We start from the raw sequence: 70,030 nt of genomic DNA on the forward strand, positions 1-70,030 counted from the left end.
AGTATAACATATTGTTTTCATAATGAACATTTTGCAACGTTAAAACAATCTCAATCTATTTCCACTTTTTGAAAAAGTTGAGTTACTGATAGTGTTATGTACCTCAAAATAATGCTGTTCTTTTGTATTGAAACCTAAGTTAAAAAGTTGCAGAGGAAACATAAATTAAAAAAATGTTTAGACATCTCGTCTCCTAAAGTTTTTATTTTTTAAATCTCTATATAACTTTAATTCTTTTTCTTATTTTTTATTTTTTCTACTTATTCCTATTTACCGTTATATCAAAAATAATAATACCGTTAACGTTATATCGCTATCACAAATAATAATATCGTTATTGTTATATCGTTACATCTCTATCAAAAATAATAATATCGTTATCGTTATATCTCTATCAAATATTAGTTTTAATTTTAATGATCCATCTTCTCGTTCCAATGTACTTAACAACAAATTTCATACTGTTTTTACTATGGAAGGTGATGGACAACTACCCGTTTTTTCCCCCCTCGATTTAATAGTAAAATTGATTTTTATTTTTCTACAATCACAATTGAAAGTATTAAGTTAAAACTACAGAACATAAAATGTGATTTAAAATACTGTTCAGATTCACTGGCGCTTCCACTAACTTTAATTTAAAAGCATTTATTAATTCCGACAAACCACCATTACAATTTCGATCCGCGGTTGTAAAACCTATCTTTAAGAAAGACGTTAAGTCTGTAACTGGTCTGTTGTCTGATGCTGTTAGCATCAAACTACAGACCGTTTTCTTATACAAATTGCACGTAAAATTTTAGAAATTTTTGTATAAGCCTCCTTAGAGAAACCATTTTGTAGCAATAATTTAATATCATCAAAACAGCACGGATTTGTAAAATTAAAATCGTACACAACAAATCTACTTGAAACACTTGACTTCAATTCGTACTTTTTAGCAAATAAACATCATCATACTTCGAAAGCAAATTCAATTTTAGGACAAATAAAAAAAACTTTTGTACACCACAACGTTAATTTAATAAAGTTATTATACGAAGTATTTGTATGACCGCGTATTGAATTTGCTGCCACAGTATGGTCTTCAAAAATAAAAGCAGACGTTTGTAATTTAGAAAAAAATCAAAGAAAAATTTAAAGAGCAACTTAGTATATAAAGATCGTATTGTCAAACTTAATTTAACAACCCTTGAGCAGAGAAGATCCAGAGGAGACATGATACAAATGTACAATACGCTTGAAGAACTAAAAGAAGTTGAACTTCTCAATCTACCATTATTTAAAAATTAAAAGACCAGTTGTTTCAAGTTCAGATACGACAGAAAAATTATTAATAATACAATCAGACAACTTCTTAACAAATAGAATTGCACCATAATCGAATTCTTTGCCAGAAGAAGTAGTCAACGTAAAATCTTTGAAGAAATTTTTAAAAATTTATGACATAATACATAAGTGACAAATTAAACTGATTTATAAAAACTTATATTGATATTTAATAAAAATGTGCAATTCACTCTTGCTGGTTATCTCCACCAGCTTCATCATAAACTATAATAACATTCTCATAACTTAAAAATGTGGAGATAAGCAAGATAATTCTAACGTCGCAATTTATTAAATAGAGAGTTTAGGCATACACTCTTTATCTCCAGGCGGTGTTAGTACAAACGCAAGCAAGTTTGCTACGGGCCAGGATAACAACATCAGTTTTACCATGTCTAATAACATCTGTTAACATAATGATGTATAATAACATCTGTCCATCAAAATCTGTAAATACAATGAAGTATAATAACATCTGTCCAACAACATCTGAAATTTCATTTGATGTCTAATATCATCTATGCAAAAATTAATGAATATTACATTAAAAAGATGTAGCTACATCTTTTTAATCATCAAAGTGTAATAACATCTGTGCATCTACATCTGTGAATTCTACAGATGTAGTTACATCTTTTAAATTATCGAAGTGTAATAACATCTGTGCAACTACATCTGTAGATTTTATTAAATAATAATGCATTATTTTACCAAGATGTTGTTACATATAGGAACTTTTTCAGATACAAATACATCTGGAAAAAAATATTAACTATTAACGCATTATTTTAGGGAGATGTTGTTACATATAGGAACTTTTTCAGATGTAACTACATCTGAAAAAAAATATTAACTATTAACGCATTATTTTAACCAGATGTTGTTACATATAAGAATTTTTTCAAATGTAACTACATCCGGAAAAAAATATTGACCGTTAACGCATTATTTTAACCAGATTTTGTTACCTTTAGGAATTTTTTAGATGTAACTACATCTGGAGAAAGTTCTACCAGATATTATTGGACTTGGAGAAAAATTAACAGATGTAGTTACATTTCCCTAAAGATGTTATGAGGGTTCGTTGAATTTTCAGATGATATTGGACAGATGTTGTTAAAGTAAAAAAATATTACAGATGATCTCGACAAAAGTGTACAAAGGACCAAAGTGTACATATGGTATTAGGCTACTTTACAGATGTTGTTGGACAGATGTAGTAATCTTTTCCCGTTTGTTACCACGGCAAATTTCAAAAACGTTAAGCATGACTTTCGAAATGCACGTTTCAAGTCATTAATTTTCAAAAATCTGCATCAAAGTTTACTTTACGCGGCACAGTGGGACGAAATCCTGATTTTGTGGTCAAAATTCCCAAATTACCTACATGAAGGTTTTCGAGGTCGCTGATTACGAATCTGAGGTCAGATTTAAAAAGTTCAAAATAGCGGCTCCAATATGGCGGTCAAAATTGTTCATACGTTGAAAATATGAAATCTCATGTAGTTTGGTTTTTGAGGTCATAGCTTATGATTCAGGAGTTAAATTCGAGCAAAAACATTGTAAAATTTTTTCCAAATTTATACTGTTAATAAAAAAACAGAAAATTGTAATTTTAATTTTATTATTTTTTTTAAATTGGTTAAAGATTTGGTCACATATATGTAAAAAAATTGTTTATTTAATCCTAGTAACAAAAATTACGTATTTCATATTCATCAATGTTCTAATCATAAGATTCGGAATCTGATGTTGAACCACTTGTATCTAAATCAGAATCGTTCCTTATCTCTTGTCTAGTGACTTCAGGTTGTTTTAACAATTGTATAGCTTCTTGATGTAGAGATTTTGCCGGTCTCTGGGGCAATTTCCTGATGCTCGAGAGAAATAGATCTGATGTTAATAAGAACCTATTAAAAATGTCTCTCATATTCGATTCTCTTGAGCATTTTCTTAAATGATGTAATCTGAAGTTTTAATGTCCTTATTGCGTGACTCTTGGGCATCTTTAGAAAGTTATTCAATCGTATAAAAATTGTTGTAAAAGGGCATATTTTACAATTTCTGCTCCATGGATCAACACTTTATGTACAGATGTAAGCATGTAATATCACGGATATAAAGCAACAAATAAATGGGCAGTATTTACATTTGAATTTTTCATCATCTTTATCAAACCCGCTCGAAATGACCTGCAAAATAACATGAAATTGGTGAATTAAATTTTCATCGACTCCTGTTATTTCAGCAGATATAGCAGCATTTTGAAAAAAGCGGCGCGCTGTATTTCTATCGTTAAGCCCCAGTTTTATCCTAAATTGAGTCTGTATTTCTTCCTTACGTATTTTTACATTATTTTTATCTTCCTCTCGACGAGCTTGCCACTTTTCAGTTGTTAGCTTATACGGTACAGGCAAACAACCTGTCACCTGTAAAGTCTGTCATCGTAAAGGACATACAATAAGTTACTGAAGTGGATTTTCCATTTTGTTTATTAGCATATGGTGCAAGACCCTCAATCTGCAGTTCAATATCGGTAACTTCTTTCAATGTTGAGTGTACATTTTCATGTACAAACTGCAATCGCATTGGTCTGCAGAATTGCGGAGATGATGGTCTAGAATTTTTCTACACAATAGTTGCTTCACCCGTCTCGTGATTGTTGTGTATTAGTTGTAAAGGTACAAGAGAAGTATAAAAAATGCTTTCATCAGATTTTCCAGTCTCAGTAAATTTTTTTATAAACACTTTGATCGCTGCTTCCATCACATCCCCATTTACAGTGAAGTAGGAATTTTTGCAGAATTTCCGGATTTAGAGTATCAATAACATCAGCCTGAAGCTGTATAATTCTAGATGTGATATGATCAAGTAAATCCTGTAGTTCAATTTATGCGCGCGACTCACTAACAATTGTGTACGCAACTGATGGATAACAACGTTTTTTTGCATTTTCTACTTCAAGGTATGATGGGTATAATTTGTATTTATGTGCTCTAGCTACATTTCTTGATAGTTGATAAGAGTGCTTTGATTCTCCTTTCTCAATCATTAAACAAAGTGCTGGGGTTAAAGGTACTTCATTTTGTGAACGAACAGCGGATATATATATTGAGGCTCTTGTTGGGGTTGTTAACGTGACATCTTTAACAACTTGAGCAGCATGTACTTGACCAGAAGTTCTTAAACTCATTTGAGCAGCATATGCCAATTTTCTGTAGAAAAAGTAGAACGTACTTCTTGAGTCTTTCGCCTCTTTGATCAATCACTAGATGAAGCAAAGAATTGCGAAGGTCGCCCACATGTTCCTTTTTTATTATCATTTTTCACAATCTTCTCAGGTGTTGTGCATTCAGTATTGGATAATTTTAAAAATTGTACGGTGCCTTTCAACCAATTTTTCATTTTTTATCAGAAAAAATTCTTCCCATCTTCCTGCTCTCCACCTCGATCTAAAATTTGCAAATAACCGAGATAATGATATTTCATTCTCGCCTACTAGTATCACATGTTCCACTTTTTTGAAAATTGCATCTGTCAAAAAATCAATGATGAATTCATATTCATTTTTTAAACTGTCTTTCACCATAAAGAAAATATCTTTTCTAGCCAATTCCATATTTGAAAATTTGGAAGACTCTGTAAAAAAAATACAGTTATAACTGCTGAGAGTTCTTTGAGGACTATTTTATAAAATTTTGAGATTATCATAAAACGGAACGAGAAGTAACTTGTAAAGCATATATTTAAAATTACAAATTATTGTATTAAAATGTAATTAGTGCCATTAAATAATGTTAGTTCACTAATTTTCATGACCATTATAAGACATTAATCTATGTTAATAAATTAATGTCGCACCACGCAATCCTCCATAAAAACTAGTCTCACTATTAAAATTACACTCAATGGCAGCCAGTTTTTTAATATGTTATATTTAACACTATACACTATGAATTCCTTGTCGAAAGAAGGTGGATAACCGCGGTTAAATTTTTAAAACTACATTAGAAAATCGATTTTAGATAAAAAAAATTACAATTTTTTATGTTTACTTGTCGCGCGATATAAATTATAAAAAAATTAAAATTAGCAATAACTGTGCATAACCATATATTCTACATAACTCCAGAAAGTGATTCCATTTTGCCGAATTCCAATTGAAATAGTTTCTTCAGTTTAACAGTACTTTAAAACAGGCAAGAATTTTTCGACGTGTCCACTTGTTTAATGCGTACCGAACGGAGGCTAAATGTCAACTGGTGTCCAGGCCACCCTAGAGCAGGTATATACATGCCCTGTTCGGAATTTTGTTCTAGAACTATCTGTAAACAAGACCTGAACGTAAAAAGACGAAAATATAAAAGTCAAAAATTTGACTTTTTGCCATGAAATCAGGATTTCGTCCCACGGTGGATCGCTCAAATGTTGAAAGTATCAGCTCGGTCATGGTCCAAAATTTATTATTTCTTTCAGTTTGAGAGGACGTCATTTTAAATGGAAAACTGGTACGATGATATAAAAATGCGGGGCAATTTCAATCCAAATTCAATTTCATTGCTAATTTCTATATCCTCAAACGACCAAATACTTCTATTGACGGAAACGACGGAAATATTTTAGATAAATTATATGGCTAAATTCGGTAGCTTAATTATCGACAACCGGTGTCTTTTTTGATTAAATCTGCAGATGGGAAAAAATACATAGCATATTTACCGCCATGTTAGATTTAAAGATGACATAGGGAGTTGGAAACTCAAAAATATTAAAGCAAATCATTCAAAACAAAAGTACGAGTTTTAAACTCATTAATTACACAGGTCAACAAAAAAAAATTTTTTTCTGGTGCCGAGCAAACAATTTGTTTTTTGTATAGCATTTCTCATTTTGATTTCAAATATGCAACTCTTTTTTTACCATCAGGTCAAGTTGTAAAGATATTTAGGTTCAAATCTTAAATATTTAGGGTAAAGTCCCTAATATTGTCGAAAAAAAAGTTATTCAAAAGTATGTCAACCTGGGTCTCAAAAGAAGCGTATTTTCATAGAGATTTTAAAAATGTTATTCATTTGTAATAAAAATAAGTATTTTGTGTATTTTTGGTGAATAACATTCTGTTGACTTTTTTTTAAGAGTCTTTAGCATTTTTTCACATAATTTTTTTGTCAATAAATTTTAAGGAAAAATATTTATGTTTTCTAAAATCTCTATGAAAATACGCTTCTTTTGAGACCAAGGTTGACATACTTTTGAATAACTTTTTTTTCGACAATATTAGGGACTTTACCCTAAATACTTAAGATTTGAACCTAAATATCTTTACAACTTGACCTGATGGTAAAAAAAGAGTTACATATTTGAAATCAAAATGAGAAATGCTATACAAAAAACAAATTGTTTGCTCGGCACCAGAAAAAAAAATTTTTTTTGTTGACCTGTGTTATATATATGTACGTTTTTATGCAATGCACTGCTTAAAAACCACTGCAGTGGTAAGAAATAAGATTTCTAGCGTACGTTTTAAACGTGATGCGTTAGAAACGAAGATTCCCTAAGAATTATTAATTATTTAGGAGAAATTCTTTTGTATTCCTACCACTGCCTCGACACAACGCTTGTATGCTTAAACTCTCTAATTTTTATAAAGTTATACACAACGCGTTCAACTAGTTTTAAAAATCAAGGCAAAACTGAAATAGGTCTATATTTTGAAATATTTGTCTTATCACCAGATTTGAAATTAGGTGTAGTTTTAGAAGTTTTTAAATTATCCGGAATACAAACTTAAAAAATAACTGGGGTTCAATAATATCTAAAACAGATTTAATTACATTAAAGGTTTAACATTGAAATTTTAGACCAAGAAAAATCTAAAAAGTTTCTCAATAATTATAAAATGAGCTTTCCATCGGTAAATAGATATTCCGCGTTTTTTTTAATTTAGTGATTCCGTTGTTTTTTAGGCATGTTTGTATAATATTGTACTTTTGATCATTTTTTAATTTTTTAAATAAACTTTTATAGTTTTTGAATTTAACTAAATTTTTTTTATAGATTTTATTTTTTATATATATTTAATATAATACGGAAAATTTTAATACGGCAATGAAGTTTTTAATACTCTTTTGGCATACGAAATGCCTTATTAAACATTTAGGACTACTGGTTTAAAAATTAATCATTAATTTACCTTATCTTTTTACTTCTTTTAAAAACAAAATTTGTTTTTAATTTAGGTATTTTTATTGAAAATGTTTAAATGAATTACATTTTTCTGTGTTTGAATTTCATTTAATAACTTATTGGGTATTTCCACGTTTATTTTTGTTGTTTGTTCTTGTAGGCTTCCCCGAAAAAACTCATAGTCTATATATTAAAATTTAATCAAAGTGTGTCATGGGAACTTGCCTCACTCTTTGTCCGTCCAAAGATTTTTTAAATAATCATCAATTGATATGATTTGAAAAGGGCAGTCCAATTCGTCTGAAATAGTTGCATCATTTGGAGTATTAAAGCCCTCTGTTTCAATTTCGTCCTCATCGAACCATTCAGCAAAGGCTGCGTTCTCTTCTACCGCGATTACGGGCATTAACTATCTTTTTCACTTCTTTCCTGTTCTTCGTGTGCAGATCTAACTCGCAAAAGGGTAACAGCCATTTAGTTAATAAAATTGGAATAATTAATGCTGACATGCTTTTTTAATATGAATTAGGAGGCAAAGTACAAGTTACAATGTTTAAAGATTCTCTAAGGTAAACTTGATTGCACAGAGGGACAAAACAGATTGTAAGGAGGAGCTTTGAATGATTTCAATGATTGAGGAATGGTGCTCTGAATATTGGAAGCGATAAAAAAAATACAGAAGGAAAACAATTCTTGCTGGTGACGTCTGAAACGGCTACAGCTTACAAGCCATCTTCTGACTGGCAGATAGGAATAAGTGAAGGCAGAAATCGACGGGGAATAACATGGAAGTAAAAACTCTTTTTTACATCCGGGATCCTCATACTTCACAATTTGCGTGATATATTGGCTGGTGCGCACATGAGAGGCTAACCATTCCTAATCCTTCAATAAGAGATGAGCTCCGCTTACCTTCTATATCAATATACTCAACTACCGTTGGAAACTGATCAGTCATCAGACCTCAAAAGATCGAGGCACAAGTCTTTCCAGCGAATTCAAAAATTCTCCAAAAGAAGATCCACTGTTCTACCTTACATATAAAACGCAATGCAGATAACTAATTGCTAAAGTCTTGCTGTATATTGTATTTTGATAAAGAGTTGATATTAAAAATGAATTTAAATTCCTTGAGAGTCTAGATGAGTTCCATCATGAAAGGGAGAATCAATCCAGCTAAATCAACACTGAAGACATCCATTGGCTTGACCATATATATACATTTACATACATACATGTATATATATATATATATATATATATATATATATATATATATATATATATATATATATATATATATATATATATATATATATATATATATATATATATATATATATATATATATATATATATATAGTATCGGACAAACGAAAAAATAACTATGTAACTGTTTAGAGAAAAAGTTCTTCAAGTTTTATTCATCACAAAGTTCATTATTTGTACACAAAAATTAATAAATTAATCAAAAGTTTAAAAAAAAGTTGATTTCCTTCTGGACAAAACAAGTGCAACTCAACAAAATGTTGACCAAGCTGTATTTCGCTATCAATATTTCGTGGCGAATCCTTTGTTGTCGATCACAGCCTTGCATCTTCGAGTCATAGATTCGATCAGGTGATCAATGAAACTTTGTGGAATCGCTGCCCAGGCTTTTTGGATTTGTTCAAACAGTTGATCATTATTACGAACACCTTCACGATTAATTCTGCGGTTGACGATCTCCCGCAGGTTCTCGATAGGGTTGAGATCCGGAGATTGAGGTGGTTGTCTTTCAACCACTGCTTGACTACTTTTGCAGTGTGTTTCGGATCGTTGTCTTGCTGAAAAACCCATTTTATTGGCATATTCCATTCAGCATGAGGTAACAACATCTTTCAGGATATTTTTATACATGAAACAGTCCATTATTCCATCGTTTCGATGTATTAGACCTAGACCGTTAGCAAAAAAACACCCCCAGACCATTACATTGCCTCCACCATGCTTCATAGTCTTATGGCAGTAACGTAAATCGAGGCGTTTTCCGGCCGGTCGACGTACACGGCAAATGCCATCGCTCCTAATGATGTTGAACTTCGATTCATCACTGAATAGGACAGTTCGCCATTTCTGCACATTCCAGTCAATATGAGATGTAGCAAACAGGAGTCTTTTCTTCTGGTTTTTTAGTTAAATCAGCGGTTTCTTTGGAGGACGTCGAGAAAACAATCCGGCTTCAACAGCACGTCGTCTGATTGTTCGGTCCGATACAGGCAGCTCTAATTGCTTTTGTATCTCGACTAATGATATCCAGGGATCCTTCTTGACGATCATAGAATCCTCTCTATAAGTGGTGGAACGCGGTCTTCCAACTTTGTTATCTGCTGCCAACTTCCCCGTAGAACGATATTTGGAACAGTCTTGATACGGTCCATTTTTTCACGCGATATTTATCACAAATACTTTTTTGTGGCACTCCACTTACGTATTCGCCAATAATTTTCTTTTTTAGTTCCAATCCAAGACTGTTGGGAGCCATTTTTGCACTTGAAGTCATGAAAATAATAAAAATAAATAATCACGCTTCTCAAGGCTTGTGATGATACAATAATGCTCTGTGGAACACAACGTCTTGGTTGGATGTGGACTGTATTAATGTAATGAAACACATGTTGTATTTCACTTCTTGTATTGATGTTCTTCGATAAAACACTTTGATAAAACTCACTTCGATAAACTGTCTTGATAATACTGACTAATTGACTTCCATATACTGACTGAATTACATGTCGATTTACATGTCTCTTATATAGTAAAATAAACCTGTGTGAACCTGTTCTGGAAGATTCTAGGTGCTTCTTTTCGATGCTTCCGAATGTTTCTGGATATTTCTGGATGCTTCCAGATGCTTCTTCTGGAAACTCCTGGAAGCTTCCATTAATTATTAAAAAACTTCCGTGACGTTGACACGGACCAGACTTAAGAAAATGAAACAAACCAAAAAAGTTGCACTTGTTTTGTCCGCTGCAAAATAGCACTTGTCAACGAAGTTCTGCCTGTGTGCTGTCACCTGTCAGCTGATTGCTCATGTCATTCTATGACTTCAGACTCCTGAACTGTTTGCTGTGGTAGTATAGTTCGTTTCGTTTTTAAGACATGTAAAATTAGGAACGCTTTTTAGCATTGTTCGATGTTGGTTGCAAATGTTTTGTCCAATACCGTATATATACTTAAATTTTAGAAAAAACAACTTTTAATGGAAATATTTTATTGATACTTTACAAAGTGTTTGTTATGAGAGTAAGTCTTTCTTTTGTCAAGTTTTATTTGATAGGCTAATATACACACACACACACACATATATATATAAATATAAATATATATATATATATATATATATATATATATATATATATATATATATATATATATATATATATATATATATATATATATATGTATATATATATATACACACGAAAATAAAGTTTAAAGGAATATTAACACGAATTTTTCTTCTTTAATTATTAGTTACAATAAATAAAAACATTACGTTCCGTTACGCTGACTTCATAAAAACATGTTACATAGTTTTCCATGTTATTAAAAAAAAAATTTAAAAATTCTTTAACATGACGTCCTTTTCTGATTTTTTTTTTCAGGGAATTTTTTTTTTACCTCATTTTATTTCAACAAATATATATATATATATATATATATATATATATATATATATATATATATATATATATATATATATATATATATAGACACACACACACACACACACACACACACGTGCAAATACGTTCTTAGAAAGAAAAAACAACACGTAACTTCAGCGTTCAAACTACTTCTTGATAAGGTGGTGACAAGTTTTGCTGTTAAAAAAACACTTTTAATAGTAATTCGCTTATGAACTCACGGTATTTTACTCTCAAAAATGAATAAATAAAATTATGTGGAAACTATTAAAGGAACTATTTTTTGTCTTATGCCCAAATTGCTTATTCTCTGCATCGTCGGATCAATCCGAAAATTTCAGGATTGTTAAAAACCATCAGCATTGTTATAAAACTTATTAGATTTGTATAATATAATAATTCACGACATCGATGACAAACTACTGAGTACCAAATTCGTAAAAAAAATCATTGTGTTTTATCAGCAAATACAACCCTCCATTCATCGACTCCTAAATGACATCTGGATAAATCCCAACCTGCCACTTTTAGATCATTAATGAATGTTGGAAAAAAGTTTTTAAGAATTCTTTCCATTTCCACGCGATTATAACACTTAGTGGCAATGGTGTTTTCTGAAAATAAATTTTACGCTACAATTATAAGAGATTTATTTAAACTTCAAAACGAGTTTAGTAAATAACAATAACAACAACAAATAAAATTTTTTTAATATTAAATGGTAAACTCGGAGTTATGAAGGTCAAAGAGGAAAACATCTTATTAATGTTTCGTTAGTGTAAAATAAGAAAATATTCTGCGCGAAAATGGAGTATAGATGGTAAAAAACAAATACATGAAATATTTCCACTTTTTTACACCGATAAAACGTCAATGAAACGGCTTCTCTTTAGACCTTATACTTTGACGAACAAACGAAGGAAAGGAGAAAGACTTAAAATTGCCAAGTTTTCTGAGGGCATCATTAATGCATTAACCCAGAGCTTAACAAATTTTCAGAAAACATTAAAGCTTTAAAAATTAAATAAAAATCAATAATAAAATATATACCCCATAAATAAAGATACAAATTCTCACTTTTGGTATCCGATGTGTTTATCTAAAAACGTTTTATGATTATTTTACATGTTAAAGTGTATTGTTTTATATATTTATATTATATACGATCTTTTTTTATAATATTTTATTTATAATAATATTAATTTTACTATATAATAAATATATTGTATATTATACTATAAAATAACGTCAAACTATTAACTACAGCATATAATATTGCTAAAAAAAAAAAGTTTACATTTTTGTTCAATGACAAATCCACAAGCATAGCAAGGAATGAGCTTTGCAAAACTTCATGCTCTGATGTATCTTTATATAGCGAAACATGTATCGTGGCTGAATAGAAATGATTTAAAAGTCTTTAATAGAAGAGTTCAATATTATATCAAAAAATAGAAACAACCTTATTACTTACAAGTTTTACTGTTATATATTACTTACAGGTTTTACTGTTATACCCCAAACTAAATCCAGGCAGATCAAGTATTTCGTCACTAACAAACAAATGATTTAGTTTCATCCAAAATAAAATAAAATCATAAAAAAACACATTTATCATATATCTTGAAAAGATTTTATCTAATATGCAGTTTTTTTTTACAAAGAAGTCTCCCTAAAGCATTATATGAATAACAACAATTATAAATAACTAGATAAAACTTAATGAATGAAATGTGAATTTTGAAAAAACAATTTTTAAATTAGAAAAAAAAATTTCAAGTCATAAATTTCATATATTTTAAAGTTTAAATCTCTCACATGGTTATTTTAAAACTCTTACACGGTGACTTTAAAACTCTCATGATGATTTAAAATCTCTCATAAAGCGATTTAAAATTTCTCACATAGTGATTTAAAATCACTTCTCACATGGTGATTTAAAATCATCTCTCAAAATGTTTAGTTTTATTTTTACTCCGTCATATTTCTTTAATTTTTAAAGAATCTATATTAGCCCATTCTATTTTGACCCTCATGAGCAAGTTTTAATACACGAAGTGTCATAAAATGTTCCCAAGGTATTGTTTTCTTAATGAAATTTTTTTATTTTTTATTTTGGACTTAGGATAGTTTTGTTTTACAGCAATGATGTCATTTTAAAGCTTATTTTAACTACGTGGCATTATTTTTAATTTATACTTTTAAGATCAACGAGACGATTGGCAAATGTATATTTAATGAGCCTGCTGTAGAGATGATACTCAAATCATGGTAAAACCATACAAGGTGTTTAGATCCATTTACCGTGGTGCTGAAGTTAGCATCTTTTGAAAGAGATCACTATATAGAAATGGTAAAAGTTCTGTATTTAACCCTAAGGGAGGTCCCAAAATTGATTTAGTTTCATATTATAAAATAGGATAAATCAAAGCTGAAAGCCTTTTGAAAGCAGTTTGTTGATAAAGATCAATCACTAGGCCTTGCATTGTGTATTTCACCAGACTACTGGTTAATTTTTAATATTCTAGGTTATGGTTTGAAAAAATAAAAAAATGTTCTACAGTACAATTTATTCAAGATAATGAAGAGCGTGCGATGATCTTGGAGAAGCTTTATTGGCTAATTCATATAAAGAGTTCTTGTAAAAAAAACATTAAAAAAGAAGGAGACTGGATTCAAGGAGCTAGTTACAACGACTGCCCCATTACTTATGGCTAAGAGTCAATAACTCAAAACAACTTAAAATACATTTATACATTTTGATCTAGTTTAGTTTACAACAAAAAATCAAAAGAGCTTTAGCCAATCTTTTAAGGTAACCATTTTGGATTTAGATTTGTTCGATCCAAGACCCCAAACAGTAAAAACATCATGTGATACCAAAATGAGGTGAAAATAATAAAGTTTGTCACAAGACTGGAAATGACTTTTAAGATCAACAAAAAGTCACTTAATAATAGTCAAAGTTTTAATTTATCTATCGTAATCAGCGAAAGATAGGTACTATATATTTCTTAAATTGAAAAGCACAGTGGTTTTTTTTTGTGCAGAAACACATTAAGAAAATATTGTTGAAAAAATTAACTGGATTCGACATCAGAATCTATTCGCATTAATGCTTGGAAATTGCTCTAAATTTAGTAAAAAAAATCACAAAAAGCTTAACTTTGAACAATCGGCGCAAATACTTCTAACAAGAAAAAATAAATTTTTTTTTCATATAAATATGACCTCTACGCCATTCCGCATAAAAATTGGTTGTCAAAAAAAAATTATGGGACTAGCTAATCTATATTCTTATAAACATTTGAAATAACAGAGCAGCTGATATCTATTTAATGAAAATTACTCAAATATTTATATTGGTTAATTCAAAAAATATATATAGTAAAATGCACAATGTCTAATTACTTTTAAAATATAAACTCACCATTTTAAAACATCAGCATATTGACATCCAAGATGTACACTGCATTTAAAACCAGGTCCTGAATATAGAAATAATGAAAAACAAATATTATACTTTTAAAAATAATTTTAAAAATAATCTTACAACTTGGTAAGTATATAACAAAACAAAAACTTTTAATAGGTTAACAACAATTACTTCGTAAAACAGGATCAACCTTGTTTACTTCCTTTGGGGTTAAAACTTTTCCATAAATAAAGTAATGCTTTACCAAGATATGCAATCTTGGAAGATTAATTGTTTCCATTACAACTGTAGAAACAGCTTGATAGTTTGCATACAAGTGTAAAAATGTAAAAACCAAGAAGAAGTACCATGTAAGGCTTTAATCAAATAAATTTAGTTAGATATAGTCAGAGAATGTGTGTACATGTATATATATATATATATATATATATATATATATATATATATATATATACATATATATATACATTGATTTTTATTAATGTTCAACCAGTATATATATATATATATATATATATATATATATATATATATATATATATATATATATATATATATATATATATATATATGTTTGTAAAAAAAAAAAAAACTATAAAAAAAACTTATTGCTTCCCTAACCCAAAACCCGAATTAAGGTAGCAGCAACTCCTTTGCATGTTCTTCATAAATAAGTCAATGTATGTACTGAAGCCCTCACAGCTCCTAAACTAGCATGATGTCAGATTGCTAATCTAAATGTGCCTTTAACATCACTAATATAAATATATGAGTGTATGTGTATGTGATTCTTTCCTCCTTTTTAAATTTATTTCTAAATATTAATACGCTAATGAATAGTGCGCATAGTTACGCCTAATGTTCGTTTTGTTAATTAAGGTTCTGTATTCTGTAAAATACACTATTTCTTAGTTTTTAAGTAGTTTCTTGACTTATTATGCGCGTTTATATGTTCCATGCGGTCTTACGAGTAAGGTCAAGAAGCAAATTAGAGCTGATATACTTTTATTTTCAAGAAGAATTGATATTGTTCATTGCTTAAAATAAAAATTTAAATAATCGTTTGTTTGTTGTTTTTATTTTTCTAATTTTTATAGCCTGAGTTCATTTTTTAGAAGAAGTTAAAACTAAAATGACTGGTAAAATAGTTTTTTTAGTACAATGTTTCTTTATTAGTAAACTGTTTCAGTTTTGTCGTTAGTCTTTTTAGAACATTTTAAGCAAGTATTGTTTTATTTTCTAGAGCAGTTAAGAGGAGCTGATGACTTTTTTAGTAAGTTCATTTTCTTATTTATAGATTAAGATTATTTTTTGTAGAAAGAATAATGAGAATAAAATTTTATTTATGTATTTAATATGAAAAGTTAAATAAAAAAAGACTGTTTTTTGTGGTCATGTAAGTTTATGTACATAAGTTTGCGTTTGTTTCAATCTATTTTATATTTCTCTATATCTATATGTATATTTTATATTCTTAGGAAAAATAATAAGGAACAGAAAAATTTAAAAAAATTCTTCTGGAATTTGTCAAAAGAATGTTGTGTTCATTTTAAGGTATCTGAATATGTATTTATTAGAAAATTTTAATTTTGTTCTTAAATGGTTTCATCTTTTTCATTACAATGTTGTGAATTGTAGTCTGCATTCTTTGTTATATTAAAAATAATTGATGCTAATAAATGTTGTTTTATAGTTGTTAAAGGTTTGCATATATGTTTATATTATGCTCAAAGTTAAAAAGTTTTTGATAAATATGTGTATGTGGTGATATATATTATATAGTTGTTTTATAAATGTGTTTATATAAATGTGTTTTTATAATAGAATGAAATGTATTTTATCTAATGTGTACATGATTGTTAAATGAGGTGTTTTTATATATTATATAACATTAAAAAAAATACTGTGTTTTTGTAGTTAGTATAACTATAAAACACAATATATTTGAGATATAGATCTAGAGCAAAATTCGTCAACCTTACCAGTCAAGCGGTGTTACTGCTTTAGGTCTAAGTGTTGTCTAGCCTTCAATATAACTATTCTGAAAATGCATAACATTACTTTTGATAATTTTTTGTGCAATGTTGTTACCTTTGGCTTATCTTTATGTTAGTGTCTGTTGTTAAAAATGATTAATAGGTAGTTTCATTACTAGAACTCACTGATTTTGTTTCTTAATATAAATAGCACAGTGAATATTATTATTATTAGTGCGCATAGTTACGCCTATTGTTTGTTATTAGTTATGTTTCTGTATTCTGTAAAATACACTATTGCTTAGTTTTTAAGTAGTTTCTAGACTTTTCTTAACCAAGAAAAGTCTTAATCTTTTTCTTTTTTTTAAAATTGTACTTTTAAATTTAAAGCTTCGTGTTATAGATGGTAATATTGAAAATATAGATTAATATAATTCTTAGATGGAGTCTAGCGTTAGAAGATATTTATGGGTAGTTTCATGCTTTCACATGCTTTTGATAATTGGGATAAAAGCCAGGACAACATTTTGTTATAAATAAAATTTTTCTATAGTATTGTTAAAACCTTTGCTCTTTGAAAAAAATGTTTCTGGCTTTTTAATAAAGGTATAATAATTTCTCTTGCATGAATGAACTGTGGTTTGGGATATAATTGTGTTATTATATGTTTGTTTTTCTATATTTAATATATCATTAATCATTTTCGTAAAATTTTATTTAAGTTTAATTGTTTATAATTTATTAAGATTTAGATTATTAGAAAATTCATGTTTACAGAGTTGCTATTAATCATAATCAAGTTGTTGTACAAAAGAAATTGTAGAGGTTTATTTATAAAATATGCTATATATTATAAAAAAAATTTTGGTTTTCATATGTTTTCACTAATAAATAGTTCAATATATATATATATACATATATATGTATATATATCCTTGGAGTCGCCGCAGTGTCATACCTTGTGTGTTAAATTAAATATAATTATAATTTGATATTTTATTACGAGATATATGTTTTTACATATATATATTCATATATATGAATCTTTTTAGATTTTTTCATGTTATTTTTAAATTTTTTGTTCGCGCAATTCAAGTTATATATGTTTATAATTTGCATATATGTATATATTATGTTCATAATTAAAAAGTTTTTGATAAATATATGTATGTGGTAATATGTGTTATGTAATTGTTTTATAAATGTGTCATTAAAATAGTATAAAATGTACCTATTGTGAATATAAATATAATATGAGGTTTTTGTATATGTTATATAAAGTTGAATAAATGTATTGTGTTTTATAGTTATTATGTATGTTTATATTATGTTGTTTTCATGTTTTCAAAGTGTGCGACTTGGCAAACGTGTTGAGCAAGATTTTGCGTAAAGTTGTTATTTATGTTACTAATGTTGTTACATTTGGCTTACCTTAATGTTGGTGTCCATTGTTAAAAGTTATAAGTGGTTTTATTATTGAAACTCACTGCTTTTAATCATTCACTAAAAGCCACTCAAGAAAAATCATTTTGCCATATATACATTTTGTTTATATCTCAATTTGAATTTTTAGAACCATGAAGTAAAAACATGATTTGTTTTCTAAAAGCTAACATGAAATAACAATATTTAACAACTACTACTCTCTTATCATGACATCTTATCTCTATCAGATATATTGATTTTCGATTCATATTTGATTTTTTTCTTTGTATTTACTTATCAATTACATTTTTTCATTTCAGATTTATCATATCATGGATTTATGCGATATAAAAGAACAAATGTATGTAAATTTTTATGAATTTTTTCTAGGCTTTTCTAAATGTGTTTCTTATTCACATTTTATTTTACAAGCAAGGTCTGCAAGCAAATTTGAGCTGAAAATTTTTTTTAGCTTTTAAGGAGAATTGGCGTTATTCTTTGTTTTATTTAATTTGTTTAAATATAGTAGTTCTAAAAAATGTTTGTTTGTTCTTGGTTTTTTACTTATCTGTTTTCAGAATCTTATAAACTAGGCAACTCAGCTAAGCAAGTTTTGTTTTATTTTTAAGTGCTATTGGAAAGAGCTGAAAGTTATTTTTTAGAGTGATTGAAAAGAACTGAAGTGTTTTTTAGTTACTTCACACGGTGTAAGTGATACTGGTTTGAGTAAGTTTACTGATTTGTTTTATTTTATATTGGATTTATTTTATACTAGCATGAGTTACCCGGCGTTGCCCGGGCCAATATTTAAACTGGCTTACCTGATATCTGTACACAAAAATGGGCCCAAAAAATGGGCCCCCTGACCCCGGGGTTAGGGGGGCCTATTTTTGGGCCCCTGACCCCGGGGGTCGGGGTACGGGGTCAAAACCCAGCTAAGAACCTTCTCCTCCTCGAGGACTACCCCCATGCCAAATTTCATCGAGATCGGTCCAGCGGTTAGGATTTCTATAGAGAACAAACAAACACACACACAAACACACATTGCCCTTTATATATATAGCTGGAGTTACCCGGCGTTGCCTGGGCCAATATTTAAACTGGCTTACCTGATATCTGTACACAAAAATGGGCCCAAAAATCGGCCCCCCTGACCCCAGGGTCAGGGGGGCTCATTTTTTAGCCCCCTTGACCCCGGGGATCGGGGTACAGGGTCAAAACCCAGCTAAGAACCTTCTCCTCCTCGAGGACTACCCCCATGCCAAATTTCATCGAGATCGGTCCGGCGGTTAGGATTTCTATAGAGAACAAACAAACACACACACAAACACACATTGCCCTTTATATATATAGCTGGAGTTACCCGGCGTTGCCCGGGCCAATATTTAAACTGGCTTACCTGATATCTGTACACAAAAATCGGCCCAAAAATCGGCCCAAAAAATTGGCCTCCCTGATCCCGGGGTCAGGGGGGCTCAATTTTTAGCCCCCTTGACCCCGGGGGTCAGGGTACAGGGTCAAAACCCAGCTAAGAACCTTCTCCCCCTCGAGGACTACCCCCATGCCAAATTTCATCGAGATCGGTCCAGCGATTTGGATTTCTATAGAGAACAAACACACACACACACATTGCCCTTTATATATATAGAAGATTTGATATATATTATATTAGATATATATTTTGTGTATTTAACATGAAAAACTGCCTGTAATTGACACTAAAGTTTATAAACTTAAATCTGCCTATATTTCAGTATATATATATATATATATATATATATATATATATATATATATATATATATATATATATATATATATATAATTACTTTAGAGTAAAATATACTGACTGACATTGCTTCAATATTTTATACAAGATTGTGCATTTATTATTTTTGTTCATTAAGGTAAAAATAATTTTGTGCATTGTAGATTCTTTGTTAAATTAAAAATAATTGATGTAAATAAATATTGTTTAATATTTTTGATAAACGACTTATGTATGTAAACGAATAAAAAGATATGGATTTCAATAAATCTTAAGTTTAAATAAAGTCTTTGATTAGAAGATCACAATTTGTAAGATTCTTTTAAGTTCATTTATTCAATTGTAACAATAGTAAGATTACTGGTAATATGATAAAAGTGAAATTGAAATAGATATTATTAAGCTCAACAAAGTTATTAATGTAAAATGCTAATAGGCAACTTTAAAATAGTTGTCAAATGAAAAAAAGAGATCTAGGCAGGATGAAATTAATCGTTGTTGAAATGTAAGAAATGTAACTCGAAGTGCAGAAAACTTACTTGACAGAATTCAGTGTCAAGCAGTGTTAATGTCTGTTAATTTGATTTTACTTTAGACACTTCAGAACAAAGCAAAGTATGAGTTTAACTATTTATAGTAACAATTAACACTTTTAAATCTAAATAATTTTTTTTTTTTTAATAATTTATTAATTAATTATTAATTATAATTGTGTTCTTTTTTTTCATTTTTTTTTTTTAGTTTGTCTATCCTTTGTCATTTTTTGATTAGTTAGCTAACTGTTGAAACATGGTTTTAATTTTTGTAAATTTAGTATGATATGAAATTTACTCTATTAATCATTAGTCAACAGTTAGAGAGAAGCTGGAGCTTAATTAAGAAATGCTGGAAATTAAATTAAATCAAGGTAAAAGTAATTTTGTTTACTGGCAACATAATAAAACCAGTTACTAGTATTTATTCCGTGCTTTTTTACATTTGTTAACATGCTGCTTTGGAAACACTTTCTTTCTCTCTCTCTCTAAGATGAGTGGGAGATTTAATAAAACTTATGTAATTACTGAGCTCTTACGTAATTCTTAATACCACAAATGATAATGACCATTTATAAGAAATATTTTACCAGTTGCTTGCTATTTTATGATATAGTTGCTCAAATTGTTTAACTATAATTGTCCCTTGATTGTTCAAATATTGTAATAAATAAAATCTTTTTAGTCCAAGTATTTAAGTTAATAAAATATCTTATTAAGTTGTGGTGTTATTTGCCAGCGTTACTATAGTAACAATGTATACATTGTCTAGCCTTTTTATAATCTTTTTTAATCATTCTGTAGACAGAATATATGAACCTGTCATTTCGAAAAGGACATAAGTCCAAAACTTTTAGCAGTTAGTTTATAAGTTTGAATTAAAAATTTCTGTATGATTTGTTTTTTTTATAAAAAATAAAAAATACATAAGTTATATACGTTCTTTATTTATCTACTTCTATGTTTAATTTCTTTAGCAACCTAGACATTATTTTAATAAAAATCATATTTTTGTTGATTTTGAAAAGTTTTAGTAAATGGGCTTGTGCCCTTTTCGAAATGACAGGTTCATATATTTTCTGTTATTATTATCCTAATTCTACTAACAATAAAATGCAAATAGTACTTTTGTAATTAAAAATTGTAATTTTTTTTTTAGGTATTTGCAGGCTTTCCTTGACTTTCCTTTTTTGGTACTTGTGTTGTGACAGATTTTAAAAAGAACTCAACTGATGTTAATGCGGTCTTTATGTCGTTACCTATAAGCAATGACGTTGTTGATACGGAGTCAAAGTTAAAAAATTTATAGATAAATTTGTATTTAATATTTTAGATAATATATCAAGTTATTAATGTGTTTTTATCGTTATCAATGGTTTAATAACTCATAACCCGTATTACGGATTGCTTACTGCTAGTCATTATCATTATGTTATGAACTCATATTAGTTAATAAAATTGTATTGAATATTCTCTGGTTATCGTGTTTTATACGTGTTTAAATGCGAGTTTGATACTCAGTAGGCGTCGTATTGTATACCTGTCTTTATACGCATCTGATGTCTATTTTTAATTCTATAGCATGAAGTAATGCTATTCCAGATTATAATTATTTAGGAGAAATGAATCAAATTTGTCAGCACTATGGTGCTAAGAAATTTCCAGATGAAACACATTTTCTATGTTGCCATAATGGAAAGGTAGCTTTGCCTCCGCTTTCATCTTTTACACAAGTTTTACAGGATTTATTTTACAGTTATGTAGATCGTAATGCTAATGTTAATTTTTTTAAACATATTTGAAATTATAATGCCTGTCTTTCTTTCCCTTCATTTAAAGCAACTGTAGTTCAACCAATAAATCACGGGCCTCCATGTTTTAAAATATGTGGCCAGATTTATCATCGTGTAGGTAATCTTAGGCCAGATCAAGGTATTCCACCAATATATTCTCAACTATATATATATGATCCACTTGCAGCAGTAAATTTTAGAATGCATTAACGTGGTAATGGTCTTTTTTTACGTGATTTAATGTTTCAACTGCAAACTATAATTACTAAACAATGTCCAATTGCTCATGCATTTAAAAACATGGCTGAAGTAAAAGATGAAGAAATTCGTCAAGCGGCTATAGAAGGTTGCCGAGCTTCTGTTGTAAAAATGTCTTTACTTGAAGGGGTTGATAAACGTCGCTATAATTTACCTTCACACAATGAAGTTGCAGTTGTATGTGTTGGCAAAGATGGTGCTCCCCCAACTTCCAGGGAAGTTGTTTTTTACCCAAGAGGTCATCCTTTAAAAATTGTATCAAGTATGTCAGCCAACTTAGATCCTATGATTTATCCTCTCTTTTTTCCCAAGAGGTGATGCTGGTTGGCATAATCAGTAGTGCATAACCCTAGGCGTGCCTCACTGGTTAGAAATCATGTTACATTATCTCTGTTCTACAATTATAGACTTTCTGTTCGGCAATTTTTCTGTTCATTATTTTATGGCAAGAAACTATTTCAACAATATGCTGTAGATGCATATGTAAAAATTGAAGACCAGCGTCTTGCTTTTATCAGAAATAATCAAGATAAACTGTGAAGCGAGCAGTATGATGCCTTACATGAACATGTTAACAACATTGCAAACGAACGTAATGTTAGACCAGGGCGAGTAGTTGTTTTGCCATCATCTTATGTAGGAAGTCCGAGAGCTTTAAAAGAAAACTTTGAAGATGCTATGGCAATTATTAAAAAGTATAGTAAACCAGATCTTTTCATTACTTTTACTTGCAACCCAAAATGGCGTGAAATAACAGAAAATTTATATCCGGGTCAGGCTGCGAATATTTTGTTCTTTTTTAATTTTTTTACTTTTTACTTATTTTTGTATAACTTCCTACTAGCATGGAATCACGTAGCTTTTTTAATGTTTAATCGTTCTATCAATAATAAATATTTTTTTTATTTTAGTATGGTTTTTTTTACAATAGGCTATGCTTGACTCTTCGGTCCTGGAGATGGCGGCTATTATAACTCATTTGGAAAAAGAACCTTTAACGTTAATTGTTTTTTAAGAAAAATATGTTTTATATAGATTTTTTTTAAATATTTTTGTTAAATATTTAACTATTTATCATGTATATACATTTATTTTTACACAATTTTAAATATTTAATTTTCAAAACTGTTTTACATGGTTTTAACACCTCTTTTATAGCCTTTTTTAGCTCATTAGGCCGGGTGAATAAAGGAAAGCAATTGCTTTTATTCTACGCTTTAAGACTAATTGCTCACCTTTAAGTGGAAATATTTATCGATTTTGCTCAAATTTGTATTAACGTAAAGCGTAACAATTACTTCAAAAATGTTGAATAAAAGCAATTGCTTTTTTTTTATCAACCTGACTTATACAAAAATTAATAAAAAGTTTTAAATATAACTAATAATTTTAACGCAAAGTTAAGACAAACGCAAGGCAAAATATATTCCGGACATTTTTCGCTAAATATTTTCTGCATTAGTATAAATTTGGATTGGATGAATGCTGAAATAAATATATGTTAATATACGTTAATATAAAGTAAATCGACATATTTGTTTACCGTATTTTTTATTTTTTTTTAATTATTATAATTTCTGCTAGATTATTAAAAAAAAAGATAGCTTGAGTAATAAGCTTTAATATTATAGGAGCAGTAAACAGGGATTAGCCTTATCTGGAATTGCGGATATATTTTTCAACTTATAGTTTTTCCGGATATCCAAAACAATTTCTTTTCATACAAGTTTACAAGTTATATATTAATAAGTTATATTAAGATACAAGTTAAGGTATAATTTTTGTAAATATTTATTTTTTAAGCTTAACTCATCACTCTAAGCAAAATAAAGAAAAGTTTAAAAAAAAATTAGTAACTACTCAACTAAAAGCAAAATTAAGAGAAAGGAAAGGGAAAATATATTTCCGATATATAACCTAAACAATTTTTCAAAATTTTTAAATAAGACTTGGATGATCTATGCATATAATTCAAGTCATATTTTAACAAAACGATTTTGTTGTGGTTTGCGCATTTAATGCCCGAACGCTGCAAAATAAATGGTTAACTGTATCTTTAATGAAGCTAACAGTTTTGTTTAACTACGAAGCCAAGAAAAATAAAAGTAAGCAGAACTAAAAAAGTATTAAAAAATTTATATTTAGAGATTTTATTTAGAGAAAACAAATTAAGTTATTATTAATAATTTATTTACTTCAAACTCGTATTACGGGTTGCCTACTGCTAGTATTTATAAAACATCTTTATCCTAATTAATCAAAAAAAAAATCATCAACATTAATTTACCCAAGACAAAAAAAACTTTGGCCCAGCCTCAAAGTCCATTCCCTGTCCTTCATAATACTTAATACTAAATTAGTATTTTTCTTTAGGTTTCCTTTTTAAATAAAAAAACCATTTGAAACAAACAAAATAGTGATATAAACATGATATAGTATAAAAGGAGATATTAAATTTTTAGTTTTTGCAGAAACATGTAGACAGATTTAGAAAAACATGTCAGTAACAGATTTTATTAAAAAAGTAACTATAAAAAAACACATTTGGAGGACAATCATGCAACAAAAAAAATTTAAGAAAGTGAATAAAATAAAGTCTATATACAAACATTTTGACTGATTTAAACTAAATCTTTAACTTAATTTGAATATTTAAATCTTTTATTTTATTCGATTTAAAGCAAAGTTGTTTATACATATTAACTCAAATTAATTAAAAAAGTAAATGTTTCTAGTTATTTTAAACAGAAAAAAAATGAAATACACTTACAAAAGATTATCCACAACTAAAGGAGTGATTAAAAAACCAGCAAATAAGGCCATCAAATTAACTAGAGTTTCCTGTGAAACAAATAATTTCACATGAATTACAAATAAACAAAAAACCTCAAATAAATGATTAATAAAATTCTTAGAACAAGTTTTTTTCGATTTTCCATAAAAAACATTTAAAAAAAAGGTAACTTGCTTTTTGAATTTTTTGGTACAAAAGTATATAACTTTATTTTATAAAAAATCACCTGACTCCCATCTTTAGCTGAAACATCAGCCATGTTGTTTCGGCGTGCTTGATGAAGTGTTAAGGCAGCACGTGTTGCTCCTCCAGCCACACCAACTATAGACTAAAATTATTTTATTCTGTTTTCTAATTTTAAATCATAAATTTATTTCTACATTATTAAATATATCTATATATATATATATATATATATATATATATATATATATATATATATATATATATATATATATATATATATATATATATATATATATCATTTAAATGAATTCAGTAAACATATTGATATAAGATAACCACCGCATGCTATATATTAGCTAAAAACATGCAAAATAGTCCACATGCTTTCAAATTTTTTGCTATGTTTTGCACTCCTAATTTTAGGTTTTCAAGTATTTTTTTCAATTACCATAGAAAAAAGAAAGATTGAGCTTTCTTAAAAAAACCAAGGAGGAATAGTATTCCCATATGCACACACATCACACTCCTCATAGCCTTATATCAGAACAAGTTGGACCCCTTTCCTTTTGTAAGTCAGCAAAAAACAGGTTTTTGGTTATGGCTTTCAATACACGGTCAGTTCAGTATATATATAGTATTTTTTTTTTCTACTTTGTTATAGTTTTTCAAAATACATTAGGCACAAAGGATAGCAAATTAGCAATACTCTCAGTATTAAAACTTTTCACTAATTACTACTACTTTTTGAAGACTATTCTCTTTTACAATATTATCCTAAAGATATATACAACTAACTTCAAGAACAGTGAGCAGAGTTGGTGCAAAAGAGAACCAAACCTATATGACCTACTGTAGAGATACCATTTAAATGTATCCCCTTCATTAATATCTAATTTTCTTTGGCTTAAATGAAACACATAATTTAATATAAACCTTCTGAAGCTACAACTTAATATATCTTCTCTTTAAACATAACTATTCTACAGACTTATGCATAAACTGATTACTTTTCTGAAATGTTTTCTAATAAAATTCATGATTAGCTATTATTTCTGATTGCTTTCATATCTATCTGACTTGCATATTGCTGATTGCTCTCAGGTAGCGAAGCTTGTCACCATCATTTTGATAACCAGCAACTTTGGCTGCCAGTCTCTCTGCCAACTGCACATACTTGTTTCTTTGGTTCTCCAGATTTAGCACTTCTGCATTCTGAGCAGTTAAACGATGATTTGCCATGTCCCTTGAAAAGTGTCCAGATGAGTCCATTGAACACATAAATAGTGCCTGCAGTGCATTATGAAATCCTTTGCAGCAGTTAGTCATTTTTGGTGCACAGGCTAAATGATTCCAAATTGCAGGTGGGAATCTGGAACTCCCAAACACCCCACCTACCCTTGGACCTCTGACATAAGTAGTCTCAAAATAAGAAAGTAAGTCATTTGTTGGGGGATTGCCTGGAAACATTGGAGCCATTTGATTCTTCAAACCTTTCATTAAGCTCAGCAAGTGGCACAAATGACAGGGAAGCTAGTGATTTCATTAAAATATTGAACTCCCATTTGTCTCAAATTCTTTCTTTAAACCAAGCTCTCCAACCTTTTGTATAATTGATTGAGAAAAGTGGAAAAAACAACCATAAATATTTGCTGCTGTAAACTCATCTTGAAAGCTGGAGATAACTGCTTGCTCAAAATCCAGAAGAATTTTGCGTGGATTAAGATTTGGCACAAGCCCTTTGAGCGCTACGACCATTCTGTGATAGGTTCCTCCAGTTTTATTTGGCAGCAAGAAGTAGTTGCAGGGGGGATATGAGTTTCCAACTTTGGCATGAAGACAATAGAGCTGAAAAAATATTTCTGGAACCACTTTAAAAGTGCTATCCCCAAACTAAGTGTCACCTTCAAGAAAGTGAAGCGAGTGATTGCTACCAATAGCAAGAATTTGCTGTGGATCTGCCCTTCCAGAATCATATAAAACAATGTCATTAAATTTTGGGGGAATATCAAAGTTCATTGATTTTGGAGAAGGCAAAATGGTTTTCGCATATTGTCTGATCCGCCTAACATTTCTCTCAACATCAGTTCGTTTCAGTAGTCTGGCAAGAACATCATTAGACTGCCCCTGAAGATGTTGCACCACAATATTCCTTGTAGATGTCTGGGATGTTGAAGCTTCCTGTCTGAGTTTGCTATGGCAGTTCTAGCCTTTTACTGTATTGGGTCACCAAGATGAGTGTGCTCAGTTGGAGGCTTTACAATCTGATTTCCAGATGTGGACATTCTTGAAGGACAAGTTTCATACTTTCGACAACGCCATACTTTAATGTCACCAGTGGTATGTGACCTGTGGAACAGGTAGTCATGACCATCAAGCTATTAAACATCCTTGTTCTTCTCTGACTTTAAAAATGCCATTTTTATTTAAATTTTAAACTTTGGACCATAATTAGATAGACTTGACAGGTCAAAATATGTAAGAAGAATGAGACTGACTAAAAGTTTAGTCCTCCTTTTATAGCAGAAGGTGGGCTGTTTCACCAAAGTCATCTCTCCATTGTACTAACAGGAAGAGTATAGAAGTAGGTATGTGAGAAAAAAATCACTTGCCTGTAAAACTGGAAGGGGTGTAGTGTGGGAGAAAAAAAGTTTACCCTCTTCCCTTACTGCTGCTCAAGCAGAAAAGAGTGTGGGAGAGGAAATGCTTTCTTTTCCCTTGCTTAATTCTGCTTGAGCAGCAGTAAAGGAAGACATCCTTTTATTCAGGCAGGAAAAAGTGTGTGAGAGGAATTGCTTTTCTTTCCCACGCTTAATTCTGCCTGAGCAGCAGTAAAGGAAGGCAACCTTTTATTCAGGAAAAAGAGTGTGGGAGAGGAATTGCTATTATTTCCCACACTAATTTCTCCCCGGAAGAAAATGTGGGAGTGTCTGTGTAACAGAATGTATGGGTAGGACATTAAGGTTATATCTCAGTTACCAGATAACTGGAGTCTCAGAATGTCAGCAAAAATTTAAGGAAATTTGGTGATATCTAACAATTGTAAACATTTTCTTCTTGCAAGATGTGTCTTAGATAATAATGGTGGTGGTTGCACATTTTCAGGTCTGCCACATTTAAAGGTTTTAACAATTTTCCTAATATGAAAATGATAAGTTTCCCGTGAACTTTTTGTCAATTTAAAAAATTCTTACAAAAAAGCATGTAATGAATTGCCCGTGTACTGAATTGCCCGTGTACTGAATTGCCCGTGTACTGAATTGCCCGTGTACTGAATTGTCCATGTACTGAATTGCCCACATACTGAATTGCCCGCGTACTGAATTACCTACGTGTACTGAATTGCCCACGTACTGAATTGCCCCCGTACTGAATTGTCCTGTACTGAATTGCCCGTGTACTTAATTGACATGGAACTATTATACACATAACATATACAAAGATATTATGCACTATAACAAACAAAAGGGAGAGAATTTTTAAAAAAGCTTATTTGCTGTTTTATAAAGTGTTTTGTTTACTAAATAGTTTTTAAATTTTTAAAAGACATTACGCCAATTTAGCCAAAGTGGTTAGCTCGCAGAATTTTTGAAATGCATTGCCATGTTTGGAACCCTATCATTGGGACCTTTTCTTTTTTTTTTTTTTTAAAAAAAAAAATCTTTTTTGATTTTTTAAAATACAAATAAAGCATATTTGAAGTTCTATAGATATTATATACATAACATATAAAATTATTATCTACTATACAAATGAAAGGAAGAGAAATTTAAAAAAAACTATGGTCTGAAACTTAATAAAGAAAAATTTGATAAGACAATTCTGCAACTCCAGAAGGTGCAGGTATGGAGGCAAAAAAAAAAAAAAAAAAGCCCGAAGAGCTAGAAAAAACTTTTAAAAATTTTATTTTAACAATTTGAACCCTTGCAAAACAACACAGATGACAGAGCGTTAAACCACTAGTCTTTCGAATTTATGCATGTAATTGAAAAAAAACCATTTAATAAACTCTTATACTGCTTGCATTTAATCAACACCTTTCAAGCAGGTTCTTTAAATAGCAGCTTTATGGCATAGCATTTAATATAACATAATATAACAATAAACAAAATATGTTATGTGCAAATGTAAAAAATCCACTTATACAACGTTTTATACAGATCGTGTGTAATACAAGAATAATTTCTAATAATGACAAGTCTTTTTATTGCTTAAACTGTTTTGTTCTGAATTTTTGTATTTAGTTGTTGTATTTTAAAAAATCGACAAGGTTGAAAAAATACAAAACATATTTTCTCATCTAATATTCAACTTTAGATTTGCCTATCTTTTGATAAATTCTGATTGCTAAAACTATGCATTATTTTTAGTTTCACCATGTGTATAGCGTTACGTACAAATGTCTGTAAGTGTTAACATGTTTTTAGCATATATTAAGTTTGCAGACGGAACAATCATGCATAATATATGTATAAAAACAATTGGAACAATATATATATATACAACCCTCAGAATTAGGAAAAATGAGGTCGGCAAAAATTATTTGATATAAAGGTCAAACCATAAAACATAGAAACGAGGTCGGCATTTGCAGTCCTCAAATACTTTCAGATCGGCAGTTATTCGACCCTGATTCCGAGGGTTGTATATGTATATACATATATATATATATATATATATATATACAGCCCTCGGAATTAATGCTCATAAAACTAAAATTCCTAATTTAATAGTGAAAAAATCCCCTTCTCCAGATAAAGTTTGCCTAATTAAAGTTTAAAAATAATTCTAAAAATTATTGAAAATGAATTACTATTAAAAACTAATAAAAAAATAACATAAGAAATTATAATTTATTGTTTATAACTTGAAATAAAGTTGCCATTATTGGTATAACTAATGTGCTGGCACAACTGCAAAAATGTCTCTTGGAAAAAAAAATTTTGAGAATTGGGATTTTCCAAAAATCCTTAAAATTGCTCAGAAAAAAAAATTCATTTCTCAAACTTTGCAAAAAATTTTGCAATGCGCTCCAACAACAGCAAATACTATAAAAAAAAGTTACCAAGAAATAAAGTAGAATTTAAAAGATTACAAATTTGTTTGGTTTAACCAAGGAGTTGTAATAGACTGGAGAGGGAACGAAATTAAAATACATCATTTCTAAAGAAACAATCTTAGTTGTAACACAATTTTCTATTAAACACTGCATCATTATCATAACTTATAGTTAACCATTAACATTCCACCTTAAACAAAAATTATCCAATGATATTGTTTCAAAACATCATAGGCAATTGAAGCATTGCAAATAAAAAATGGAAGTTTAAAAAATTCGCAAACAATATTTAGAGTGTTTTTTTTTGTTGTGCTTTTTGAACGACTAATAAAAATTTCTAGAATTTGAATTTTTTTTTTTTTTTTATAAACATCTTCACTTCCAACAAGGCTGCAGGCAGCCACTAATTAAAGTTGGAAGTTACTGAAAGAAAAAAGATGAAGATTGTAGAGCAAGAGAACGATTGACAGGCGACTTAAAGGATTGCAAATTATATGAACCAGGAAAGCAAGATGAAGGAAGCGAATTCCAAAGAGTTGATGTTCGAGGAGAAAAACTAGACGAATAAGCGTTTTTGGAGCACTTAGGAACAGTCACAGAAAAAGGATGACACTTAATTGAATGACGAGTAACACGAGAATGAATTTTAGTAGATGGCACAAGAGACGCTAACTCTTTAGAGCTGTGTCCATTAAAGTATTTGAAAAGAGAAAGAGAAGCAACATTACGACGATGTGACAATGGTTGGAAGTTGGCTGCAAGTGCAGGTCCAACTATGTTTACAATGCGTTTTTGCACCTTGTCTAAAAGAGAAAGGGCATCATTAGAAGAACCGCCCCAGATATGGCAACAGATCTAAATTATTGCGATACCGATTGGCTGAAAAAAAATTGAGTTTTATCTGAAATAAAGTTCACCAGCCACTGTGAGCCCCATGCTGTAGCAGAAATGAGATCCTTTTCAAGCTCAAATGCCCCCTTCAAGCAATCAGAGGGTGTTGGTTTCTTACCACAACAAGAATAAATAGTAGTATCATCAGCAAACAATGCCACCTTAGATGTGAGAATATCTGGAAGATCGTTAATGTAAACTAAAAAGAATATAGGGCCAAGGATAGAACCTTAAGGAACCCCTGAAGTTACAGAATAAGAAGAGTGCTGTCCATCGAGGACAACTTTTATACTAGGATTGGAAAGGAAGGATTCAATAATCTTAAAGATGTTGCCAGATACACCATAAGAAGAAAGCTTATGGAGAAGACCAGCATGCCAAACTTTATCAAAAGCTTTTGAAATGTCAAGAGCGATGGCCTTAACCTCTCCACCTTTATCTAATGCACAATAAAACCTATCAGATATTACTGTTAACAAATCAGCTGTAGAACGAGAAGATCGAAATTCCATATTGATGGTCAGAAAGTAAGTTATTAGATTCAAGATGAGAAATTAAGAGTTTGTTAATTAAAGATTCAAAAACTTTGCTTATGATAGGAAGAAGACTAATGGGATGGTAGTTAGACGAATCAGATCGCTCTATAGAATTTTTGAAGATAGGAATAACAGATGCCGCTTTCCAGCAGGCTGGAAAACAAGACTCTGATAAGCACTTGTTGAATAGTTTTGAGAGTATAGACGACAGCTCCGGAGAACACTTCTGCAAGACAATAACAGGTATGTTGTCTGGGCCACAAGCTGTAGAATTAATAAATCTCTAGATAAGAATCATTAGTATATTTACAAAAAGGTATTTTATAACTCTATATTTAGAATATAGCAATTTGTTTTTAAATCCAGCAAAATTAGTCCAAAACAAAATAAAAGCCTGGAGGGGTTTAATAAGTGACTGGCTAAAAGAACATTCTTAAAGAATGTAACAAACCTAGAGCTGAACAGGCAAGCAAAAAATAAGGTTCAAATAGGTAGTAAAGATTGTCTAAAACTTAGATTTTTATACCTATAATTAAGGTGTGCAAGAAACAATTACATCGCCTTAATCATAATTTTTGTTGTAATTAACTTCTTAATTGGTCGAATAGTTTTTAAAAACTTATCCAATAAACTTTTAAGAGATTAATCCACTTCGATTACAGCTTTCAAAGCTTACAAATAACATTTCAAATTTTTTTGTTTGCAAGAGTGCCATTTTGACTTGCCGCTGGAATAATTTTACAACAGAGACTATATCGGGTTTGAAATCATTTTCAGCTTCGTTCTCCCTCCAGCTATTATATCTTTTTGGTTAAACACCCACAAATGCTATTTCTTTAAAAGTTTCGCCCTTTTTGGCTGAAAAGTTAAATAAATTAATTTTTTTTTTGATTATAACAAACTGATTCTAGAAATTTATTTAATGATGAAAATAGATTTCTTTACTTTACTGGTTGCTTATATTTAAAACGTAAATTAAATACGTATATTAAAACGTAAATTAAATACCTTTAAAAACAAGAATACATTTTTTTATTACAACAAACTGGTAGAAATTTAAAAAATAAGAAAATTAGATTCACTGCTTGTTTGAATTTAAAACATAAAAGCAAATTCAAATTTTTCAATGAACCATAGTCATAACATTTTATGACTATGTATGAAAAAATAATTATTGGTATTCTTCGCTGCCACAATACTGTGGAACTTGCAATCTTTTGTAATTCTTTTGAATTATTTATTTATTTAATTGCTGCGATGAACAAATACTCACTGAGTGATAATCCACTTTAGCAGCAAATTTAAAAACTACAATTTGCAACTTTAATTCATATAATAAAGTTCATCAAGACTTCTTTAAAGTTTAACACTGACTTATTAAGTTTGACTTCAAATGTCAATTTGTTCTAAATTGGAATAATACAATTGTAAAAAAATTCCTTCTACTTGAGTGTCACAGATCTGAGAAGTATATCTATGATTGTGGATATAGTCGCAAACACTTCCAGCTGGTCGAAAAATTTTTTTTTGGGAAGATACTGTATTTAGCTGATAAGAATTATTAAGACATTTAAAAAAGTTAATTAAACCGCTTCTTTCTCTTCTCATAGATAAGGTTGTTAAATTAAATCTATTTAATTTTTCCTTATATAGAAGCTCTGAATATCCTGGAATTATTCTTGTTGCTCCATTTTGTACTCCTTCAATAAGACTAATGTCTTTTTTTGAAAATTAATTTCAAATATAAGACGCATATTCTTGATGAGGGCGTACTAGTGAAATATATAACAATTTAAGTATATCAGCATTTAAAAATGAAAATGTATGTTGGATAAGACCTAAAATTCTATTTGCTTTAGAAACACACCCAGATATATGATGACCATATTTCAAATTGCTTTTGAACATGATACCAAGATCATTTTCACAATTCACTGTACTCAATTGATAATCAGAAATGTAATATTTATTGATATTTTTATTTAACTTATTACTTTTATTGACATGCATTATTTTACATTTTTCTATATTTAGTTGCATACTCCAGTCATTGCACCAATTAAAAATAGAATTTATGTCATCCTGTAGATCATTACTACTGTTATCACGGATTATGTGGAAAATTTTGCAATAATCAGCATAGAGCTTGCATTTATTTTTTAGTTTAACCGGAAGTTCATTGATATAAATTAAAAACAAGATTGGTCCCAGTACAGAGCCTTGCGATACACCACTTAAAACATTAAGCCACATAGAAGCAATGTCTTCAATAACACTTTGCCTTCTATTTGATAAAAAAGACTCAATCCACTTAAGAATGATTCCTTTTACACTGCACATTTCAATTTTTAATATAAGTTTCCTATGGTGAACTCCGTCAAATGCTTTAGAAAAGTCAGTAAAGAGGATATCAATAGGATAATCTTGATCCACTGCTAGAGTTACAATATCTTGGCTTTCAAGTAAATTTGTAAAGCAAGATTTACCTGGTAGAGAACCATGCTGATTCTTATTTATCAAATTATTATTTAAAAGATGCCGAATGATGGTTTTTTTAATATCCTTTCTAAAATTTTGCATATAACTGATGAAAGAGAAACAGGTCTATAGTTGGAAGGATCAAGCTTATCGCATTTTTTAAAAATTGGAACTATGTTTGAGTCTTACCATGGTTTTGGTACCACTCCCGATTTAAGAGATAGTTTAAAAATATGTTGAATAGGAATACTCAGACTTAAAGACCAGGTACTCAGTAAATAAGGTTTGGACTCCATCGTTCCTACAGGATTTATGTCCAATGATTTTAATTGTATAAGAATTTCTTTTAAACTGATTATTTTGTTTATATCATTTTCACAGTGAACATGAGTAACAGGGTCAAAACTCGGTAAGGCTTTATTATCGTCTTCAGCAAATACAGATTGAAAATTTTTTTTTTTTTTCAGTAATTAGTTTTTTTTTAGAATGTGGGATAAGCTTGTTACAGGCCACCATATATAATTCTAAAAATTTGTCATAACACTGATTGATATTTCTATCTTTAAATACTGCTTTCCAATTAATTGAATTAAAATATTTTATCATATTAACATAATCACCTTTTCTATATACAACTTGAAATAAATTTTTTATTGATATTATTAGCGCTTACCAAGTAGTTCCAAGTCAATATCATATGTGCGTGAACAATCTTTCCTTAAGAAGGATTTGATATAAGTTCACAAACACTCTTTTTTTTTGGTTTGAGTTTTCTGTAAATCAAGAATGTTAGTCGAATCTTTATCTGTTATTTGAAATGTTGGAAAAAAATACATTTTGTGACAAAAAGCAGTCGTTTATAGTTTCTGTGAAATGAAATTCTGAACTATTTAAATCTGAACATGTGCCAGTGAAGATATCATCAACCCATTTTAAATTCGGATAATTAAAGTCCCCCATCAACAAAAAATCTGTAAAAGCACTATTATCATAAACACGTTTAGCCGCTAGAATAGATTTAAAAAGGTTTGAATTGCTTGCTGAGTTAGGGAGGTCTGTAGACACAACCAACTAATATTTTTTCAAATTCATATTTGAATCCACACAATATTTGTTCAATATCTGGATAACATAGTTCAATAGAGTTAATTTCAAAAGTTCTAAGATCTTTTTGTGTATAGATACAAACTCCACCACCTCGTCCGTTAATTCTGTCTTTTCTAAAATGACATTTGTTGTTATTTTTGCTGAGACTTTGTAATTGTAACTTTATTTTGCTATGTGATTTATATATAAAGAAAGTTAATATTAATTATAAAATTGAACTTGCAATAAATGTGATATTTACAAACTTGTGTTTACTATTTCCAAAACCTTTTTTTTTCTTTCTATTTTTAGAGCATTTAAAATAAAAAAACATCAAACAGAATTTAAATAATAACTAGAAATAGAAGATCATTAGCTCTCTTCCACAGAAATTTTCTTTAAACATAAATCGTTACATTACTTTAAAAAATACCATATTACTTTAAAAATAGCTATATTACTTTTAAAATCGCCCTTTAATGCCCACCAGTGAAAAAAATATATATTTAAAAGAAAACTCTTAACATGAAAGCGGCAATGATATATTAAGATTAAAAATAAATCAAACATATTATTCTTAATAATAATTAATTAATGCACACTAATTATTTTATAATAATAAAATATATAATTCTGAATATATCTTTGAAAATTGGAGCTTAATTTGCCTTTTGTAAAAATCGCTGTGAAATCACGTTTAATTTTGTGTTGATTTCATATTCATCTTCAATAAATTTTACAGACGGTATTTTGTTTTATTTTGGCGTTGTCCAATTAATGTATGCAGAGCTAAAGTGGAGTAGAAGAAGAAAGAATATAAGAAAAGGACCCCACAGAACTACTGAATTTTGTGAAGAGCGACTAAAAATATCCCTTTGATGCAAGTAAGTCGCCCAAAAGGGCGACTATTGATTTTTATCCACAGTTCTAGTTTGTTTGTTTTTTTAAATTTAAGGATTCTATAAAAAAGAAAAGTCTAAAATAATAATAAAATTATATTTTGAAAGTCACACAGCAAAAGCTTGTTTTCCGCAATAATCATTTTATATAAAGATTACTAGTTTAAATTTAATGGCTTAAAAACTATAATTTTTTAACAAAAAATAAAAAAGTACATATTTTCACAGTTTTTTCAAATAAAGTTTTTTAATTTGTGTTTCCAGAAATTTTTTATATTATTTTTGAAACTTTTTTAAAATTTCACTTCTTTTGAGACCCAACAAGATATGCTTTTGAAGAACTTTTTTTTTCAAAATATTAGGGACCCATCTGATGTTTAAGGGTCTTGTGCAACCCCTAAAATTTTTTTTTATTCAAAAATTGTTCTAAATTTAGTATTAATTTATTACATAAAACACATTTAGGAGGCGGCAGCAGACAATTTCAAAGAAAGTTGTTTTTAGAATCACACTAATATCTAAAAACTCTAAAAACAACTCTTTACTCTAAAAACAACTTTTTAATACATAATAAACATAGCAAAAAATGTTTTTTAAATCTTATTTTTGTTCCTTCATTTATACAGACAGTCTGAAAAACTGTTTTTATTAAAGTCAGCAATTTAAAAATAAAACTATGCAAAATGTATAAGGACAGTACTAAAGTAACAATTTAATAAAAACTTACTCTAGCAACACTTGATAAGCATGCTATCAATACAAAATATTGTTTGAACAAAGGAGCAACCAAATCCAGCATTATTGCACAATCATTCAAAATGTCAGCTACCAACCTAATAGTAAATATTTATAACCATAATTAAACAGTGACATAATATAAACTCATTAAAATTTTTGTTTATTATGATAAAATCCTTGAAAAAAATTACCTCCATCTCTTTGCATCACAATCTAACTGAGTTCTACAAAATAAAAATTAAAATAATTATGCATACTGCACTTCTAAAACAAAAGCACTAGAAAACCCAGAAACTTTATTTTTTTATTGTATATGTCAAAGTAACTGTATATGTCAAAGTAACTGTATATGTCAAAGTAACTGTATATGTCAAAGTAACTCCTTGGTCAGTAATAAAAAGGCTTCATGTTAAAAGATTAAAACTCTAAGCTTAGTTTTTAATAACTTTCAAAACATTTTCTCTATAAAATAGTTTTCTCTACAAACAAAAACTTGAACAATAAAAAGAGTTTTCCAAGTCTTCTTTAAATCTTTGAATAAGTACTTATTTTCTTACAACTAATAAGTGACTAGTAATAGTACTAAAAAAAACTAGTAAATGGGTTAAAATTTAATTATTATTATAACTTAAATTTTTATTAATTTAATTTTTTATTTAATTATGTTTATAACTTTATATAATTTAAACTATCAAACTGTAATTGAAACCTTTTGAAACAAAATGGTTAAAAACTGTAAATATTTAGCAATATACAATTAACAGCTGTTTTTAATTTGAAATGAGAGCATAAAACCACGATTATCTCATAAATTTGGGGAAAATGGTAAGTTTTTTATTTGAGTTTATACTCAAAACATTTTTGTAAAAAATCAAGTTTTTTAAATTACTATTCTCACTCTAAAATATGATAAAAAAATAGAATTAGAAACTTATTAAATTGGTTAAACTTTAGAGAAACTTATTAAAAACTGCTTTATTATTTGTCACTATTTTTTAATTTTTGTTATTTTATTGTTTGACAATTTAATCAAGCTAAGAGTATAATGTTACCACGAGTTCAAATAGGGATAAAAAAATACAACAAAATGCAAACAACAAATAGAAATCAAAACAGCATATTTTGAACACCTAGTTCACCAGATGCGAATTCTTTAGATTCCAGTAAAAATTAAGAAAAAATTATGTTTATGGATAAAGAAAAGTTGATTAAGGTGTTTTCAAGATTTCAAAGGTAAATTGATACTATTACTGCAGTAAATGGAGACTTTTAAAAGTTTTTTAAATAATGATTATGTTTATGTATTTGCATAAAAGAATCAATTTATTTCAAAATACAACACTTTTGCAATATTTTTTTGCTAATATTTTCCCAATTTATTTCTTGCACCTTGTACATATGTTTGTGTTTGTTTGTATATATATATATATATATATATATATATATATATATATATATATATATATATATATATATATATATATATATATTATATATTTATATATATTTATATATATATATATATATATATATATATATATATATATATATATATATATATATATATAATCCATATGGAATTGAAGTCGACATTCGGCAATGCTGACCTAACTGCTGATCTTAAAGTGTTTAAGCATTGTTTTAGTTGAGATTATTTAAGAACTATGAAAAATGAAAATATTCTATGAAAATGATTTCAGAGAAAAAAGAAGAAGTTTAAGTAAAAGAGCATAAAATAATAATACATATATAAAATAAATATATAAAATAATAAATAATACAAGTTTTTTTTTTTTTTTTAAACATCTTCGTTTCCAACAAGGCTGCAAGCAGCCACTTATTAAAGTTGGAAGTTACTGAAAGAAAAAAGATGAAGATTGTAGAGCAAGATAACGATTGACAGACGACTTAAAGGATTGCAAATTATATGAACCAGGAAAGCAAGATGAAGGAAGCGAATTCCAAAGAGCTGATGTTTGAGGAAAAAACTAGAAAAATAAGCATTTTTGGAGCACTTAGGAACAGTCACAGAAAAAGGATGACACTTAATTGAATGACGAGTAACACGAGAATGAATTTTAGTAGATGGCACAAAAGACGCTAGCTTTTTAGAGCTGTGCCCATTATAGTATTTGTAGAATAGAGAAAGAGCAGCAACATTAAGACCATGTAACAATGGTTTGAGGTTGGCTGCAAGAGCAGGTCCAACTATTTTTACAATGCGTTTTTGCACCTTGTCTAAATGAGAAAGGACATCATTAGAAGAACCGCCTCAGATATGCCAATATTATTCCATAAAAGGCCGGATTTGAGATTTATAGAGATAGAGAATAGAATCCGAAGTAAGAAAGTGACAAGCTCGATAAAGAGATGCAACCTTAGCAGATGCTAATTTTGCAACTGATTTGATATATGGTTTCCAAGAAAGATTGGAAGTAAGAGTTAATCCTAGAAGAAGAAGAGTAGATGACTCATCAAGTACTTCACCGTTCATAAATATAGAAAGATCTAAGTTATTGGGATAACGATTGGCTGAAAAAAATTGAGTTTTATCTGAATTAAAGTTCACCAGCCACTGTGAGCCCCATGCTGTAGCAGAAGTGAGATCCTTTTCAAGCTCAAATGCCCCCTTCGAGCAATCAGAGATTGTCTTATCGCGACAAGAATAAATGGTAGTATCATCAGCAAACAATGCCACCTTAGATGTGAGAATATCTGGAAGATTGTTAATGTAAATTAAAAAGAGTATAGGGCCAAGGATAGAACCTTAAAGAAGCCCTGAAGTTACAGAATAAGAAGAAGAGTGCTGTCCATCGAGGACAACTTTTATACTACGATTGGAAAGGAAGGATTCAAAAAAATTAAAGATGTTACCAAATACGCCATAAGAAGAAAGCTTATGGAGAAGACCAGCATGCCAAACTTTATCAAAACCTTTTGAAATGTCAAGAGCGATGGCCTTAACCTCTCCACCTTTATCTAATGCACGATAAAACCTATCAGTTATTACTGTTAGCAAATCAGCTGTAGAACGATAAGATCGAAATTCCATATTGATGGTCAGAAAGTAAGTTATTAGATTCAAGATGAGAAATTAAGAGTTTGTTAATTAAAGATTCAAAAACCTTGCTTATGATAGGAAGAAGACTAATGGGACGGTAGTTAGAGGAATCAGATCGCTCTCCAGAATTTTTGAAGATAGGGATAACAGATGCCGCTTTCCAGCAGGCTGGAAAACAAGACTCAGATAAGCACTTGTTGAATAGTTTTGAGAGTATAGACGACAGCTCCGGAGAACACTTCTGCAAGACAATAACAGGTATGTTGTCCGGGCCACAAGCTGTAGAAGAGTCTAGGCAGGAAATCACTTTAGATACAGAAGCTGGAGTGATATGAATATCAAACAATGGATCAACCTGTTTGTTGGCAATATCAGGTAGAACGCAACTAGTGGAACCAAGAGATGATATTGATTAAAAGTTTTTAGCAAACAATTCAGCTTTGTCTTTAGGTGAGGTGACAAAGTCTGAACTATACAAGAGAGGTGGAATTAAAAATTTGCCCTTATTATTGATATTATTAAAGATGTTCGAGTTGGAAAGTTGACTATTTGAGTTAGGGATTGAGAAAGGCAAAAATTGTGGGCTTTAATGCCTGCAGAATCACTGACACTAGAGCCAAGCCATTCAGAGTGGTGAGCATTAAAGTCACCGACAACAACTATATTAGCTGATGGATAATGAGAGAGGGCATGGTCAATATGATCAGAAATAATATCAAAAAGAGTGCAGTCTTGAGATGAAGGAGAGCGATATAGAACAAATAGAAAGGCAATAGAATGAAGTGGTGCTAAACGAAAGCACATGAAAGAATAGTCTGTGGATTCAAAAAAGTCTCACAAAGAGCAAGTAGGTCTGGTGAACTTTGCAAGAGATAAGACTCAACAGAAGAAAAGTTACTTCCAAGACCACGAATATTAGTAAATATTAGGTTTAGAGAACTTGGTGATGATGATGGTTTTTTGTGTTTTATAGTTTTTGGTACTTTATTCATTTTTAAATTAGATTGAAGAACTTGACTCAAAGCATAGATAGTACTCAGAACACTGTTTAATAGCCCAAGCAATTGCCTCATTACTATTAATAAACCCTAAGCCGTAACAAAGGGCTCCAAATGTGGCCTCTGCAATGCACATTAAAAGTACAAACAGGGACACCATCCATGCGCAACATGGCACTGTTAATACTTGCTGTTGATGGAATCAGCCTCTCTGAGAGCTACCACAGAGTTCATGAAACCTGACTACCAGCCGGCCTCAGAACCATAAAACTGAGTTTTAGAGCTGTAGCCTAAAACTCAGTTTTATGGTTGAGCTGTAGAGGGGTGCGAGGCTGGTCAACAGAATCTGTTTACCCCTTAAGTCTTTGCCTAGGAGGCCTTCTACAAGACAGTAGCTGGGTGCATTTAACATCTGCCCAAGATGAGTATTTTTATCGAGACACCATCTCTAGCCTTTATTCAACCAAGAGCCCCAAGGCAGGGGGTGTTTAAAGTCGGAGTTGGCATCTCCTAGCCTTTGCCTAAAAAGGCATATCCTACAAGGCAGCAGAACATGAAGCAGATTGTACTAGGTTACATGTTACCAGTAGCAGGATAACCTGATCTGACATAAGTTATATTTTGTAAAGTCAAGTAAGCAGGAAAAAAGTGGACACATGAAGCAAACTTTATTGTTCGTACGGTTTATAAGTAGTAGGTTCATAAGAGATGTAATGGTATACAAGGTTCTCTTAAAAAAAATGGTTTTGAGTTTATAAAAGATACTTTTAGTAAACACAGGGAAGTTCCACATGAGACTTCCATAGAAACTCATTAAAGAACTATTCTTAATTTAAAATTAAATGTCAATAAAGTACTGAATTTATTTTTTTAAATTTACTTTATTAAATTATCAAAATAGGTTTTACACATAAATAAGCCAAATAAATTATCAGATAACAATATTTGATATAACATAAAACACTTTCTACAAACATACATATGAACACTTTCTAGAAACATACATATGAACACTTTCTACAAACATACATATTTCGTTAGTAATTTTATTTGAAAAATTTTTAATTTTAATTATGTTTTTTGTTTTGTTTTACATATATTAACTTTTTTTATTAATTTAAATCAATAATTACCTTAAAAACAACCATGACATTATTTATTATGATTTATCAAAGTGATGACACTTTTAATAAAAATAAAATGAAAAGTTTAGACAAGTTTTGACTTGTCTATTTCAACAATATAAATTTTCAAAACTGATGATAAATAAATTATTTACCCCTTTTTCCATGCAAACAGAATGCGACCAATCATTCCTGCACCATCTTTTAACATCCATGTAATTGTGGCAGCAGTAACTGTTGCTGTATTATCACCCACACCATAAGCTTTCAACATGGCTTGAGTAGCAAGCATTCCAGTTATAGAGGAACAAAAGGCCTAGAATTATTGTTTTTACACTTAACACTAAATTATTTATACATTATAGCAAACAATACAAGTTTCATTATTAATAAAAAATAAGTTTAACATTTCTATTATAAGTAAAAAAAGTTATAATTTTGTTTTTTGAAATTATAAATGTTATGAAACATTGATTGAAATTATCAAAATTTTAAAAAAGCAAAAAAAAACTTGAATCAGTTAAAATTCTTTTCTTACTTTAATTCATAATAATTATACTTAAAATAAATTTAAAATTGAGTAAACTGGAAAAATAAAATATTGATTGACCGGAAAATATAAAAAGTAGCAAAAAACAAAACTTGATTGATGAACTAATAAACTTGATGATTTGGTTTTATATTTTTTATCAATTTTCCATTTCATTTTACTATTATGCAATATCTTTTTTTGTTTTTTGTTTTTTTACAGATGAGGAGGCTACTTAATAGTGGTTAAAACCCTCTCTCAACTCTATAACTCTGAAACACGAACCTTGACGAACAAGGCCGCTGCGCCGAGAAACAAGTTGAGCGCGGTACTACCAGGGACGTGGTGGGGATCGAACTAAAGCTAAAATCATGCAATTTAAGTAACTCTCATCGCTCAAGAATCTGTTAAAAAATTACTTAAGAAATGACCTAAAAAATTATTTTTGAAGTAGCTGAAAACTACAACAAGCTTTCTTTATTAAAAAGTAACTTGCAGCAAAACATTTTTTTGCAAAACAACTCCTTTCCAAAAAGGAATTACTTTTTTTTGAGGAAACATGTAATTATCAATTTGAAAATAAATTACTAAAAACTACAAACATCATAGTCAATTAATTTTATAATATTTTAATTTATTAATATAATATAAGTTTATAATAAATTATAAACATCAAAAATAATCTTATACTTGCAGTGTATCCCAAAGCTGATAACGCAAGTAATCTTCGCTGACACTTTCTGGAAATCCTTGAGGAAGAAAAACATTCTAAAAAGAATTTTAAAATATTTAAAAAAATATTAAATTGGAAATAAATCACTTAAACAAATATGAAAATTATTAAAAACAATTTTACTTACTTGAAATAATAACTTTAAAGTTGTATAAAAACTTAACACCGATAAATTTTTTGTTTTTTTACAAAAACCATCTTCATAGTAAACTATTTTTTCTTCGTTTGACCCATAACTTTCATAACACAAAACTTTACTAGACATCTAAATCCTAAAAATTACCTAAAAATATAAAATGTCTATAAAACGTTAACATAAAATCTGAAAATTTAAAACAATAAAAAACATTAGTTAAAAAATTAATATATACATGCATATGTATACATATGCATGTATATATATATATATATATATATATATATATATATATATATATATATATATATATATATATATATATATATATATATATATATATATATATATAGCAACTGACAATGAGTTAAAAAATGTCATAAATCAATACTAATTAACTAATAATGTTAATTGTTTAAAAAACAATAACAACATATAAAATATAAAAATATTGTTATGATATCTATATTTATGATATATATTAGATATGTTATCAATAACAAAGTATAAATAGCAATGCTTAAAGTAAAAAATTTAAATTTTCTTGGTTAACAACAACAACAAAAATAATATATATATATATATATATATAAAGATACAAAGTACAAATTAATGTAGATATAAACTTTGAATAATAAATCTGTAACGGTTGACTCTTATAAAGCATGTCTATTACAAGGAAAGACATAAGAAGATCACTAAAAAACTCATTTCAGATAAAAGATTCTGCTGATTTTATAGAATCATTAATCGTGGGTGGTAAGTTTAGCCTGCCTCTATGGAAAAAGGTTTAATGTTATTCTGAATGTAAACACAAAGAGTATTTTTTAATGAAATAACAATCTGACATCTCCAGGTAAACTCAAGAAATGTTTATTTATGATATAAAAATATTGTTTTCAGACATTGCTAAAAGAATTTATTAAACAAATATTTTTATATCTAACAAAAGCTTCACATTTACCAAAGTATAATTTATTTAACAACAAAGCAATATAATTTTTGACAGTCAGACTAAATTTAATAAAATAACATTCATTAATGTTCTTCTTTTTCACGGAACTTGTGATCTTGGTCCAGGACCTAAAGCACAAGATAAAAAAATATTAATGTGAACTTTTTCTTTGTTATAATAAAATTACACATTTGCTCATTTTGTTTAATACACTTATTCATATTATAATCAGGTCATTCCGTATCAAATCAACGCAAAAAAAAACTTTTTTTTGGCACCATGCAATCTCAGATTTTGATAATATTTGGAATACAAGCTCATATTAATGAAAGAAAACATCACTTCAAATTTTAATGTCTGACTCCTTACGGTTTAAGAGATATTGATACTATTATACTGACAACTATTTTTTAGGGAGAAGAACTCAAAAACCTTAAACACTAAAAAATTAAAGCTTCTATATGAAAATTTAAAAATAATTTCAAAATAATGTAATACTTTTTGTAAGTTTTTTGATGCCTATTACAAAAAATGTTAATCTTGAGATATCTGAATGATATGATTATGAAATTTTTTCCTAATGTTTTATATGTAACAAATGCCATAAAACTAAAAAACTGCAAGGATAATCTTTTTAAAATCCGATTTATTTGCATTTAAAGTTTTATAATTCTAAACCCCCAAAATATCGAAATTTCAAAAATAAGCCATGGAAATAACTAAATTGTAATAAAAAAAAATTAAAATATCAGACAGTACAAAATCAATTTCACTGATTTTGTACTGTCTTCCTGTGACAGATGTTGGAATATTAATTCTTAAGAATAAGTTTGGTAATGGAACCCAGAACATGCCATCTCTAGAAGGCTGACAATATGACCTTGAAGGGTAAAATGGATGCATAAATCTAAGTTGAAAGTCTTTATTTTCAACATCAATATCCTCATCTAGTCCAATCCATGGGTTGTTATTATAAATCAAACATGCAAATATTTCAATGCTTATATTAGGCAAGCAATCTTTAATAATCTCATCAGTTTGAAAATTAAAAATAAATGAATTTTTGTTCAGAAACAATTTTAGTTCCAATTTTTAAGTTACTTATTGGAATGAAATTGTGATAGCTGCGGTGGAGGGTGATCAGGTGCTTTGAATTGTGATAGCTGTGAGTGCTTGGTAACACTTTTGTTGAAAATTGTTGAAAAAAACTTCAATTTGAATTATCATGTTTGATAGATACATATCAAAAACTAATTTCTATGATTTTATTTTGGCAAAAAAATACATTCCAGATGCTGTAAGTATAAGATTTATTGTTGCTCAATGAAGTCTCACAATTGAAGTTAGTTTTTTACAGTCCCACCAATACCATCACAGGGTGAATTACTATGACTTGTTGTTGTAGTTGCAAAGAAAGACCTTGTACATTTAATAACAAAATCTTGCTCATAGTGGCATATATTTATGAAGTGTTCACAGTTTTGTACTAGCCAGCACACCCATCGGAAAAGTAATGAACAGTTTCTATTTGATCAGAAATATTGCTTTTAATATGTTCCATTGTTAATTTCATTGCATGATATACTATTTCTACATCGTGCAGTAAATCATCTGAGATATAACATATTGAATCACATTTGAGAACATTATTTACTTTATATTGCTATGTTGCTTAAATTTTGTTCAAGTGAAAAATTTTTACTATATCTTGTACAACAAACTCATAATTTTCTCAAAAATCACAAAGGACAATGATCTCAGTACTACTTAACTCATTTTTTAATTTCTATAAAAAATCAGCAATGTATGTTTAGCAATGTAAGAATGAAAAGTAAGTTTTTGTAACTTATTTATTAAAGTATTGATGAAACTACTTGATTTCTGTTAGACTTGTTGACTTGATGATTGTCAGACAGATCGGTCTCTTGTCTTCTGTTGTTTGTAACCTATACAATAACCATCATCTTTATCAATATCTTCTTGAGAGTAGAACTCATTTTCAAGATAATGTCTTAATATTCTTTATGACACAAATCTTCTGGACACAAAGGCCAACAATGTATCATGCAATTCTTGTTAGCCCTACTAAAAACAAGCATATCAATAAGTTTATGATAAATCTTTGATAATTCAACTAATCAGGGTCAGGGTTAGGGTGCACTAATCATTAGTTAACATTTTGATGATAGTTATGCATACAGTATGTGTGTGATCACACACATACTGTATGTGTACCAGATGCTCACACCGTAATACACCATTATGGATGATTTGAGTAAAAGTAAGAAAATCTTTATATCAAGACCTTTAGACCAAGGTATTGGAAGCAGTAGTAATTGAATTTTCTGATTCCATTTGAAAGTTAACATTTTTTCTTTAATTTTTCCTATAAGTATATCCACATCATTTGCTTTACATTTAATTTCCTTAAATATTAATTGAAGGAATCTTCTTGGCTTAATTGGCTTAAGTGATCAGGATGTTTATTTAAAGTCCTTGCAATATCTACTTTACTGTTTTTTGAACATGTAATGATTTTTTTTTTTTACCAAGAGCTCTTGAGTGACTATTCACAGCATGCATTATGAGAGGATTTATGTTCATAGCTGTCAAAAAAGAATTGAGATTTAAGAACTTTGTTATTTTTATCATTGTAAATCTGGCTGCAAGTTGGTTCTCCTGGTCCATCATCTTTAAATGACATCAATTTGATTATACATTATGGACATATCTTTTCTTTATTATACAATTTTCTTTATTTATGAATCCAATTGAACATCTTTCTTTATCATTAATATTTTTATATTATTTTTTAGTTCTGTAAGAAATATTTTTTAAATAATTATTTGAAGATTCGTAAATAGAAAATCCTTCATTAAACATGACGATTGTATAAAGTGAAGATTTTTAATGTGAAATGCAAATAAGTTTATATATTAGAATTGTACCTGAGATTCTAAAATCTTTTAAAAAAAATGCAATATAAATGCATATATTTTTCGTTATTTAAAAATTGTTATTTAATAATTTTATAAATTATTAAATAACAACTTTTCTTAATTTTTTTATAAAACTTTCAATGCAAATAAATCAGATTCAAAAAAGAAAACCCCTGCAGTTTTTTTTATAATAAGGAGTTGTTATATATAGAACCATAGAAAAAATTTTCAGAATTATATCTTTTAGCCATATCAAGATATACTCCTTTTTTATGAAGCATCAAAAAACTTACAAAAAGTGTTACACCATTTTAAAATTGAATTTTCACAAAGGAGCTTTAATTTTTAGTGTTTAAGTATTTTTAGTGTAAAAGTATTTTAGTGTATACTTTTTAGTGTAAAGTATCATTTTAAAGTATACTTTTTAGTGTTAAAGTATCATTTTTGAGTTCCTCTCCCTAAAAAATAGTTAGGTACAAATTTTCAACACAATTGAGCAAGTATTTCATAAGTTAAAGCTAATTGTGTTATGTAATTAGCTTAAAAAGTAAATAGCGCTGAAAAAATAATCAAAAAAGAGATTGGGACTGAGTATCGATATCTCTGAAACCGTAAAGAGTCAGACAACAAAATTTGGAATGAAGCTTTTGTTTATTAATTTAAGTTTGTATACCAAAAATCAGCAAAATCTGAGATGTCATGGTTCCAAGCATAAATTGAATTGATTTGGAATGACCCAATTTTTTTATCTAGTTTAAGATGATTAAAAACCAATAAACTTTATTTTTTTGTTATACTGATTGAAAAACTATATAGTAAAAACTAAATGTTAAATAGTGTAGTAATGTTACTTAAGCAGAGACTTGTAGTAATGTTACTTAAGCAGAGACTTGTAGTAATGTTACTTAAGCAGTGGCACCTTTTATTTTTAAATAAATTTATGCCACCATACATAGGTACACCATACACCACCATCCATAGGTACACCATACACCACCATACATAGGTACACCATACACCACCATACATAGGTACACCATACACCACCATACATAGGTACACCATACACCACCATACATAGGTACACCATACACCACCATACATAGGTACACCATACATAGGTACACCATACACTACCATACATAGGTACACCATACACCACCATAGGTGGCATAAATTTATTTAAAAATAAAAGGCAAATGTATAAAAAAATAAAGGAGTTTAACAAATAAAAAAAAAAGAGGTGAAAGTATAAAAAAAAAATTTTTTAATTTAAATTATAGGCATTTATGAGGTTAATTGTATTTATGTATGTATGTAAATGTAATTAAGTTTACATAGTATATATTAACTATAACATAAATATACCTTTGTACGCATATTCTAAGGCACTTGCAATTGTTGTTATATCAGTCTCAATTGTTCTTGCCCAATTATCAACATCTCCTAGTTCTTTCAAAGCTTGGTTGAAGTTTTCTAACATATTAATCCATAATTGAGTTTGTTTAGAAAACAACTCAACATGATTTTGGAGCTTTTTTGCTTCATTTTCAATCTTTTTCTGATTGTTGTAAGCTTGCTCCACACTATAAAAATGAAGCAAAAGTTAAATGGAGATCTTGTTTTCGATACTTTAGTTTTCTTTACTGATTGCCCACAAATAAAGTTTCTTTGCAATCATTTAAGGTTTCTTTGCCAACATCTAAAGTTTTTTTTGCAAACAGAAACTTTAAATGTTGGCAAAGAAAAATTTAAACGAGTTTAAAAAATAAAATAACAGATAAAGAAAATAAAGATTTTGATAAAAAATATTTGTATTTTTAATAATATTTGATTACTATATATGATTTGATTACTATTTAAAATACAGATGTTATATGTTATTTTATTTTTGAACTCATTCAAAAAATAAAACTACAGATAAAAAAATAAAGAGGTATTTAATATCAATAATTGTGGATTACAATATTGTATAAGTTTAAACAAAAATTTCCTATGAACAGTTTTTATTTTTACTAAAGCAATCTGTCAATTAATTGATGTACTTTTTGCTTGAAAAATCTACAGATATCACACGCAGTTTATCGCGCACAGTCTTATATTTTTTTATGCAATAACATTATATCACACAGTATATTTTACGGAATTATCATTCAAACTTTTGTAATACTTGTGTGTGGTTTTTGTAAATGTTGATTAATGTTTGTAAATAAATGTTGATTACTTCATTTATTGAACCATTTAAAAAATATTTTTAGACTTATCTAAATTTTACAAATAAAAGTTTTGAGCATGACCAAAATAGAGTGCAAGTAAGCAAAAAAACATGATTTTTGTAGATAAAATACATGTGAAATGGTGTAAAAATTTTTTTTAGCTTAGCTCAAAAGTTTAGAAACGCCAACTTTTTTCAGTTTTTGCATATCTTTTCACAAACTTTCTCTAAAATTTTTACAGAATGTGTTTTATATTATTTCAATTCAAAATACAAACCACAAAAGTTATAAAATTTAATTGTAAAATTTTCTTGAAAAGACTTTCTTGCAAAAGTTTAGAAACAACTAAATTTTGATAATAATTATTTTAAAAAAGTTGATATTTTTACTAAAACCTACAAAATTACAATTTTTCAATAAATTAGTCTCAATAAAACAGTTGGTATTTGTTGGCATATAACTATTTGGCTTTAAAACAGCATCACAGCAAAAAGGCATCAAATCAACTAAATTAAAAAAACATCTTGAAGGTTGTTACACATACATTTTTTAATCAAAACAAATAAAAGATCTTTGTTAATTGTTTTTCTACCAACTAATTGCTGGTTGATGTTGTTCCCAAAGATGCATGTAGGATTGAGATCTGGGCTCTGCGAAGGTCATTCAAAAACTTTATTTTTGTGATTTAAAAAATTTCTTAACAGATCTGGCACAATGCTTTGGATCATTAGCCTATTGTAAGATCATATTGCGAGTCATTTTATACTTTGCATCTAGCAGCATAAGATTCTCCAAGGTGTCTAAATAAATTTTCTGGTCTATAATACAATTTATGAGATGAATGAGTTCCACATAATCATGACTAAAACACCTCTAAACCATAACATTTCTTCCTCCATGTTTAACAAAAGGTAACTGATAATTTGGTTGTCTGACACCTAATTCTGTCACTGCTGAATAGCATAAACTTTGATTCATCAAAGAAAAGGACATTGGACCAGTCATTAACTCTCCAACTAACATGATATTTTGCAAATTTTATCCTTTTAAAATTCTTGCAGATGTCAGTACTTTATTAATTGTTGGGCAGCCATTTTTTTATTTTTTTCGTAATTGACATTTAAATGTATCAGTGCTACAGTTTGTACCATAAAACTAATGTCTAGTTTAATTATGATTGATAGCAGTTTTGTGAGGGTTATTGTTGGAATATCTTACTAATAATCTACCAGCCTTTTCAATTGTAACTTTAGATGTTTCAGAGCGAGGTTCACTTTCAATATTTTTTTGCCGTATATATAGAGTTTAAAAGTTCAGTCCTGAATAGAGATGTATATATTAAAAATCTTTTTATAACGTGACTTATTCCTGGTTTACAAACATTGCAAAACAGAGAAATCTTTCTGTAAGTTATTTTTTCCCACAACTTTTATAATTAATTTCTTTATTTCATTTGAAAATTTCTTAGCCTTTTCCATGCTTAAAAAATCACTTAATTACTAAGTGATTTTTTTAGGAAGAAGCAAGAATTATAAAATTTTACAAATATTTTGGTAATTATTTACATTGTTTATGAAATATCTTAAAGTGAGTTTAATTTCACAAAAATTTCGGCCTTTAATTTTGCTTTGAAACTTGATAGTTAAAGGGATAGTACTGTTTCTAAACTTTTGCACAGAAGCAAAAAATGGAAATTTAATTATAATAATTTAATTATAATAATGATAATTTTACAACTTTTATGGTTTGCATTTTGAATTTAAATAATATAAAGCACAATTTCAGCTTAATTGAAAAAGTTTGTGAAAAGTTGTGTTAAAAACTGAAAAAAAGTATAGGTAAAAACTTAATTGTATATATATAGTAGAGATGTGCCGAAACTAGGTTCTGCCAAGTCCCCGATTCCAGGTACCAGGAAGAAAAAACCAGATGCCAGTCCAGGTACCCGACACCGAGCCATATTAAAATGTGGAATAAAAGCTTGAGAAATCTCAAGCACTGAATTGTTTTCACAAAATAACGCTTATTAATTTGCGCTTATTTAAGTTTGCCTAAATAAATGGCCGATGACACGGGTTTTGAAGTGGAGGGACACAATCGTCTATTTCTAAAAAAAGTTATATCTTATAAGTTATAAGGAAATTCTATATCTAGAATTTCCTCTAAAAAAAAAAATCCTTTAGAAAAAAAAATGTGTGTGTGTGGGGGGGAGGGCATCGTTGGCCCTGAAATATATTAAGTTTCTTAACATAAAAAAATAATTAAAAATAATATTTGGAATAACTTGCCTTCTTACGTCGTTAATGATGAAATTATTAAGAGCTTTAAAATTAACTCAATCAACTTCAAAAAATACTGTTCAAAAAATACTCCAGCTAACTAATTTTTGTTTTATAATTGTGATATTATATACAATTTGTATTTTTTTGTAATTTATTGCTAAATAATGGCTAATATGCGCCAATTAATAAAAAGTTATGTTATGAAAAATAAAAGATTAAGAGAGACAGAGAATTGCAAAAAAAAAAAAAAAAAAGAGTAAATCTTTTTTACTGTAGTGTAAATAAAATAAAATAAAATTTTAAGTGAGACATGCTTATATTGAGTAAATAGGGCTTTGTGGTTATTGACTCCATAACACACTTAGACTTAAATTAAGAGGTTTATTGGTTGAAGTTAAAACTAAAAGCAATCCTGCTAATAATATTTTGACACAATTTAAAGTACCACTTAAATATATAGTTAGAGCATTTAAAGTAAATATTTATCAAAAATTTCTTTTAAGATACCAGATGCCAGTGCTGCAAAAAAATGGCTGATTCTGGATACCCGGGAAAACAGGAGAATTACCGGGTCCCCAGGTCCAAACCGGGTACCTAACACATCATTAATATATAGAATACTAATTGTGTATAAAGCAATATCAAATAGCATCAAATAACAAACAGCATATACATGAAAATCTAATTGCACGTACTCTGCATTTAATGCATCAACCAAGTGATTAGAAAAATTACTGATTGATGCAAGAGCAACTCTTTTTCTTTCTTCTAAAAAACTAAACAAATATTAGAAAACTAAAAATTATAAAAATAATATCATAAAATAATAAAAATTTTCTGTAAATGATTGTAAAAGTATAAGGATGATACAACACTTTTTACAAAAAAAAAACTTTTTGCTGCTTTTTATTGAATTTTATTGAACTTTAAAAACAAATACTTTAAAAACTTTAAAAACAAATGAATAACGCTGATAAATCAAGTTCAAGTAATGTTTCAACAAACCAAAATGCTGATAAATTAACAAATTTAAATTGAAGCATAGGATTAAAAGTGAAATAAAAAAACTTTATCTTTGCATACATTTGTTTGATTTTTATTCTAATAACCAGAGATGTAGTCAAGACAGCAAAGGTCAAGACCAAAGATGAGAACTAAAACTTAAGACTTTAGGACCAATACCAATACATAGAAAAAGAATTTTCACAAGACTAAGATCAAGACTTAAATTCTTAAACACATAAAAATTTATACTCAAACATTTATACACATTATAATATAATAAATCTATAAAAAATATAACTAAACATGTATAATTATATTATTGCAAATTGTGCAGTGCACTGTTACAGTCTACTGTTGTTAAAAACAGAATGTACCAATAAGAAATGATGCAAGGTCGTCACATTATAAAACTAAAAATAGCTCACATATAGGAGACATGCAGGTTTTTTTTGTAACTACATCAGCCATACTATAGTTACAAAAAAAAAATTTAAAGTAAAGTTTAAATATTTAAATTCAGTACTTGATGAAAGAAGTAAAATAGACAAATCTGCATCACTTGATTTCATAACTTATATAATATGTTAATCTTAGTAGTGATAAGTTATTAATAATTACCGATCCACCCATTGTGATGATATTTTACAAGTACAAGAATAGGTTCGAGACCAAGACTAAGGCCAAAACTCCTGGCTTTCAAGACCAAGACCAAGACCGCGTTTCAAGACCAAGATGAAAACAGTTAAATATGAGTCTCAAGACACCTCAAGATCTGTCTCTTGCTAATAACATAAGTATTAAAATGGCTTTGTTTAGTATTACAAACCAGCAAATCTTCCATAAGACTTAAGTAAACACTGTTGATTAAAAAAAGGAACAGATATAATGAGAAAGTCAATTGTCAAAACCTTTAAGTAAACATCCAACCACAATAGTTTTCTTCTACATGTAAAAACTATTTTCTTTTTTTATGTAGTATTTACTTTAATTTTTTCTTTTTCTTTTTTCATGCATGTTTATAAATATGGGAAGTACTTTACAAATTGAATAAATAATCTTAAGTTATTTTACCACTTTTAATGTTTTGATTTCATTGTTACAAAATTTTTAATGTGTTACTACAAAAGCCTTTTAAATATATTTTTATGCTAATAGTTACACATAAAAATTTTATGCTAATAGTTACACATAAACTCTCAATAGCTCTTTATCTAATTAAAAGATCTAATTAAAAATATAAAGCTAACCATAACATGTCCTAACTAAATATCTGGACAATATTAAAAAATTGAAAATAACTTTTTAAGGAAAAAATCATCTTAAAAAGTATAACAAAAAAGTTTTTTATGTTATGATGACAACCTACTCTTGTTAATGTTACAGCAGCTAGCTGATGTAAATATTACTTATAGATAAGGATAGATAGATCTATGTGATAAAGACAAACTATTTTTATCTCAACTAAAGCTTGCCCCTACTGTTTGTACTCACAATTAAATTTTTCATATTAGAGTTTTCTTTTTTTAGGTAAGTTGCCTTAATCGTGGCTAAAAAGTATTACCAGTCCTAAAAACAAATCAATTCAAAGTCATGACCAAGAAAAATCAAAAGGGAAATTTTATTGTGGTGTTAAACAAATATATAATTTTTGTAGTAAAAACGTAAAAATTAGACTGAGAAAAAAGTAGTTAAAATACTTACAGACTACAAACTAAGTTGTTGTTATATACCTTGACTTTCTTTAAATGTGCTATTCTTCAGATTGTGTTCTTTCAATGCAGCAGATAACATGTTTTTATAACTATTTTATTTCATCTAGTAAAATATATATATATATATAATATATATATATATATATATATATATATATATATATATATATATATATATATATATATATTTTGATAAAAAGATCTTACAATCGAGGTCATTTACAAATAGTTAAAACTAATCTTAAGTAAATACCATGCAATAGCATTAATAATACAAATAATAATGATAATAGTAATGATGATAAATTATAAGAATAATAAGAAAATTATATGATAATAAACCAATATCAATTTTAAAACAACAATTGAATATAATGCACAGACAGAAAGTTACAAACAGTTATGTACTGACAAAACGTAACAACCTACCATGTAACTAAAACAACTGCTGCAAAAAAAAGTAACAATGATTTAATAAATATAATAATCTTAATATCAATAACCATATAAATAAAAGTAATATAAATATTTCATTAAAAAATAACAAAAAATAAACAAATAAAAAATTTTCAACAATAATCACAAATAAAAATGTGTCACCTACACACACACAAACATTTAGTCACTTAGTCACATATATATATATATATATATATATATATATATATATATATATATACATATATACATATATAGAATTTTTATATGTTGTCCGAAAGATTTTTCCATATTTTGTTGACAAAAAGTAAAAATTAAAATGCAAGACCGGAATTTTTTTTTTATTAATTGATAGACTGCCTGCCCAAACCAAACCCTCAGTCGATGTAGCAGCACTCCCTTGTTTTTAAAACATTCAGAATGTTTTAAAAACATTCAGAACGTTTTTAAAAACATTCTGGTCAATTAAATTTGCGTTTTTGTGGTTTTTTAAAAAAACCATTAATTTGTAATTAAATTATTGGTTTTGACTTTCGTCCAACACGCAAATGTTGGACGAAAGTCAAAAGTAATTAAAAGTGATGTATGTGTTGGTGTAAGAATCACTTTTTTCCCTCCATGCTTCCCAAATGCAACAAACTATATATATATATATATATATATATATATATATATATATATATATATATATATATATATATATATATATATATATATACATATATATATATATATATATATATATATATATATATATATATATATATATATATATATATATATATATATATATATATATATATATATATATATATATATATATATATATATATATATATACAGTTTAAACTAAGTTTAAACTATTACAGAATTTTAATATCTAATCTTCAGTTTTTCTTGAATAAAAATCTAACGGAAATAGATATCAAAATAATTTTTTTTTCCAATTTGGTAAATAGGTCATTTGTTAATAGAATAAAAAAAAGTAGGTTTCAACTCATCACTGTTTACTCAGAAATTTCATTTAAACAATTTTATTTAGGATCAATTATTTCCTAATTAATCGATAAATCCAGTGCAAAAAAATTTTTTTTTTTTAAATAAAAGTTAAAATGAGTAGTTTACAATCAAAAAATTCATCACAACATCATCAGGCAGCTTTTAATTCATTAAAAATCAACTTGAAATATTGTAAATTTCAAATTAATTTCAATTGCGTGCAAATGGGTCAAAAATCAGTTTCTAGTGAGATCAAGTGGCAAGTTATTGGTATGTCGAAGATAAAAAATCACACCAATGTTCAAATAGGCAAAATACTTCATGTTTCTGAATATTGCGTTCGAAAAACCATCAAAACCTGGGAACTTACCAATGACATCTTCGACATGCCGCATACTGAGAGACCATCCAAACTCAGCAACTAAAGTGGTATATTCAGAATGAGCAGAGAAAACCCCACACTCAGCTACAACAAGCTAGCACAAATCTTCAACAAATCAAAAAATAATCCAAAAGTTAGCAGAGAGCTCGTGAGACGAACATTGTTGGACAAAGGTATTGGAATGTACATAGCTGCTAGAAAACCTATTCTATCAATCACAGATAAATGTAAACAACGAGTGTGGTCCAAAGAAAGGCTGGACTGGTCTGTAGAACAGTGGGCAAAAATTATTTGGAGTGATGAAGCAAATTTTCAAGTCGTAAACCAAGGGAAGAATCTATGTCAAAAGATTTGCAACTGAGAAATATTCAGACAGGTTTTTGCAACATCGCCGACAAGGCAGTGGAGGTTCGTTTGACATCTGGGGATGTTTTTCTCACAAAGGTATAGGCTTCTGTGAGCTGTGCAAAGGCCGAATTAATTAATACACCTGCAAGAACACATTGGAAACGTGTTTAGTTCCATCAATCAGACACCTGTATGGTAGAAGCAAGCAATTCATCTTTCAACAGGACTTCAGCTCACACAGCTCACTCAATCAGAGAACATTTTTTTGAAAAAAAAGTTCAATGTGATGCCCTGGTGCCCTAGATCACCAGATCTCAACCCAATTGAAAATATTTGGTCTTGGATCAACAATCAACTGACATACCATGAAATTCAATCAACTCAGCATTTGAAGCAACTTTTGAATGAGTAATGGCTGAAGGTACCTCGCGTGATGTGCATGAAACTAGTTGAATCGATGCATAAAGGAGTTTATCTTTGCTATAAAAACAAAGGAGGATACTTTAAATACTAATTTTGCTTTTTTTTCCATTTTTTGTTATATATATATATATATATATATATATATATATATATATATATATACATACACACCTTTTTATACTTTCAGTTGACAAATTAGGATCTTTTTATAGATTCAATCAGCTTAATGGGACTTGGATTAATTAGCTCTAGTTGGCAAGTTAGGAAACCTTTTTTTTGGTCAAAAAAACTTTAAGGCACCTCATCTCATCCCCTCCTACACATACTTGGCACCTGCTCATGCCAACCCCAGTCAGACTAAAGACGTGTATTTAGATAAGAAGTCTAATGCCATAGTGAAAAGCCTGCTGCTGGCCAGGCTTTTTAATATGAACATATATATGTATACAATTATTATTGAACTATATATATATAACAGTTATTGAATATGGTCTCTGAACATTTGAAAGCTATAACTACGAAAAATACACAGGTATGACTTGTTGGTCAGATGTTGTCATCTTTGAGGCAGACAAAACTTCCATCAACAAAAGACATCATGTCATTATTTTTCCATTACAAACTGAATGAAAGCAGACTATCAGAGAGGTTTGGAGCTCAACTTTAAAAGATATTATGGAAATATAGGTAAAAGCTCACATTACAACCAAGGATTTTTTTCGAGATTGAAAAACAAAACAAAGAAAATAAAGCAAAACTGTCTGATAAACTGAAGTTAAAAGAAGAAAGTTGGAGTTTATCTTTTGAAGATCTCTTTGATATTGGTCATGCTGATGCCGGAATTTCTATCAGCTCAGTGTGAAAAGGGTCGCCATGTTAAAATAGGAGATGTGGACAAACAACTAGCAAAAAAGTAAGAAAATGCTTTAAAAAAGTTATAAAAATATTTAGAGAACGAAAAGATGTTAGAAGAAGAAGCAAAAAGAACTCAATAGGAAAAGACAGTGCTTAATTTTTATTTTCATCTTCAGAAGTTAGTCAGGATGACAATAATTTGGGTGCTGTTGTTGCAGAGCAATTAAATCCCAAGAATCTAAAATGAAGTAGAAAATTGATAATAAATAAAAAATTAGCTGCAAGTCAAGTCTGGACATGGCAAAAGTGAGTGACAGAAATGCAGCTCTTGTCTTAACACCAACTTTACAAATTCTTGGTCATAATCCTGCTGACTACAATATCAATCCTCACTCAATTTAACAACTGTAGATGAAGCACAGCAAAGATATTGCAGAGAATTTAAAAAAAGAGTTTAATCCACAGACTCCTCTGACCATTCATTGAGATGGGAAAATGCTGGAAGATATTGATGGCAAAGAGACCGTTGATTGTTTGCCAATCCTTGTGTCTGGTGCTGAAATTCTTGGAGTGCCAAAACTGCAAACTGGAACAAGATTAACAGAAGCAACTGCAGTATAGGATGCCTGCTTGGCATGGGGAATATGTGACTAAGTGAAATGTTTGAGTTTTGACACAACATCAGTTAATACTGGACCTTGTAATGGTACATGCATCATCCTTGAACAAAAAATGGAAAAATATATGTTGTGGCTGGCCTGCAGGCACCACATCCATTCAATGTTGGAAACTGTAGTTACCAAATCTCTTGGTCCATCCAGTAGCCCTGATATTTTGTTATTTAAATGATTCCAGAAGAATTAGAGCAGCATTGATTTAAAAGATTTTCAAACCATTTATTCTACTGAACAGGCAGTACTTGTTACAGACATCAAAGATATTATTATTAGATTTTGTAAAAATCATCTAGAACAGTATCAACCTGGCAATGATTATTGAGGGTTGCTGGAGTTAACAATAGTGTTTTTGGTTCAGTTTACCGAAGGGATTTAAGGCTTTAAGGCTACAGTTGGATTACACAGGGCTTGATGGATGGCCAAGACCATATATTCAATCAATTGTGGTTATTTAGACAACAATTCAAATTGACCAAGAGATAAGAAAAGGGACATTTCCTTGTTCACTTTACGATTGTATATCAAAGATTGGTTCAGAGCTCGTCCTTTGTCTATCTACCTAAAAAACCTAAAACTGACCTGACAATGGAAAGAATAAAAATGACTAAGCAAGAGTGTATTATTTATAAATATATAAAATGTATATATATATATATATATATATATATATATATATATATATATATATATATATATATATATATATTTTATTAACAAAAAAACCTAAAAACGATATCAACTACTAAAAATAAAATTACTCCATTTTAACAAAATGTTTTGATCTTTCTTTAACATTTAAAAAAAGTAAATCTACTTTCTTTCTTGTTGTTGTGACTCAAGATTGTTCAAATTCTCATTATTTAAAATATTATTTAAACTATGAACTTCAACTTCTTGAAATACTGATTCAGATGTAATATTATCGTTTGATTTTTTCAAAAAGCTAACTGAGGAGAAATCATCAGTATCATTATCTTTTGAGATAGATTGAATACTTTCTATGCTTTGATGCTCATGAAGACTCTTGGAATCTAATTGCACTATGGAGTTATATTTTTCGACACTACAAGGAAAAATCTCTATATAAGAATTTGGTTGCGTATCAGGTTGAAATGAAAGTTTTTTTAAACTTTCGACTTGACAAGTTAATGCATAAATAGCAGCAGTTAAATTTTCTTGACTTGTAAAAATAGCTTGGATTGATTTTTGATACATAATATCTTGGTAATTTAAACGCTGCTGGAGAACTTTAATAGAAAGCTCAAATTTAAATTTTTCAATTACAGTTTTGTTAAGATTTCTATCTGAGTATCCCCTCCACACTGCTTGTATCTTTATTGCAGATTTGTGCTTTAGTAGATATTCTTTATATTTTTTTTGATGTAAATACCTCTTAATATTAGCCTGTAACAAAGTTGCTGCAATATTTACTAGTTTCATTGCTTCTTCTCTTGTCATATTAATTGGAGCAGATTTCTTAGTTTCAAATTGACTTTGACTACTATTTAAGCTTTTTGAATGCAAATCATCAACATCAGATAATGTTGTGTCCATTTTTTGAGCATTGTCATCAGAAAACTCACAAGAAGATAATTCATTATTAAACTTAAACTTTGATTCAGAAACATCAATGAAAATAGAATCAGAAATTAGTAGTGATGAATTCATTTTTTCTTTTTTTTAATTGTCCTAGAAAAATAGAAATAATAAACTTATTTCACTTTTTTTAAGTACATAATATGAGATTAAAAATATTACGTCTTTTTGATTTTTTTTTTGTTTTAAATATAGAATATAAAGCCTAGCTGAAAACTACTTTAAATTAAAAGTAAATGATTACATATAAAAGTAATAATTTACTTACGATATAAGTTACTTACGATATAAGTTAACTTACGTTTGCAATACATAAATTTTTAAATTTTTTTTTATGTAATGAAAAAAAAAAAGCATCATACGTTGATCTAAAACAAAAACTTTATATTAATTTAAAATTATCAAAACAAAAAAATATTGTCATATAATTATTATCAAGTAATTATTCTAACTAAAATTTTTTCTAGTTAGAATAAACTCCTAGCTGTAACTAGTTCCTCATAAATTAAAGCAATTTACATCTGGAGTAAATAGTATAATTTTATCAATTACGAGAGGTATGTTATGTTATGACCACGATTAACGCACTATGTCCATTTTCGTGACCACGATTACAACCCTAGCGGGTTATCTGTTTTTAACAAAAGCATTTTTTTGCGCGTAAATCTAGTTTTAACGATAGCATTTTTTTTTCTTTATTAAATTCTTTTTTCCCGTTATTTCGCAAAGCAATGTTGTAACTTTTTTCAATTTCCCTGAATCAGTACAAAAAAGGCAAAATTTGGAAGAAGACTTTTTTATGTTTTAGCTGCTAAAATTGTCACATTCTGTATAACTTCCAGTTTCAGGCATAGAATTTAGATATTAGGACAATAAAGAACAAACCCATTGAGTCCCTTTTTTACCACCTCTTCATGATATAAATAAAATCTATTAGTATTTTGTTTGATATTATGGATGCTAAGAACATTTAATGATATCTGGCATAAGAAATAAAAATCCTGTACTGGCATTTTTGGAAAGGAAATTGTTTTTATGAAGTCAAATGATAAAGACAAAATATAGCTTTTATCTTTAGCAGCATCAGATGTTTCATGCTTCAAAGCTGTATGGAATTTATTGCTCCTTTTTTGCGAGCTAAGAGTTCAACTTCAGCAGCTTGTTTTGCAACAGTGTTTAAATGAGGACATTACTTTTACTGTTTAAAATCTCTCATGTGCAACATCTACTTGTGTGCGTCCAAATATTTAGTTAAAATTTTCCTTGCAATAATTCCAGTAAAAAATTTGCTAATTTTAAGTTTTGGGTTTTTTCGGAACCGAAAAAAGTGCTAAAATTCTGTGCCACGCTTTTCGAAGTTTTTTTTTGCAAGCCAAGATGAAACGTGTGTTTTTGGCTTATTTTTAAGAACTTCATATTAACGTAGATATTTTTTGAAACTAGAACAACTAAACTTTATTATTGTGTGTCTTTTGATTACATTTTATTGACATACAAAACTTAGTTGTACTTTGAGCATTTAAGAAATGCTGTTTCATTTTTCTAAACTATTCTTTCATTTAAGTTTACATATTTTCTATAACCCCGTCAAGTTTCATTGCAAAAATTTTGTAAGCACGTACCCTGTTTACTCACGCACTTTTGGTACCTAATTTTTCTTAGTTCAACGAAAGGAGGCAAAGGGGTCCGAGTTAGATCAAATGTTTACTCGGTACCTTTCATACTAGATAAGAGAATTTTCTAACATTTTTAATATATCAATCATTGTAATTTTATATAAAATATAAATAATATTATAGGAATTTCTGTAAATTATTTATATTTTATTTTTATATTTACTATATCTTTAATTTTTAAGTTTACTAAACTATTATTTTATATTATTTACAATTATTTACTAAATTATTACTTTATTTTTATTATATTATAATAACCATAGAGTAATAATTTAGTAAATAATTGTAAATAACATTGAGAAATAATTTAGTAGAGATAATAATTAACTATAGTATATAATACAACACTATATGTTGCATAGAATAAATAGAGAAAATATAAACAATACTTGTCTATATTTTTTGACATTTAATGTCAATATTACACATTTGGATACGTCAAATTTGCAATTGAAATGTTAATACAATGTTTTAACTGGAGTTTGTACATCAAGATTGCGAGTGCGGCCGCGGCGCAGTGGTTAGAGCGCTTGCTTTATAAGCAGGAGATCCAGGTTTGAAACGAGATCCGGACATATTTTCGCGTCACGGTAAGCGTGAACTTCCTGGTTAAATGCGCTTCCGCGGTGCTCTGTGACCAGACCGATAGGACTTCTTAGGGCATCTAAAAAAAACTAAAAAAAAACAAAAAAAATTGTTCACATACGTCATTGAGCATATTTTAACATTGAGCTTATTTTAAGAAACATTTAAATTTTAACATGAACAGGTTTTGACCCTTAAGTCTAATTTCTTTGATTTTATTCCTAGTATAATTACTATAATTACGATCATTTCTTTTCCGAGGACTTATTAACTTTAACAGTCCGAATAATTTTTAATACACTAAAAACTTTGTTAAAGTTCATTAAAAAAAAATCATTAATCGAATGAACTGCAGAATGAGTGTTACCAAAAGGAGCGTGATCCGGCATTCGACATGACTCATGACCTTTTAACAAAAACCTTGCATTTTAACAAAAACTATGTTGGCTAGTTTATTTTGTTGTTATGGATACAGTTGAAAAATTTCTATAAACACAAATCACTGCGTCTATTTTCAAACAATAAAAAACATATCAAATTTATTTTGAAAAAATACTTTACTTACGCCTTTTAACAATAAGCGATTCAATTTTTTTGACATCATTGTCATTTCTTCTGCCTTGATGTGCAGTGCCAAATCTACCAAAAAACAAAGAATTTTTTAATAATAGGTACTAAACGTTCACGCAGTTCTTTGCCTGCAGCTTTTTGCTGTGCATATAGCATACTTTTAATATCCGCATCTGAACTCATAGACGGTAAAAAAAAGATTCCCAAAGTTAACGGAATATTTGTGATATTGTTTAAATGATATTAAGTGATATTATTTAAATGATTTGTCACATCTATAACTGGTTTAAGTGCAACAGGTTAACTTTAAACATTGATAAAACAAAATGGATCCTTTTCCACTCCCTCGTAAAAAGCGTTTTTTATCAAATAATTTACCTAAACTTTTAATTGATAAAATTGAAATAAAAAAAGAGTCGGTCACAAGATTTTTAGGCATTTGCATTGATGAAAATATTACATGGAAGTATCATATCGACTTTATTTCTACTAAATTGGCTACAAGTATTGGAGTTCTATATAAGGTTAGATACAAAATCCCTTTTGTCAAACAAAGTTTAATCAATTTTGCATAAACTATCGAGCACCGTATTTATGAAACAAAATTGTTGTTCCTAATTTTGATTTGTCAATTTCGTTTTCTGTTTTTAAAACTAAGTTAAAAAACTATATTCTTTCTACTGGCAATACATATAAATATTTTTGTAATGTAAAATTATTTTCAGTCTTTGTTTATTCTACATTATTAATAGTTATTAAATCAATTTTTTTTTTTTTTTTTATTATATATACACGTTTGATATATTTTATATGGTTCTGGCGACAAGATCTTTTGGATCTTCTTTCAGATACCAAGTTTATGTATTGTTATATTACAATATAACAATATTATTATTAGAGCAGTTGTAGCGCAGTGGTAGCGCACTTGCCTCTGAAAGTATCTTGGTATCTGAAAGAAGACCTTTTGGATTTTTTTTCAGATACCAAATTTATATATTGTTATTTTGTTAAATTACAATATAATAGTATTGTTATTAGAGCAGTTGTAGCGCAGTGGAAGCGCACTTGCCTCAGAAACAAAGGATCCGTTGTTCAAACCCCACCTCTGGGCAAGTTTTGCGACATCGATTCGGAAGGAGGCATGAACTTTCAATTAAATGCTCATCCGCGGTGCTCTGTGATTGTAAGGACTTCTTAAAGCACCTAAATAAAATCAAAAAAAATAATACGATTAATAATTGTAAACAAAAAAAAAAAAGTAAAAAAATTGATTAATTTATTTTAGTTAAACATTGATAAAAAAAAAAATTCAAAAAAGCATAAATAATGCATATATAAGCTCCAAATCAATCATTTTTAACGCATTTTGGGCTATTATGTTTGTTTGTATGAGACTTTTTATGGCAACAGTTTTTAAGGGAAAACTTCTTAAGCTACTTTGAATTAATTTGTTAAATTTAAACTGTAAAAAGTTTTAAACTTTTAGTTTTGTGACTAGTATGACTATATTTATTTTTTTGCTTCTTTTTTTTTATTTTTTATTTTTTGCTGTTTACATAATAAAATAATAAACTACAAAAAATATTTACAATAGAAAAAGAGGATTTAAAAAATGGGCTTAAAGAAGATACAGATGACTAAAATCTTTAAATAGTTTCTACATATGAGTTTTAAAAGTTTAAAACAAATTAAAAAATGTTAAAAATACAACTTGTAACTTCTTATTTATAAAAATACATCCATTTTATTGTCACGTGCTTGAACATTTTATTATACCTGCTTGAACATCTTATTATACGTGCTTGAACATTTTGTGAGCTGTATTTAATGCTTCAAAGATAAATAATTGCAAAGAATAAAATAACTATACAAAAAAAGTAATCAATGTTTTTATGGTAATCAAAATGTAAAGTGGTCTTCTCCAAAAGACAACAAACAACCAATAAGTGAAGTAGACACTCCTAATTTGATTTTGAATGACATGAAATGTCCTAAACGCATTTCAAAAAATGCTGTCTCTGCAATCAGTGTAACTATGCAAAAAAGGCTTATTTTTCGTTAAATTATTTGCATAATGTTATGAGACATCAATGTTTAAGAACAACATTCCAGAATGCATTTGTCAGAAATACTTTGATGATAGTATTAGATTTGTATTTGCATTTTGTGAAATAGCAAATAAAAAAGATGGTAAATGGCTGTAAAACTCTTTTTAATATATTTACAATTTAAATTAACTTTTAAGTAATATTTTATTAGCTGTGTTTTTTGAAAAACTACAATTACTACAATTAGAACTTTAATCAAGCATTCAATTTTAGTAGAACTTAGCTTTTGAGACAACTTAAGGTAATCTAAGAAGACCTAAAATGTGCTGTTATTATAAATATCTTACAAATATATATAAATATATATTTTTAATATATCAGGGTCGACGACACGGGTTTCGAAGTGAAAGGGCACAATCGTCAGTTTCTAAAAAATATCCTCTATATCTAGAAATTTTTATTAAAAAAAAAGATCCTATAGAAAAAAAGGCCGCAGGAATACTGCATTTGAGCAGGCTACTCGTTTTTGTTTTGTTCTTTTCATAAATTGTTGTTTTAATTCTGTCTCATCCCAAACACAAGCCTCTAACAACAAGACTGGTCACAGCAAGGCTACTGCGTGGTTATAAAACATGGTCACAACTATTTTGATGCCTAAGTGGCTGCAACATGTTGCTATCAACAAGCTAAAGATTAGTCCTTATTTTTGTCGCTTGTTACAAAGATACAAAAGTAGCTATCAGCATATTGTAATAATATTGCTACCTATAAAGTGCGATACTTTGCTTTTGATATATTGTAATAATTTTTTAACTACATAGCTACGGTAAATTACAAAACTGTAACACCTAAAAATTAATACTAAACCGATACTAAATCAAATTTTAAAGATAGTATTTACTTTTTTAGGTAAAATATAAAATGAAACAATAATGAATTTTCATTTTACTTGTATATTTTGATCTGGCTATACGCATTTGTGACTTAGTTTTTTATTATTATTTGTAAGTTAAACAAAGACTGTGAAATCATGGCTCATAAAGTTTTTAACATTTGGTTTTTGATACTTGAATTTGAAATGGGACTTGGTAAGCGTTTAACAAATGAAGTATTAGGAGTAATCAAAGCATGTAAAGATACAGATTATCTAATCGGGAAATTACAAAGAAAATTAAAAGATCGGCTAAAGTGGTTATTATTTACTTCAAGATTGGCGTTAATTATGGAGCTTATAAGGAAAGTGGTGGCAAATGTAAAATTGATAATCGTACTAAACGAGTTATTGTGCGTCGCGCTGCTTCTCAGCACATGACTACATCTCAAATTTATGCTGATTTACAATTACCTGTAACTTTTCAACGTGTGAGGCAAATCTTACATGAAGATCCAAACACAGTTCGGAAAAGCGTAAACCAAGACTAAAACTTATTGTTCGTCATAAAGAAGTTAGATTTGCAAAAGAACACGTCTTTGCAAGAAGAGTGCTATCAAGTTCTCTTTCGTGATGAAAAAAAGTTCAATCTAGATACTCCTGATGGCTATCAATATTACTGGCACAATCTTCGAAAAGAAAAAAAAACTCGAATGTGTCGTAACTCTGGTGGTGGAACTGTTATGGTTTGGGGGGCTTTTTCATTTGCTGGAAAGCAACTAATTGTTTCATTGTCATTTTTGTTAAATTAGAACAAAAAATAAAGGTAAGGCTAATTCTATTTTCTCCGCTGTATAACTTTTTAGAACTTAAACTTAAGATTAAAAAGGTTTGTTGAAGCTTAAACAAATTTACGGTTGCTTAAAGTTTGTCTATTAATAGCAAAAAACAATGTTGCACATTTGGAATCAAATATATATATATATGAAAATATAAACTTCATGCCTAAATTTAATAGTCTAAAACAGGGATGGCCAAATAGCGGCTCGCGAGCCGCAAGCGGCTCTTTTCAAAAGTTTTATTGATTTACTGATAATAAAAACTTGAGTTATACATAGCCGGAAGACATGTTTGAAAAATGGATAAAGCAAAAAGTGATAATAAAGCACTTCACAATAAAAGTAAGAAAAGAAAATTTGAAGATGAGAACAGATCATTTCATGGTGATTGGACAAAAAAACACGCATTTCTTGATAAAGAAAATAAACCTATGTGTTTAACTTGCAATACTGAACTAGCTCATAATAAGATATGTAGGTACGCGGAAATCGCGATTTACGGAACCGATTTTTATGCTAAAATTTTGATTCTCGTTTTTTTAACTCTTTTTTAGGCAGCGTGGGGCAGATGTGTTTTTGTAGAGTTTTTTTTTAGAAACATTTATACACATAGATACTTTTTTGAAAGAAGAAGAGCTAATCTTGACGTTTTCAAGATTTTTATGTATGGTTACTAAACTTTTTTATGGATTATTTTGCTCCTAAATATTTGGTTGATGTTCACACATGGAATTTTAGTCGAAGAAATGTTGATCCCCCTTTTTTTATTATTAAAATAGTTTTCTACATGCATTTCCTATTCACTTGCCAAATTTCAACGAAAAAAAAATACCAGCAAATAGTTTAATTTGTGTTAGATTAAATTTACCACTTTTTTTAGGTAGCCCTAGGCAAACGTTATTTTGTGGTGATTCTTATTAGAAACATATATGAACCTAGACTATTTGTAAAAGACTTGATTTTTTTATGACTATAATGTATGGTTAGCATTTTTATGGATTATTTTTTCGAAAACTTTGCATCAAAGTTTGGTTGATGTTTACACATGAAATTGTAGTCGTAGAAATGTCGATCCCTCTTTTTTTCTTATTAACATAATTTTCTACCTGCATTTCCTATTCACATGCCAATTTTCAACGAAAAATAAATACCAGCAAATAGATTAATTAGTATAGAACTTTTGGTACCTATTTTCGTTTTTTTGTTGTTGTTGTTTTTTTCGGTAAGCGAAATACGGGGGCGGATAAGGGGGGGCCAACTATGAAAAAATTATTGCAACTTTGTATTATGTTGAGTTTTATTATTAGATTAAAATTAAAATGCAAAATATAGATAAAAGTGTTTTTGATTCTCTAACAACAAATAAGTAAGTTTATCTCTTTTATTTCATAATAATATTATAGTTAACTTATGTTTGAAACAAAATAAAATGATAAATGTAAAATTTATTGTTTTTTTATGTTACATATAAAAAATAATAATGTTTCAGATTAAGACTCTTGCTTTTGAACGGATTGTTAAGTGATAGTATCAGTTGACAATTTTATTAACTTACCATATATAAATAAGTATACAAATCAGATACTTCATTGGTGTATTCCTTACAAAAAACTTGTTAGTGTTTTTCAACTATAATAAAAGTTATTATCTTTTTTTACTTCGATTGTATACTTCTCTAACTGGACTATTATTTATATCATTATACTATATACTAGCATGCCTTATGTTTACTTATTGTTTAGACCCTACCAAATATTATGCTTATTTTTAAGATTTCATAAGTATAAATAACATCGTTTATATATAACTACAACCAAATTAACATTTATATAACGTTTATATATAAACAAAGTATACACCATTAGTATAATAAATATCATTATACCATTATAAACCAAAGTATATTCATTCCTAATGTTAGCTTATTGTTTATAAATATATATTTTTTAAATTTTTACTGTTATATTTTCATTGTTTATTTTCATTTTGTTAATAAGGTTTTATCTTCACAGAACTGAATATATCAGTAAGGCAAAAACAAGTAGCATGTAGTTAATAATGTAAAGTTTACCAAATTTTATCCAAAAAATCACCATTTTTGAGAAGTATTTCTAAGAGTATTGTCAACATTTGATGCGTTAGCACAGGAAGAATTCGTATCTCTTTATAATCTAGGGGTGGAATGCAGAAAGCAAACTTGAGCGAAGTTTGACTTGAACTTTGAAGTCTGACTTTCTCAAGTTAGACTTTAAAAATTAACTTTGAAGCAAATTTTGTTTTTTCAAGTAGCATTTTTAAGTTTAACTCGAAAAGGGTCGGTTTTTGAATATAACATGAGTTTAAGTTTGCTCTACGCATAAGCTCAAGTCGAATTTTATGTTTGAAGTATGACTTCAAATTTCAAGTTCGCTTCTTGCATTATACCCTAAATTTTGCTTACTTTCAGCTAACAAAATGTAGTTAGCAATCTTCATTGAAGAATCACTGACTTTTTACAAATAGTTTACTTATGACTTATCTCATTGATACAATCATCAAAGAGATGAGTTGCTTTGTCATCATTCAATGATTTGCATATTTTACACCTTGTAAATATACAATTCATTTTTAAGGCATTAAAATCAAATATGGTTCAAAAGTAACTTCAAGGTTACTTTTGAACGATACTTGAGTTTTGATGCTGCAGTTCATTTTTATTAATTCAATCATTAAAAGTTGTGTGGAACTGTCAATCAGAAAGGCTCCAACGTATTTGTCTACATCCATACATTTATACCATTATTTAGTGTCTGAAAGAAGTCTCACAACTTGAGTTTGTAGAAATTTAATATATATTCATGAGGTATATTGATATTTTTATCATTAATTTTAGTTAATCGATTTGTTATTATTTAGTTTTGAATTAATTTAATTTAAAATTTAGAAACTAATTTGCTGATATCTTTTCAAAAACGCTAGCTAATACAGGTAATACAA

The 70,030-nt window shown here is 28.6% G+C and overlaps 2 protein-coding genes and 1 long non-coding RNA gene across 3 annotated transcripts; 1 reads left to right on the plus strand and 2 right to left on the minus strand.

Moving 5' to 3' along the window:
* Positions 1 to 11,334: 11,334 nt before the first annotated feature.
* Positions 11,335 to 43,818, minus strand: LOC100207745 (RUS family member 1). The gene is made up of 13 exons (XM_065810197.1): positions 43,630 to 43,818; positions 43,460 to 43,537; positions 42,396 to 42,556; positions 37,249 to 37,281; positions 37,047 to 37,152; positions 25,414 to 25,515; positions 25,164 to 25,234; positions 14,812 to 14,996; positions 14,635 to 14,692; positions 12,705 to 12,757; positions 12,502 to 12,599; positions 12,255 to 12,303; positions 11,335 to 11,818 (listed from the first exon to the last, which is right to left on the minus strand). The coding sequence occupies exons 1-13, from the start codon at positions 43,765 to 43,767 to the stop codon at positions 11,652 to 11,654; spliced, it is 1,299 nt and encodes a 432-aa protein (XP_065666269.1). The 5' UTR covers positions 43,768 to 43,818; the 3' UTR covers positions 11,335 to 11,651.
* Positions 18,300 to 18,767, plus strand: LOC136087430 (uncharacterized). Its single transcript, XR_010641790.1, has 2 exons — positions 18,300 to 18,402; positions 18,671 to 18,767. It is a non-coding gene; the product is annotated as an uncharacterized LOC136087430 (long non-coding RNA).
* Positions 43,819 to 44,597: 779 nt separating the features above from the next.
* LOC100200188 (biogenesis of lysosome-related organelles complex 1 subunit 1) lies at positions 44,598 to 54,855 on the minus strand. The gene is made up of 4 exons (XM_065810198.1): positions 54,766 to 54,855; positions 52,726 to 52,798; positions 48,901 to 49,118; positions 44,598 to 44,721 (listed from the first exon to the last, which is right to left on the minus strand). The coding sequence occupies exons 1-4, from the start codon at positions 54,824 to 54,826 to the stop codon at positions 44,693 to 44,695; spliced, it is 381 nt and encodes a 126-aa protein (XP_065666270.1). The 5' UTR covers positions 54,827 to 54,855; the 3' UTR covers positions 44,598 to 44,692.
* Between the last annotated feature and the right edge of the window lie 15,175 nt (positions 54,856 to 70,030).

Source organism: Hydra vulgaris, chromosome 11 (assembly GCF_038396675.1).
Source record: "Hydra vulgaris chromosome 11, alternate assembly HydraT2T_AEP".
NCBI lineage: Eukaryota > Metazoa > Cnidaria > Hydrozoa > Anthoathecata > Hydridae > Hydra > Hydra vulgaris.

Excerpts from the sequence above, each read along its gene's own strand:
- LOC100207745 (XM_065810197.1), bottom strand. The coding sequence starts at position 43,767 with ATGTCTAGTAAAGTTTTGTGTTATGAAAGTTATGGGTCAAACGAAGAA. Across the intron at positions 42,557-43,459 it reads AGCTTTGGGATACACTGCAA|GCCTTTTGTTCCTCTATAAC; the intron begins GTATAAGATTAT and ends CAATAATTCTAG. Across the intron at positions 14,693-14,811 it reads GGTTGATCCTGTTTTACGAA|GACCTGGTTTTAAATGCAGT; the intron begins GTAATTGTTGTT and ends TTCTATATTCAG.
- LOC100200188 (XM_065810198.1), bottom strand. The coding sequence starts at position 54,826 with ATGTTATCTGCTGCATTGAAAGAACACAATCTGAAGAATAGCACATTT. Across the intron at positions 52,799-54,765 it reads CACATTTAAAGAAAGTCAAG|AAGAAAGAAAAAGAGTTGCT; the intron begins GTATATAACAAC and ends TTAGTTTTTTAG. Across the intron at positions 49,119-52,725 it reads GTTGATGCATTAAATGCAGA|TGTGGAGCAAGCTTACAACA; the intron begins GTACGTGCAATT and ends TCATTTTTATAG.